Consider the following 60,948-nt stretch of genomic DNA (forward strand, 5'->3'; position numbering starts at 1 on the left):
TTTCCTCTGACCTTGCACTTTGTCCTTGTAAAGTTCTCACTGTTCATGACATCTATGTTTGAACAAACTTAGTACACAAACTGCTTCCACACACTTGATAACATCTTCTGCTCAACATTCCACCAAATCTTCAAAACCACCACTCATTGCCACATTCCTTAAGACAAGAAGATATAAAAGTATAGAAAACACTGAAAATATGAAAGATTTGACACATAGTCTTTAAAGGCTTGCTACAATGAAATAACATAATTGATTCCAGTATTTCAAAGTGTCCCAAAAATATTTCTAACTTCTGAGAGATACAAACTGCAGAGGTAAAGCTCACGGTCATGTCTAGACACCACTTATCCAGTGCACAATGCCACAACTGTTTTGGTGATAGGCAGCTTGCAGCACAATTGTTCACAGTCCATAATAAAGCAAATCATACCTGGGAGACTATGGATTAATGGTCTTCATCTGTTGACAGAACTACTCTTAAAAGCCATATACCTTTGTTATTTTATAAACTTCATTTACCTTTCCTATATATCTCTACCATTATAGGGATATGTTTTAAAACCAAACAAACCTACAAAAACCCCACAAACATTTCAAGCTCTCCTCCATCTCTTTTCCTAATGGGTAGAGGAATCACCGCATAAAGACTTAACAGAACACCCATCACTGACAACAACATCCAGAAGAGATTCTGCACTGTTGGGTGCAGAGTCCCTTTCTGTGCAGTTAGCACTTGATACTCAGCCCTAACAGTTTGTTACCCTGATTAAATTCTTTTAGGTTTGACCGCTGTACACAGAAATCACCACACACACCAGTACAATAGCTTCACCGAGATAACAGTGAAGGAAATCTACATTTAAGTCATCACCCAAACAGTTCCTATCCATGCTGGCTCTCTGTGAGAGGCATTTAGGACGTTGCTTGGAGCACGTTGCAGAGAGGAGGTCAAATGATGCCCGACGGAACGTGGCGTACAAAGCACCCAGCGTGGCCAAGGTGAAACATTCCTGGGCATCACACCTCAACACAGCCACAGGCAGGGCAGGAACACACACGGGGGGATGAATGCATGGCCTGTCAAATGCCTCAGGATAAAACAAATGTGTCTACCAAAGTACAGGTATGAAGGTATGAAGTACTGCAAAGGAGGTCACTTTGTTCATGAAGGCCCCAAAACACTGCACTGCCAAAAGTACTTACTTAAAGATTTCTGGATTGGTTTTATACCACCATTTACCAGATCCTTTGCTAAAAAATGGGTTCCAACACTTAAGCAAAAAAAGAAACCTCACAAAACAACCAAAAACCCTTGATTTTTTCCCAAGGTCAGTAACCCCATTCATCTTCATCTCTAAAAGAATGGCAAAAAATAACAATTACTTGAGCTAATATCACAGGTTTTTAAATTAAAAAATACTTTATTATTTCAAACCACTATGGAGAAAGTGACCTCTTTGATTACAAAGCCAGAACCTTGTCCATTTTTCTGACAAAGACATTGACTCTTCAGTGAATGCTTCAGTGGACTGTTGCATCTTACTTTAGCACAGTTCCCACAACAGAGCTATTCCTAAGAAACTAATAACTAGAAATCATAGAGCTTATTATTGGCAAGTTTTCCTAATAAACAATCTAGATTCTGCTTTGAACTTATAAAATTATTTTATTAACTGTATTACCAAAGGGTCCTTTTCAACATGTAAGTTTTAGATGTTATTTTCATTCACATATCTTAACCTTTGCAAAAGGCACTCAACAAAATGAACACGATCTGCTTTCAAAACCACTGCTACGGGGCACTCAGGTTGTGGTAAAAAGCCTTCTTTAGATAAACACACACAAATCTGTTTTCTTAATCATAAGAAACTATTGGAATAATGGAGATTATCCTTCACTGTCATTGTCCCATCCTCTGTTGCTCTCTTCGATTGAAACATACAACATGAAGAGACAAATGGGCTTGCTCTGATTCTGCCTCAAGTAAAAAAATAAATTACTTTATAAATCCACACTATTAAAGGAGCAGAGAAAGCAAAATTAAGTGGCATTTAACAGTGGACAATGTTACCTGAAGTTAGCTGAATGCCCCTCTTATTGAACACATTTACATGCAGAGGACTTTATTATCACCAGCTCATGGTCCAGACAGTCATGAGCATTGCAGTGTATTGTTGAATGCATGGGGGTAGGAAATGCAGAATTTCACAGCTGCATGCAGAAAACTGGTGATACTTGCAAAGGACACTGGCCACACAAAGCTAACATGCAAGTTAAGCCATGTGTTAACAAACTTCTACAGTAACACAAGTTGAAATTATTACAAAGGTAGGTAAGAAACCTTATATAACATCAACTGAAGCTGACATTATTAACTAATAGACAAAATGACTAATTGTCTCCAATGTGCACCCACCCCAATCTGTCAGATGTTTTGACAGATTAATTAGTGCATGGGTGGCAGTCTTCATACCTGAGTCAGGTTCAAGGAAAAACTGCATGACTACATCAGTCTCTCCGGATAATCCCTTCTGTACATCAAAAGAGAAAACTGGGCCATCATTAGATAAGGTTTTGAAAACTCAGCCTATGCAGAGTAACAATTTACCCTTTCAGCAGTGAAAAGTTATATACAAATGTACACTACAAGAACTCAGAGCCATTCTGTGACCAACAGTTTTAGGGTACTACATCAGCAGCAAGGAACAAGAGCAGCTAGAGCAAAACTAACACACAGCTAGCAGAGATCTCCTACCCCCACTACTGCATTTTCCTTACCAGTGCTTCTTTTCATTCCAGCTTCAGAGAAATGCTCATCACTTCACAAAGTCAAGAAAGTCCTGAGGTGGTATCAGTAATTTTCTTCCAAAACAACTGTCTCAATTACTGAACCATAAATCTGCATTTCTGAATTTGCATATTCAAATGTGCATGGCAATTTCCTAATCAAATGCAAAAAACCAGAAAAGCTTTCAAGAGGTGAACCAGCTTCAGAGGGCAGACTATGACCAAAGAAACCAAAATCCTTAATAATACAGGCCAGCATTCCCCAACACACCATTTGCTATTGCACCAAACCATTTCTTCTAATCTTCCTTAGGATAGAATTCAAAACATGTATTTTGTCTTTTCCTATTTGTAAACTTCCCAGTACATTCTACAATATTGAAAGGAATGCAAAAACATTACTTATAAATTGAGATGTATTTCTCCATATACAGTATTATATTTAAACACTTTGTAGATAATGTTAAGTAGCATGCAACATCAAACTGCATAGCAAAAGCCCTAAAATATGCAAAAATTTAAAATAACATTCATCTTTAAATTTTATTTAAAGCTTTTATTTCCCCCTTGTCAGAAAGAAAGATATTTTTTAAAGAAGGAAGTGAAATTGCTGGCAATCAACATACTTACCATTTGGATCTTAAATTTTATCTCACCTTAATAATGCTCTCCTGCAATATTTCAGTTCTCTTCTACAAAGATTTCCAGCTCTGCACTGATGCTTTTTGGGGCACCAAGCTAAAAAAGGGGAACATGGATACATGGAAGAGAACTTGCAAAAAAAACCCAGTCACTGTCAACCACAACGAAGTGGGGAACAGCAGCACACCAATACTGTGATTTAGCTTCCTCTGCTGTCACAGATTCCCACAGCACAGTCTTGGCAGAGGTGGGAGGAATCACAGGAACTTTACTCAAATACATCTACATGAGTTGTTTTATTCACAAGCAGAAACTTGCCCTGTGCACCCTCCATTCTGAAACTGAGGGAGCTCTGAAGATCTGTCAATAAATATTTCTGTCTACCAGCAGCAGACTACACCAGCTATCCCCTTCAATTAGCAGACGATTTCTTTATCTGCTAAGCTGACCAAAGCATCTTCCTAAACAGGCTGAATCTTCACAACACTATAAGGAATGTAAATAGACATCAATTACACTCAGTAGCTCTTAAAAGTATGCCAAACTAGGAAAAACAAGAAAAATAAAAGAAAAAACATCATCATTTCAGATGCCCATTTTCCAGAACCTTTCAAATAAATTCCCACCCCTAAAGCTCATCAGGGATTTTCTTCCTGAGGCAGGTCTGTTCATATGGGCATTTTGCAAAGCTCTCAATGGAGACATCAGATTGGCCCTGAAATGCCTCTTTTCTATGTTTGGGGTAGGACTTCAAGGCCTGATCCATCTGAAGACCTCAGAAGTTTCACTCCACCTCAGCACAAGGCAAATTCAGACTAAATACATTGCCTTCCCCTCTCCTCTCCCTCTGTTCTGGTAAACGACAGTCACAATGTTTTGTGTAGAAATTCCTTTACACACTGTCTCCCTTTGAAAGCACCTGAGATAAGCACTGCATATCACATACCCAGAAAATGCAGGGTTTCCACCACCAACAGGACACACTTTGCACTGAAAAGGACAAATGAAAATCCTGTGTGAAGAGGTCAAAATCAAAATGGCACCAGCGATAGACATCAAAAACAGGATCTGGCTTCTATCTATCTCTTGAATCTCTGATTGGCAAAGTCCCCTGATTTTGCCCAGGCTTGTCCAAAAACCTGGCTCAATTATCATCACCAATAAAAACCTAAAGGCATTTTATCTACAAGGTAGTGAATGCCTCCTCTCAAAAGAGGGAGTTCCATGATAAGAGCTAATCTCAAAAACCTTAGGAATGCAAACTATTTTCTCAGTTGTAAAAACAAGAAAGAATTTCACAAACACAAGTTAAAACAACTACTGGTAACCTCCTGCTTCTCCTACACTGCCAACTTCTCCTGGGCTAAGGCCCTACCCTTTGTCCTTCAGAAAGATATGCTTTGAATCCAGCCCAATGGCCAAAGAATGTCCCAGGAGAGAACATCACTTTTATGCACCCTTACAAATGACAGCCTTCCCATAAACTTTATTCGCTAAGTTCAAAAAGCAGTGTGAGGCTCCCTTCACACAGCTTCAGCTTTTTCAACAGGGAAGGCAAAGTCAGTCCACATTTTATTTTGCAGCTAGCTGCAAGGCAGGGAGGCTGTAAGACAGCTCATTCTGCCTGGTTAGACCACCTAAAAGTTGCACAAGTCCTGGCTTTTTATTTTTTAAGCTACAGCATAGCTTCCTGAAACTTCCACAGACAACTCTTGACTATGTTATACACTACACACACTCATCTGTTAATGAAGTGCTGATTGTTAGATCAATCACAATGCCTGCTACTAAATCAATCTTTCCCCCAGCTGATAGGCGTGCAAGAATCAAGTATACCATGGTGTGGGTATACTACTGCTTTGACAGCATTTTCTTTGAAATACCCACTAAGCTGCAAGAGATGTAGTTACCTCCATAAACCAGTCCTTGTGCTTCTCACAGCCACAAAACTATCATTCTGATACAGAAATCGAAACTATATTAACTACCCAAATTTTAAAATACCCTTTGTCCACCAGAAAACATACTAGAAATCATAACCAAATTGACTAATAACAGATGCAGTGCTATCTGCCTTTTAAATGAAGCCTAACCATCACTTCTGTCCTTCTCTATGCCAACCCAGGCCACAGCAGAGCACATCTCAAGAAGTTAAAACATCAAACTTGATGTGTTTTAGACTTAGTGTCTAAGACATGCTTTCCATGAAGCCTGAGCATATACAAATAAATTAATCTTTCAATTTTCCCTGCATGAATATGTAATTAAAATCAGCATCATTCACAGTACAATAGAGAAAATAAATTACTATAGAGGGTCTAATCATCAGCCCAATACCCTTCTTCTGAGAGCAGCTCACCCTGTAAGAAAACATACAAAATATCACAGCAGGCACATATAGCATCATTTGTCCTAAGAGAAATTTCTCAGTCCCTCAGATAGGGCTGATTTACACCCTAGAGCAGGCCAGCTAACATCCCTTCACTGTAGCTGTGACTGTTCTTCCTGTCCCTAGGAACACCTATCCTGTTCACCCTAACAGGCTTTGGTTTATAAGATCTCCTTTGGCGGCATATACACCGGAAATGGTGATTTAGAAGCATTATACACTTAGTCTTTCAAACTACTCCCTCTAACAAGTCATTGCATCAAAGCGTAATGGTCAAGCACTATTTTGCACATATACATCCTACCTCCTCTAACTGACCCCCTTGAAAGAGTCCTACAGGAATATTTTCTGTTCAGCATCATATGAATATTTTTCAATCACATAGGAGACCACAAACTGATTATTCCAGGTGAATTTGAGCACCAGTTTAATAACATCCTTTGTGTCATTAACACAATATTGCAAAACAACTGTGGCATTTTTCTTCTGACCAACACTAAGCATTAAGAAGGTGCACAAGTTCAAATAAAACATTGTTGAAATCTTCCTCTTGGCCTTAATAAATATAATTAATTTACAATCCAGTAACATGAACAAGTAATTTGATTATTCCATCTTACATGCATATTCTTGAATTTATCAACATCATCTGCTAAGCTTCCCTTTCACCCAGCTTTCTTGGATTCCCTTTACAATTTCTCAGTCTTCTTCAATCTTGCCTAATCCAAATACTTTTGCATCATTAGCAAGTTTTGGCACACCATCATTCATCTAATTTATTAGATCACCAACATGCATGTTCACCACCCTCTTTTCAGAGGTGTTTATACATCACATAATGTAATTTTAGGTTTACATTGTTACTGACAAAATAAAAAAGTATTCTTAGTCATAAGGACAGGTAGACTGAGTGAGAATTAGAAAGAAGAGTTGCAGTTTCCAGAAGACGTGCTTGGTGTTGAGCAAAGCTTGGTACCTAAACTCTTTATATGAGCAGAAAATAGGACTGTCACAATGGCCACAGGACATCAGAGGGGCCAGCATTCTCTTCTTTCCAATCCAGCAGGCATCCATTATGTCATATACCCAACATCCTCCAGAAAATTCCTTTGGTCAGAAAACCTTCTTAATATTAGCTAAATTTACAGTCACTTAGGTATTCACACATAGCTGAAAATAACATGTTCAACTGCTTATTAGGGCAGCCATGATAAGGTAGGAAATACATTTTAGAACAAATATGCACTTCTTTTTACATATTTTGTGCTGCACCATAATTTTGTGTCCTTAATTCCTTTCACATTCCTGATTTCCCCTCATTCCTGCTGACAGCCCAGAGGAAAGGGGAAGTGTCATGGAGTGCAGTTCCTTCTCCTGGGGCTATCTCCACATTGGTGAGGAGCCCTGTTCCTTCAGAAGGTGTGACATGTCTCCTCACTGGTCACCTCTTCAGCTCCACGTGCACAGCAAAGCAAAAGGCTTTAAGGAGAGCAGGGGCACCCCATGGGACAGGCTACACTTGCTCTGGACATGGACTGGATCCAGCACTGCCAGAGGAAGCTGCACCAGCCCACTGAATTCTAAGGTCCCCTGCACCAGGCACAGGAGGATAGGGTTTAGAGAATGAAAACAAAATCGCATTTTTACCACAAACATGGACTTCAGCTCCAGTCTACCTCCATTCCTTTAGGAGCTACTCTTTAATTCTTGCTTTTTAATATATATTTTTAACAATTTCATAGGTGGAGGCAGCAGCTTTCTGAATAGAAAACCAGTAGATTTTAAAAGAGGAACCTGACTTTTTCACATAAAACTTCAGAGAATCTTGTGGACAATCTTGCACCATACTCCCCCTCCTCACAGGAGAAAAATCTACATGGTACTGCTTTATTTTCAAAGATCAGGATCTGTTCCAATGGAACTCCACAAAGCATAATAGGCGAAGGTATGCTGTACTTCACAGTGGACTTAGACATAAAAAAAAATCTATGGCACCTGCTCAGCATAAAAATTAGGCCTTTACTGAAATCTTCTTACAACTGAGCTGAATACACACACACAAATATACTGCATACTAAGTATTATAGCCTGGCTCCTGCAAGGACTTGTATACACCTTTATTATTACATATATAAAAGAAATCCCATGGTTTCAAAGGCATTTGAAAGGCAAGGTAAAATGAAACACATGGGTGGGTCTTTGCAGGACTAGGATGTATATGCTGCTGAGCAGCACTGCCTGCTGAAAACTTTGTACCTGTTGTACACTGCCAGCAGTTCATACGTTTCCCCCTCAGCTGACAAACCCTTGCAACAGGGAATTTGCTTCCAGCTGAGGAGATGGAGTTCAAGTACACTTTTCATACTGCATATACCTATGCTAAATGTAAATCCATATTAAAATGAGTACTTCAGTAACAATTAATCAAACACAGCCTCACTGCATATGATGAGAAACAGAACGAAGAGCAGCAGATTGGCTCAGCTCTATAAACATAGAAAAAGGAAGCCATAGAGTTATCAGAACTATGCACACAACTCTATTTGTGCGTATATATGTAAAATACTTTCTCCATGATTGGAGGAGCCAAAGCAATTGGCAATTGGCCAGAGCAATTTGCTAAGTGCACAGGAGTAGATGCATTTCATAGAAAGCCATTCCATACCTAAGTTACAATAACTGACTCATGGGCTTCTGCTGGACAAGAATGACCAGGAGAAAAGTCAGTCATTAGTACTAACACTGGTTGCTAATTAACCCCCATGAACAACGCTGCACCAAAGCTACTTCTGCTACTATTACAGAAACATTTAAAAGGCACGTGTAAAACTCTAAATATAATGTACATACAAAAGCTCTTATTGCTCAGTACAGAGATCAGCTCAGCAGCCCTCGCTCTGGCCTTGGTATGCACCACTGGATTCCTTGAGCATGCATCAAGGCAGACATACTTTATACAGCTCCTCACACACAAACGCACTGGCAGAACTGATGGCCCACAAGCTCTGCCACAGATTTCAGGGACTATCTTTTAGCTGATGGGCTGTGCTTCAGCCCAGAAGTTTGCAAAGCTCCCAAGTTTTGTATCACGACCTGTGAGATATACACAAGTGCCCTCTGTCTGTAAGCAACTCTGGCACAGCCTTTTAAAGATACCAGAAAGAGTTCAAGTAGTGCCAGTAACAGAACAGGTCCTAAAGCTTATTGGCATTACTATAATGTCAACACACGCTCTATTTTATACCACGTAACAACTACTAGATGTCAGCAACAAAACCTCCAGAGGCCAAGAGCAAAAGCTGTTTAATCTGTATTTTGTCACTCGTATTTGATGGGACATTCTCAGCTGGATAATGAGAACATAGTCCCTGCTGGGACTGCCTCCCCTCACATCTCTCCTCAAAAAGAGGTATCTCCTCTCATAATATGGAAGTTGGCAGGTGGTGACTTGTGATTTTGGGGGGGAGCCATTTTTTACGGATATTTTTCCAAACTCTGAAGAACTGCAGCATGTAACAGTGTTTTTGGAATAACCAAACCCTGTAGCAACTATCTGCATAGAGTTTAAAGAAAAAAGAACTAGCTTCTAGTAAAAGCATTTCTTCTATGGTTTCAGGCTACGTGCCAAAAATCCCAGAAAACTTCTTGGGCAACAACATATCGAATCTGAGCCTTTTACAGGTCACTGTTCCCACTTGTTAAAGTTACAAACGACCAAAGAGTTGCTTATAATGGAAACATATGAATATTTCATGTGAATCAGAGAGATAAAACATCCTCGATAGGAAAGCTCCAGCACACATCATATCCACATACCACACATACATTATGTAACGCTCGTCCCAAATACACCCCAATAAAGTGAGCTGGTTTGACATCTTAACAATTCATCGACTTTGCTACATCAGAAACGAGAGCAGATGTCACTCTTCTGTGCCTCGCTGCGATCTTTGCTGCAGCACTCGGCAGAGTTACAGACTTGCTGAAGACGGCCAGTTTAGGCTTGACTGTAACTAACAAAGAGCAAGGTAAAGCCCCGGGCGGAGGGAAGGCAGACACGGGCATGCCGCGATGTAAATAGAGGCAGCCCAGCACGGAGCCCTGTAAACAGCCGATCCTCGCTATTTACTAGACAAATGCCGTGTTATCTGAGTGTCTAACAGATTAAATTCACGGGCTGGACGGACCGTCCAAGGCTCGCTTATCGCAGGTCACCGACTGGCATTTGTGACCCCAGCATGGCTGTTTTGGAGGCTCACAGACAGCGGGCACCCCCGGCGGAGCTGTGCTAGCCCGCTGCGGCGCACGGCCAGCCCCATGCGAACGCTGCCGGCCGCACACTGCGAGTGCGAGGCGCTGCTCGGGCTCTTTCAAAGTCTGCGCGGGGACGCGCCCGGACTCGAGCGAACTCGGCGGCGTTGGCTCCTTACCTGCTGGGCAGCGCGGCAGCTCCGGCTTTGTGCGCGCCCGCGGGAGGCGCGGTTCCGGCCCGCGGGCAGCGGCCGCCGCCGGCACCGGCGCTGCGGAGGGAGAGCGGCTCCGCCGCCCCGGCCCGGCCACCGCGGGGAACTTCGGCGGGGCGGCCGGGAGGGCGCTGCGGCCGCCGGTGGCGGCGCGGAGGGCCGGGCGCCCTGAGCTGCTGCTGCCGGCCGCGGGGTGCGGGAAGGAGGGAGGCAGGGCGGGAGGAGGAGACTGGTGTCCCGCGGGGGCGAGCGGGACCGGCGGGCGGGCGAGCTGGAGGCGGCGGGGCCGGGGCCGGGCTGGGGCTGGGGCGGCGCGGGGAGTCACGGCCCAGGAATGCCAGGAATGTGGGGCGGCCGCTGCGGCCGCGGGGCCCGGAGACGTCGGGGACGCGACTTGGGATTTCTTTTCTCTTTCTCCTTCTTTCTTTCTTTTTTTTTTTTTTTTCTTTTTTTTTCTTTTCTAACTCTTACCCCCTCCCCAAGGAAGGCGGAGGAGGGCTGAAACCCACCCCGCGGAGGAGGGAAAAGGAAGGAGGAAGAGGAGGGCGCAGGCTCCTGCCAATCCGGGCGGGTGCCGGCGGCGGCTCTCCCGAGGAGGGCAGAGCTGCCAGGTGCGGGGCGGCCCCGGCCCGGCCCTCCCGCCGCGGGGCTGCGCGCACGGCTCGGCCCGGCCCGGCCCGCTCGGGGGAAGCGCCCCCAGACAGGCTTTGGGAATGGGCGGGCAGGGAGCTGGGACAGGCTCTGCACGCGTGGGCCTGGGAGCTCTTGAGATCTTGAGATCCTCCTTCCAGCCCTCCCGGAGGAAGGCGCGGTGCCGCCCTGCTTCTCTGTACCCACTTCTCTGCCCTTCCTTAACTCCCTGTCCATCTCCTGCAGCCTTGCGCGACAGCATCGTTTCTCTCCGTTCCTCCTGTGTTTGCTTCTGCTCTTCCCATCGCAGCACTTTCGGTCTCCTGCTTACTGTGTGACCCTCACTTGGAGAAGTGTGGTTACCCCTGCTCCTCCAGCTGCACAGAGGGTAAAATACCCGTGATGGGAAAGCACTCATGATGCCGCCGTCATGCCTCTGTGCTTTGCTGGAAAGCAAGCAGGAGAAAACGTGAAGTTGGCCTAGAACGTGGTGGTTTGTAACTACACGAAATGCCCAGGACCTGGCAGACGTGGGGTAGCCCATCTGATTTGCGGTGCAGATGACAAAAGGAGCAGGGAACACATCGCGCTGTAGGAATACTGTCAGGAAGTTTGAAGCTACCAACAGTGTTGAACATATCGCACCAAATCAAGTAGGCTTAAGAGCAATGTGAATATTAGAAATTATATGTAGATACTGTTGTGCATCATAGCTAATGGACAATTTGCAAAATTATTTTTGCCTGAAAAACTACACTTACTTAAAATTATCCACTTCCCAAAAATAATCCACATTCTAGAAAGTGTGTACAAATACCTCTGGTACCAATGGGCACCCCTACAGAAATGTCAAATGCAGGTATCCCTTTAAAACAACTGTGACACTTTGAGAAAGTTAAGGACTCTTGCAAACAGGGGAAAATATTAAAAACAGTGATAATTCAGAATTAATACTACATTGGAGTTGCTGTTACTGTTTGTTTCTTGTACACCTTACTGAAGGAGTAAGTGAGCAGATTCACTGGAGTCAGGATTACTCAGATCATTAATGGTAAGAGGATCAGGAGCTGAGAGAAAGAGAAATAGCACAGATTCTTGATTTTGATAGATAAGTAATTGTATTTAAACACTGTACATGGAATCACAAGTCTATGCTTTACCTCTGGCATAATAATATTACAATTACATTTTGCAAGCACTTCTTTTCATCTGAGACTCTCAAGCGTTTTACAAGCACCACACCTTAATGAAGTAAGTAATTATCCCCATTTTACATACAGCTACACTGAGGCACTAAGAAGTGACACCATTTAAGATTTAAACTTGAATTGTACTTGACCCTCTGTAGATGCGAGAGCCTAGTGTAACAATCTAGAAAAAATATCAGGTGTCAGAATGAGATGATAAAATGGATCATGGAGCTGCTGTGCTCTGAACTGATAGAAAAGGGATTACCTTATTGAGTAGAAAGTTACAAATGAGGGTAGTACACATCAAAACTAGGATTTAACTTGTTTGGTTGCTGTCCTGTCCTCCCCATGATGGGCCAAGTGTAAGTAAGGATGCTGTTCTTAACACAGTAAATACTGACTTTTGCATCTGTGCCTCAAGGTGGTGAGCTGGCTCCCTAAAGCCTTTTAGTCGGATTCCTGGTTTGCAGCTGGTCGCTTTCACTTTCTCAGGTCTCTCAGCATTTGAAATAAATTTGTTTAGGGAGCTTAACTGCAAAAGAAACAATGTTGCAAGAGTCACTGACACGCTGAAGGATGGGAAGATTTCCGGGGGGAGATTTAGAATATTGGTCACCCGTATCCCCTAGAAGAAATGAAAGTAACTAGAATAACTAAAATCATACTGCTTCTCAGCAAGAGCAAGGTCAGCTCAACAAACTCTGCGAATTAAAATGCATTGCAAACTTACCCAACCAAGAGAACAAGTCCCAAAACTGGGAATTGTGACAATCATTACTTTTCATGAGATTACTTAATGCAGTGATTGATATCTGTATTAGACTTTCAGAGATTGTAGCAGTAGGTGCTTTAAAATATTAAACTTCCCAGTTCCTGCACAGAGGTTTCCATATGCAAATCTGCTGTGTTGGTGCTACTACAGTTTTCTAGAACTATTAAAACCTCCAATTTTTATGTATATCTTTGTTCCTCAAGAGCAGTCAGGAGTATATGAATTTAGGATTAAAACTGACTGCTCTTATCTGCTAGTTGGGGAGTGATTTAATAAGAGACTAAAACTATCTTAGGTACCTAAACTGTTTCAAGAATCTGAGGTAAAAAATTATTTTTACAAATGACAAAGATTACAAGATACAAATTATTGATTTGGTTCCAGATGCCTGTGCTGGTTCAAATTTGAACCATCCAGCCAACTTTGATGGTTAATCTTGTACCAAGTCATATGTGAGCTGGATTAGGTACTATCTTTCTATGCTGCTAGGGAATTTTACAGCAATTTTTTTTACCTGAAAACACGGCACCTCTAAATTATATTTAGAGATTTTATTGACTTGTAATGACTTAGGGATTCTATCTCAAGAATATTTCCTCTGCTCTGGTATAATTAAATTTTTACACTGTATCCTTGTACAAAAACCAGGAATATTGTATTAAGTGTTCTACAAAATAGAATAAATATCTAACATACAAATAGAAACATCTCAACAAATGGGAAATAACTCACTGACATAGGACTGTACCTCAGTTACCTTAGCTACCAGTTTTTTGGCTGATGTTGGGCATGTAGCAGCACATCCCTGTGTCTGTTTTCTTGTCTGAAAACTGAGATAATGATAATGATCTTAAGAAGGTGCTTTTTTTATTCCAGATGAAAGCAACATAAAGGAGAGAGCCTTTTTAATTTTTTTTAACCCAAACTTTGGATTTGGTAGGCCTGAATGTTTTCTCAAACCCTCATGAAAATAAAGCCCAACACCATTGAGCTTGATCAAATAGTTAACTATCAGCAGAGGAAAACTGACTTTATGTCAAAATGTAGGAGACATTTGTTATGAGACTGTACAAGGAATTTTGAAGTGGCTTAGCACCTCGATAGCAAAACCTGTATTAAACATATTTTGAGTGTATTAAAGAATCTTGTTATAACATGGAAAAATCTCAGTCCTTGTTGGTTGATGAAACCATGTCATAATCTGTTTCATACAAAACTGTCTTTAAAATGTGCTTAAGCAACATCTGGTGGTTTCTCCTGTGAACAGTAGATGATGTTTAATTAGCTTTACAGTCATCTACATTACAATCAAATCAAAGAATGCAGTTGCAACACATTCCCGATTTGTATTGTAAATGTGACCTTAACTGTGTTCCTAAAATCTCTGTCATGTGCTACAGCTGGGTACACTGACCTGATTGTAATGTAAGCAGAAACTTGGTGCACTAGCAGAAATTGCCATTCCTAAAATCATATTAGTTCTTTATAAATTGATACTTTAAATGTTTGAAGCTCACCACCAAAAAAAAAAAAAACACCAACAACCAAACCAACTTCTCTAGTATTCAGTGCTCTCATTAATTACTCCATTTAATAGTGCTTCTCAAAATCATCTCTTAGAAAAGGAATTTGGATTACACAACCTTGGAAAACAAACCTGTTGCCACCAAGCATGAGCTAACATGTTATAATACTCTATGGCTTATCACAACTTAGCCAGCACCCAGTCTTGTAGTAAGTCTTGGTTGATTATCTGTGCAAATAAACTATGCTGTGTTGAATATTCTAGTTTCCTTAGGGTTGTATTCTGCCTGAGGACTTGTTTAATACCTGTGTCTCTTTTCAGGTCTCCAGTGATGGCAGAAAAACAAAAAAATTTGTGAATGAAGTAATGAACTTTTGATTCCATGGTTGCCAGTACTCCAAAGGGGTTTGGGACAATAAATGTAGCTTACTATGCAACTGTTACTGCTGTCCAATGACAGAATGAATAACATTTTTACAGTTTTCATGGATTACCAATTTGGATATTTTTGAATGTACCATTTAGCATGGTATAAGGTCTTCAAATTTCTGAAAAAAGTGGCCTCTTGGGAAAAAAAAATGAAAAAAACAACCCAACCCAAACAAAAAAAAATTACTAGCTTTTACCAGAACTTAGTTTTTCAGCTTGCCTTGAAGTATGTATACACCACTGAAGCAGTATACACAGTATACACCCAGTCCTGATAATCTTCATGCATCTCAGTGTGGATTTATGTGTCTGACTGTGGACACCCATTAAAAATCCTTTGTTGCCACTCAGAGATAAATGGTTTCTCAAGAAAGCAAAGAGCCAATGTCATAATCTAAAATGTGGGTTTGGGACTGTCACAAAGCTGTGTAACTTGAATTGAGCCATTAATATTTGCTTGTCTCTGTGAAGTGGGTCTAAGACCATGCTTGGATATAAGAGCACTCTGACACGCCAGATTTTAAAGTTTTCTGAAATTATTTTCTGAAGTGTACTGTAAAAGAATAAAACCTCAGCTAGATGTGTCTCAGCTTTTGGGAATCTGTATATTATTTCTAAAAAAGCTGTGATTCTTATTCTCACTTTTGGTCTAAACAAACAGGGAATTTGCTCTGAGTTAGAGCAGTTTGGGATGCTGAGATGTGTATATATAAATATTATTTTCTATGCTGACTGTCATTTGCATGATAAGCTAGATGCTCTGGAAAGACTTGAAATGCATTTAAAAAAATCCTGGAAAGGATTAATACAAAAATAGTATAGGAAATATCAATAAAACTGTTGACATTTAGACTTGGAAGAGATGAGGAGATAAAATGATAACCAAAGTCATTAAAATGTGGAGAGCAGTTGTTTCCTCCTTCCATACTTAGTCTGTTGGATCATTTCAGCTAGTGGCTCACAAACCACGGCTGTTTGAGATGGGTTTCCTACTACAATTACTTGGGTGACTGAAAACTCATTGTAAAGCTTGCCTGTAACAATAGCAGAACTCATGTCGGGGTGGTTATGGTGAGGGTAGGATAAGGAAGTGTACTTTTGTCTTAAATAAACAAACTTTTCACAGAGAAACACTGGAAGATTTTAGAGACAACATTAAGATAGGTAGAGACTTGATTAATTTGCCATGAATGGTGTAAGGATACTCTTAATTAACTCACTGTGTAATAAATTGTTTGACTGATAAGTGAACACAACACAAAGCAAGTATATATTCCCAGATATAAATGAAGGATAAATAAATTCCCATGCATTAAATATACATATACAAATAATTTTATATATATATATAACAAATATATGTGTATGATAAATAACAGTGGAATTTCCTCATGATGAATTCTTGGTTGTCAGAAGGCCAATATTTCAGCTTAGATCCTGGGTTTCAGGCTGCAGACACACTGTGGACCTAAAGCCCTCTGTCAGTGGCCAGGTTAAGTCAGATGGCAAGCAGTCAGCAGGGCTGAAATAAGGTAAAGACTTCACCTTTTAAAAGGGATAATGATGAGTGGAAAGGCTTATCTGAGTCTCTGAGTCTTGCACTGAGCAAGAATTGGAAGCTGAACAGGAGATATCAGCAGATAAGCCATCTGATATAGGAAAGAATTCAGCGTGCTGAACATGTCCTTGAGTGTTCTGGTGACTCCTGTCAAGCATGAGGGAAAGGAATTCTTTCCAGGATGATCTAGTGGTGTGCCCAGGCAGGTGGAACGCCATGGAGAAGAGTGTCCAGTACCTGAGGAATTACCTGGGCTCTAGGTAACCCATACAGATTCAAATAGAAAGCAGTCCTGTGTAAATCCAGATGAGATCCATTGAACACAACCCATGAGGCAGAAGTTTGTACACAGCTGCCTTTATCCACTTGTGGGGAAAAAAAACCCAAAACCCACTTCCCTCTCCCCCCACCCCGCCAAAAAACCCTGTCTGCAGGTTTGGTTTGTTTTGGGTTTTTTTCAGAAAAGTCCATATTGTTTTTGTTTTAGAAGCCTCATTTATTTTTTAGTGTGTGGGCACAACTTCAGCTTCTGTGAATGATGTGTGCAAAAGCAGAGACCCACTGTGCAAGTACTCCAGAAGGTAACACCCATTTGTCAACAGTCAGTCAGGGTCATGTTTGGCCAGAAGGAAAAACCATGCCAAACACAGTCTTGGTTGGTAGAATTTAGTTAAGGGTGAATGATGTGGAAATTTGGAGTTTCTTTAAATTACACAATACTGTGTATTGTGAGGTGAAAGTAATTACTGTCAGAACTGGTGTTTCCAAAGGGTTTGGATTTGTATATTTCCTGGGCAACGTGGATGTTCAAAAAATAATAGAAACACAAATCAACTTCCATGACAAAAAGCTGAAATTTGGGCCAGTGATTAGAAAGCAACAAAACTCGAATTCTTGTGTGCATTCCTGATCATAACAAAGGAGAAACAAAGTATGATCTCAAGAGTTTAATTTGGGTAGTTCATAGGAAGGGGATGTTCAGACTGAATATTAAGCATAGCAAAAGCAGCTGTGATAAATGATCATGAACCTAGAACAGAGAAGCCAACAAAGAAGCAAAACTCAGGCTTGTGAAGGCAGTCATGCAGATATCATGGCCAGGTACCACTGGGAGAGATGGCCTTTGAGGAAAAGGAAATTAAAAAGAAGTGAAAAAGAAAAGTTAATAAAGTAGTTAAAGGTGATAGAGAGAAAAATTATTGAATATAAGCCAAAGAAAAAACAAGCCTTAGCGAGGTCTGACAAGAAGTAGAAGTAACCTAACTTACCAGCTGGCATTTTCTAAATTCCCCTTGTTAAAAAGGTGGTAGAAAAGGTGGCAGGAGTCAGACATGGCTATAAAAAAGTGCATGCCTTTTAGTTTATATGTAGTACACGTCTCTCTTAACTGCTTTTCTCTCTGGTTAGAAGAGGATGATATTCACAGTAGATGTACTTGTGTGTGGTTAAGCATACAGTTCTAAAAAACTAGAGGCCAAAGGAGATGCCAGCTATACATCCATGAAAGCTAGGGAAGATTGGACCATGAAGGATACATGTTCCCATCTTACCAAATGCCCTTTGAAATCTGATAACTCATTGCCCATAAGATACAACAGTGTTTGATAGTATAATGGATGTATTTTTTGTGTTAACAAATGTAGTGTGAAACATTTGCTTGGTATTGTCATTTCTGGTTGGCAACAGAACTATAAAGAGAGGGAAATCACCATTAAACAAGAAAAGTGTTCCAATGTTATTTACAGTTTAGCAACTGGTAATTTGAAGCCCTCAACAATATGGACTTGATGTGTTAGATCATAATGTAATTGCTGTAATTATTTATAATTTTCTTAACTGTACATCAGCCCTTTAAGCATTATGCTAATGGCTGTTAGAGTTTGAAAATAATGTTTTTAGAACAGGAAAGAAAGACATGAATACCTTCTCACTAGTGTAACTATTGCTAGAGTTGCAAACCCATCTTCAGGTAGGAGGGTATGTGTTCACTTACATGAAAAACATTTCATTTTAGATGTCTGCTTTCTTCCTGCACCCTTCCAATATACTAACAAGCATTAAACAAGTAACTTTTACATTCAAAACTAACATTTACTAACATCAACTAACAAGCACCCTGGTTTTCAATCCTTTATATGGGTAAATAATTTACTATTTTTTATTGTAGTGGGTCTATCTTTGTAACTGCTCAACAGCTTTAAATCCAGCAGTTAACACTTATGCAGAAGTTTGTAGATTATTAAAAAAATCACAATAATACTACACTGCATATAAAGGTCAGATAATACTTTCCTGTGATGAAAATTATTCAGAGTAATTGTCCTAAACATATCAGGGACTTAAATGAAAGCAGGAGCTGTAAGACAGTTTTATCCCTGTAAAACACACTGGTTATAAATCCCAAGAATTCATTTATTGTGTAAAGGTTTCTTACTATCATTTGTGACAGATAGGTGTTACAGATTAGAGCACAGGGACTCAGGGTCTTGTTACATGATGCTTTAACTCATTTGAGCTGGTGTCCCCACAGCCCTCTTCACTCTCTCCTGCATATCCCTGCTCCACCTGCTGAGCTGGAACAGGCATTTATCTCACCACACAATGCAGCAGTGTGCAGCCTAATAAATATGTGTACATGTGATGCTACCAGAAAGGTCTTTGCTTAACATAATACCCCTTACCTGTTTAACCTTCTCACCTGGCAGCTCAGATCAGCACCAAAGTTGTCACAAAGGAGCAGTGGCAAGGTGGGGGACAGAAGGGGGGGTGGCAGTGTGGCAACATTGCCTGGAGGTGTTTTAAACTGCTGCAGCTGTGGGTCCCTATCCAGCACCTGCATGTGATCCACTGTGTCACCTTAGACAAGCCAGGTAAGCTCAGTCACCTTCTCAGTGCCAGGAAACCTCCCCACTGGTGTTTAGTAGGCTGTACTGGCCAGTGTGATCCCAAACAATAGAGCAACTGTAGGTATTTGATCCACTAATACATTCTCCCAACTGACCCTAGCACAGGGGTAGGCACTGGCGCTTCAGTAAGAGTTTCAATTGATACATAAAAATACTGTAATACTCACTAGAGAAACAGCCCCATCTCCACTGGGAACAGAGTTACAATTTGTGATATGCTGTGGTCCCTGATTTTGTTAATAAACTGTGAAAAAAGATCTTGCAGGTCACTTCAACTTTTTTTAAGAGCAAAAGGCAGTTGGGAAATCAAAGGTGTAAGGTTCTCTATGCATCCCAATGGCATCCACCTTAACCTTTATTCTGTTCACCCAACAAGCCATGTGTTCTGTGAAAAACCATATGAAGAACAGGGAATCTAAGGGTGTACAAACAACCAAACATTGTATTTTCCAATAGTAGCTCACTGGTTCTATTAGTGCAGAGTTAACTGTGCAGCTGCAGTACTGACACCTAAACTGCCACCATCTTCTCAGTTACTTTCCTGCTTGGCAGAGATGGGGAATTTTGTTTTCCAGAGGCAAGAGGCATCACTTAGTACAGGGTGGGGTTTGGGTGAGGCAGAGGAAAATGCTCCATCTTCCCTTTCACACCCAGGCTGGCAGAGTGTCTGCCCCAGGGAAGCTGGGAAGGTGGGAGCCCATCAGACAAAGAGCACCCAGCCCATTTATCTCTTCCTGGGTGAACGGGATTGCTCCAGCTCCTCAAGTGCTCCTTGATGTGCATATTTATTTATATATACACTTACATGAATCTGCCCTTTCCTGATGGACTCTGGGTCCAGTGAGGGGGAATATGGAGGAGAAGCTCCATCTTGTTGTATTTTCCCCTTCTTGTTGTATTCAAGAATGCAGATATTTTCTCATCAGAACTTATTTTCCTTTCTCCCCTTCTGGTTTTGTAGCATAACATGCTCTGACATAAGCTGTAGCAATACAAATTTAACCTTTAGTGGGTTTTGTATTCTACTTACTGTTCTGGCCCCTTACTAGAAATTGCAGCAAGGAATTCAGGTGAAAAAATACAAATGGAGATGTTTGGCATTTGGCAAAAACTGAATGGAATTTCAAGGACAGAGAAAAGTTATTTCACAAGACTTGAGGTAGACTTTGCTCAAAATCATAGAATCAAACATAGGGAATTTTGAGAGCCTCTTAGAAAGATTTAAAGAATTCTAGCCGGTAGAGAATAATGAAAATAATTACAAGTGTTTGAGGAACTGATGGTTACTATTAACATCCTTTATAGCTTGTTATTTTTTCAGAGTATTTGATCTTATTCTTGTATTTTAGAATTCAATATTACATTTACTAATATTTTTATTCTTATATTTACTTCTGGTAATTAATGTGTTGACACTTACAAAGGTATTGTGCAGAATAAGTTAATGTGCCAAAAGAAAAAACAAGTTTCTCTACTCTTTATGAGTCTTTTTATCTTTCCTGATAATTAGTTAATTCCTGCAATAGGTACATAAAGGTTTTCAAATATGAAAGAATTACTTTGTAAATCATTAACCCAGTACAAACCTGACCATTCTTAGAAATCAGCTTCAGAAAAAGTGTTTTCTCATATTTAAGTTGACAACAGTGGTCAGGTTCCCTTCCTTTAGTCTCTATCCAGATATTAATCAGACTGCATCTTGAAAGCTCTGCACACACCAGCTGATTTTTCATTTTTCATACCTGGTAAGAACACTAGAGGCTGTCTGTACTCATTCATCCCCTTCTGAAAAATATACCACCAGTCATGGAAGTTGAAGCTGTTTCACTGAAGGATTAATCATGATGAACTAATGCTAGGGGTTCATGTCCATCAGTAGTCCCACTGCAATATCATCTGTAGAAAATGAAAACTCTTCAACTTCTACAATTGATTAAATAGTATTTTTTACTGTCCCATGGGAAACACTTACTGAAAGTAGCATATAATGAGTATTTTATTCTTACAGAACATTTGCCCCTTGTCCACCACTCAGAGGATCCACTTCAGTTCAAACTGATTCTCAGCTTCCATTAATTATTTGGCAGTACTTATTTCATTAATTATTTGGCAGTGTGAGGGTTTTCCACTCTTCTAAAGCAGTTCCTGCTCCACTGCTGTTCTGTGCTGTTCCCCCAGGAACACCTGCATGAAGTTCACCATGGAAATTTCTAGTCTGTCTGGTTGTTTTGGGGTTTTTAATCATTATTTGTGAAGAGATATTTATGATGGATCAGTTCCATCACTGCAATGGCTTGTTTTGTTAAGGAGACAGTTGGGAGATTTTTTAACAATGTGCTGGTGGGTTTGTTGTGCCGTGTTTATTTATAATCAGAGCTCTCACCAGCTGACTGCTGAGCTGTTTAACTTCTCACGGAAGATTTGTTTAACTCGATTTCCTAAATATGATTAAAAGAACAGTGCTTGAGTAAATATTCTCAGAACGATTATGAGAGGCAGAACATTTAAATAGGTAAAATGACAATCAGATCACAGAATCACAAATCACGGATTCTGATGGAAAGGAACATTGTGCTTCAAATCCAAAACTCCCCTCAGAGAGGCGATCAGAGGGGTAGCAAGGGGAATACCAGGGGGTTTGAAAAACCTGTCACGGGTACCCAGAGAACTTCACAGGAACCTTAGAATCCTTCTGCCTCCACTGTTGCCATGTCCATTCTATGCTCTGTGTTAGACCATATGATTGAGTTTGTATTTCTGAGCAGAAAACGGTGTAATATTGGGCCAAATTGCCTCCCTCGCCTCAAAAAAAAAGCTAAAGAAGAAACGAACCCCAATCCCCGGGAGCAGAACTGAATGCGAAAGCACTTGGGGATACTGCCGTTGATCTTTCCCAGTGAACGGGTGACGACCGGGACAGCGTGTCGTTCCTTTTCTTAAAACTCAGCTTCTCTCTGGGGTCGAGAAAGTGGGTTTGGATAAAGATGCGACCCCACCGTTATGTCCCACAAGTGCCGTTTCCATCCCTCATCCCGCCCTCATCCCGCCCTCATCCCGCCCTCATCCCGCCCTCATCCCGCCCTCATCCCGCCCTCATCCCGCCCTCATCCTCATCCCGCCCTCATCCCCATCCCGCCCCGCCGCCCGCCCCGCCCAGCTGAGGGCAACGGCCTCGGGGCTGCCGCGCGCCTGCGCCGCCGCCTCCAATGGAGTTTGAACGCTTCCGAACCAGCCATTCAGGACGGCGGGAGGCGCAGCGCTGCGCTCCCATTGGCTGCGGAGCCGCGGCCGCGTGGCGAGCGGCGTGGTGAGCGGGCCAATCAGCGCGCGGGGCCGCGGCATGGCGCGGGTGGGCGCAAACGGCCGCGGGGCGGCGGCGGCGGCGCCGGGTTTGAGTCGCGGCGGGAGCGCGGCCGCCCTGAGGGCTGCGGGTACCGGGGCTGCCTGCGGGTACCGGGCTGTGGCGGCAGCCGTCGCCGGGCTCGATTCGCTGTCGCCGGACTCCGGTCGTGGCTTAACAGTGAGTGAGCGGTCGGGCGCGGGGCTGACGGTGGCAGGCAGCCGCCCTGTCTGTGAGGGCAGCTCCCGCTGTCGTTGGTCTCTGGTTTTAGGTACTCTGAGATACCCCGAGCTCAGCCGCGTTGCTTTGAAAGTAAATAAAGAAGCGTTGCTGGAGCCTCCTACGGAGCCGTGTGTTTTGTTAAGGAGACGCCACCTCAGGTAGAGCTGTCAAATTCAGGTCTAAGGGTATAAACCTTGTTTATGCCAGGAGATTTTTTACAGCGAGGTTTTATGATCTGCTCTTTACTGCATACAAGTGTGTCAAAGCAGGCCTTCATGTTTAAGGTGCTGCTTGGTGTTTAGATCAGGAAGCCTGTAAGATTGTGGAATGCTGTATTGTAATTGCTGCTGAGCTTAAAAGATGCATTTTTTTTTTTTAAAGGGACGCTTAGTTCACCTGTTGGAAGCTCTCATTGTAGTTATCTTTGTATTTCAGGCATAACACTCCATTGTATGTGAAACGAGAATCTGGCCAGTATGAGCTGGGCTGTGGAGGAATGGAAAGAGGGCCTGTCCCCCAGAGTCCTGCAGAAGATCCATGAGCTGGAAAGCCAAGTGGATAAGTTTAAAAAGGAGCGTCAGCAAAGGCAATACCAGCTAGAGACTTTGGAGGCAGCCTTGCAGAAACAGAAGCAGAAGGTAACCCAAAATGCCATTCTCCATGCCAAACACTGTCATAACAGTTTATTTTCTGGTAGTTGTTGTTAGGGAATGGGTTAGTGTTTTGCTTCTTCTCCGTGACTGAAAGGAAAGGTAGCACGGAATTATAAACTGTTCATCTTCATCTTACTTAATACGCATCATGTTCTTCTCTCTGTTTAGTTCGTTTTGGTTGTTAGCATAATTCCTGCTTCCTATCTGTTTGGCATGATTGTCCATTTCTAGTTATTTATGTGTACTTTGAGGTTTTTCTACACCTCTTTATGATTAGGAAAATAAACATGTTATTGTTACACTCGTTAAGATCCATGATAAGAACTGGGCCTATTTTATATACTAGAGCTGCGCAGTTGGCCGCCTCTTCCTATTTTACCTTGCCTACAGATCCCTATAATCTTAGTTTGTTATTCCTTAGTCTTTTCCTTGTAGAGACTGGGGGTTTAGGATTTTGTGTTCCTTTTGGTTTTTTGGACTGTAATTTTACACCTCATCTAACTCTACCCTGTCAGCCCTGTAACCAGGGGACTAAAGACCTGATTGGTAGAGTCCTGCCAAGTTTCAGGTCAGCAGTGACCCATTTGGTTCAATTTTGTTTTGTATTCTTTGACTACAGCTCAGAGACAATTTACAAAGGTTGCTTGTTACTCCCTTTAGATTGCTGCAACTTTCTAGGAAATCTTTAGCCTAGCAGTTTTCTTTGAGTTTCTTCTTGTGAGTTTTCAGGAAATTGTTTCAACTATTCCAAGGAACTGCTCTAGTCCCCAAACAAAAAGAAAGGGTGCTTCAAAACTCTCAGAAGCAGCAGGTAATACAATTGTCAGTCAAAAGAACAACACTGTGCCGAAGACGATGCCCCTTGGATGTTCCTCCAGGGAGGAGAAGGACATCTTTCCTGCCAGACTCTGTCTTCAAAGCTGTGACCTTTAATGATTATTGTGCACACTTTGTGGAGTGAGCCAAGGCCTTGTGGCTGCTAAAGATAAGCTGGAAAGGGAAGTGAGATGATCAGTGAAGAATGTGGACTAATGATGATTATTAGATTGTTTAATTTTTTGAAGAGCTCATATCTCATTAATAAATAGAAACTGTTAATCTCACCGAGTTGAATTTTGGAAATGTGGGTTTTGTTCACACCCAGGAATATTTAAGCAATGTGTACATTTGAGGTTTTTAGAGCTGTCAGGATTTTGAAGTGTGAGGAAGAAAATAACAGCATTGTGCTGAACCCACCGCAAATATCTGAGCTTTGTGTTACTAAAATAATAAGTGCACCAAACTATAGAGAGGAGTTGATAATTTCAAAAATGTCTCTGTGTTCCAATTAGGTTGAAAGTGAAAAAAATGAATCTGCAGTACTCAAAAGAGAAAACCAGAGCTTGATGGAATTGTGTGATAATCTTGAGAAAGCAAAGCAGAAAATTTCACATGATCTTCAAGTAAAAGAATCTCAGGTCAACATTCAGTCAGGTCAGCTGAATTCCTGCAAGAAGGATATTGAAAGGCTAGAACAAGAACTAAAAAGGTGAGGACTTGCTGTATGTCTCTAACATATTTACAATGGTTATTTCATAATTTTTTTTCCTCATGCCTCGTACATGTCCTAATAAAAGCAAATAAAGAGGAAGCTGTGTTGCTCTTTCAATTTTTCTTGTTTTGCTTTTTTTCTCTTTGATTTTTGTGAAAATTAAAGAGAGTTGAGGTGTTTGACTGCTGTGACAAATAATGCAACACAATTTATAGCATGTAGAAATACCAACTTTGTGTAAGGAGTTGCTGAGATCCATCAGTGAAGAATCTAATGAGATTCAACAGGGTTGATAGAACCCCACTGATGTTCTCTCTATCTGCTGTCAAATGTTGGGATAAAGAGACTGTGAGCTGAGGATATATGTGTTCCATTTATCTATTCCCAAAATTAAGTCTAGTTTGCTGAGTTTCCCCTTCCCATTATATTATTGATGTAACTGTTCATTACAAAATATCAGTTACTGCATGTACCTCATTCTTGGCCACTGTTTGTGATTTTGTATTTGTCTGCCTTTTGTTTGGTACATGATCATTTGCCACTTCATCCCAACTGATGGTCCTCTGGAAGAGGAGCTCTTGGCATTGAGCTGTAAAAGAGAGGGAAGATAAAAAGGCAAATGTGGAGTCACTGATGCAGTGGGCTACACCCTGGGGCTGTCATCAACCTGTGCTCACTGAGCAGGACATAAGTTACTTTATGGCCTCTGAACTCCTTAGATGGTTTCATTGGATGCCTTGGTATCTTCAAACTCCCAAAATTCCCTCAAATGGGTTGTCTGCTGTGGTGTTTTGGGTAGTGATGTAAATGGAACACATGACAAATACACTGCTGACTGGAGAGTATTCCCTTGCATTTTGATGAAGTATGCATAGTTTTCTGCAAGTGTGCTGTATCAGCACAACTGAAAGTTCTGTTCCTGCCAGAAAGATGCTCGCTGAAGAGTAAGATTTGATATTCTCAGTGCTTACAGTTATTTGGGTGTGTTTAGCTGAACTGCAGCTTCATACAGTAAGACCTCAATTCCTTCTACTTGGGGTTTGGTTTTGTTTTTTAGCTATGACTCCTGGGTAATTGATTAACTATATTGAAACTCAAAATATGTCTTTTATATTTTTGTGTTACACCACCTAAAAATTTTCAGTGGATGTGTCTTGACTTGATCTTTAAACTAAGTCCTTAGACTCGTATAATTTGTTAGTGTATGTCAGGCTGTTAAAAATAGATAATTAACTTTTTAGTTTCCATTATTAACTTCTGCTGCTGCTTCTTTCCTAAACAGATGCAAATGTGAGCTTGAGAGAAGTCAGCAAACATTGACTGCAGGAGATGTATCATTCAGTGGCACTCCACAGAAAAATTTTACTGCTCCTTTAACACCAGTTCAAAGTAATAATGGTAAATGATCCTTTTCTTCATCCAGCACAGATGGTTGACTGTCAGTTTTCTTGGAAGGTTGAGTATTTTAAACACTACACTTGTACTGAGTTGCCTAGCCCCTCTCATGTAAGTTATTTTGAAAGCATCTAATCTGTAGCGCCCTAGGTTTAAATTTCAAAATTATTAGTACAGATTCAACACATCACAAACATTACATTTTTTCAATGCTGGATGGACATGGAATAGTAATAAAATATCCCTCAGTAGGCTGCAGCAATCTTTTGTATGCCTGTTCCTGGTGTCAGCTCTTCCCTTCATGTTGTGGGGAACAAATTCCTCCCTGTACCACAGGTATTTTAACTAAAATGCAGTCAATAGTTAAATGTGCTATTTATTTGGAGAGGATTTTTTTGCACGGACTGTTACTGTATATGATAATCTACACAATTAATGCTCTATATCCATTTCAAAGCATCACTTCTATCTTCAAATTAGGGACATCAAAAATATTTAAATGAACTGGAAAAACGACAGGAAGTTTCCTTAAGCGGAGAATTCTGTAGTCAGACACCCTTATGCTCTTTGTGCTGAAAAACTTTGATGTGTTCAATATATTATATGTGTTATTTACTTCTTTCAGTGCTATGAATGAATGTTCTGAGTTTGGCATCTCTGTCTTACTCCAGTGGGAAATCTGAGATAATCTCTTGCTCTTGTTCTTTTTACTTTCTTTATGCATATCTGTAAAGGGGTGCAGTTAGTAGCAATGTCAAGCATTCCACTAAGCACGGCACTTCTGAAAAAGGGAAAAGATTAAAATGATTAATTGATTAAAGTTTACCTAACTATTTAAAATTATATTTCTGGGGAGATATTTTCCTTTGAAAGCTGGAGTCTTAAATTCATTAAGATAATTGCATCCTAGAATATTTCAAGTCAGAAGGGACCCATAGGGGTAAGAAAACCTGGCTGGATTGGGTGAAAAACTGGTTGGACTAAGGCAGATATTCATCATGTCTTTGTAGATGCTAGGTTTGAAGAACTAGAAGAAAAATACAGGAAAAAAGTACAAGAAAATAAAGAGCTGGAGTTACAACTGAGAACCATCCAGCTTAAGGTAAGTATCTCTTAGGAATGGTTTGTGTGATATTTAAGAAAGTAACCACTGAGTGAACTTGGAAAATGAAATGGAAGACTAGTGAAAAATATTATGCATCACATAAAATATAATTTCAGAAGAAAAAGAGAGAGAATTAATCTGTGTTGAACTGCCGTTGAGAACTAATCTTAGAGAATTCAGAAAAGCCATCCTCTTTAAATAGCAAAGGAAAGGAGGACATTAAAAATGAGAACCCATCCTTTACAAACTGGAAGTCTCCTGCAAGCAAGGACAAGATAAAACAGTGTCAGTTATGCCAAGTTAAATACTATATGATAATAAAATAGCCTTGAAAAATATTGTGAGTAATAATTCACACCTAGAAAATAGAAACCCATAAATCTTTCAAGCATATATGAAGGAGGAACAGTGTTGGCTAATCTCTGAGAGCAAGATGAATAAGATGTGAAAGCCCTCAAGGAAAAAAGCCATTGCAGAAAGTGTGAAATAATTTTATCTTTGGTACTTACTATGTAAAGGTTTAAAAACTTTTCCATGTCAGAACCTTTTTTTGAATCTGTGGCACACCTCAAATTGGAAATCAGAAGTAGTCTTAAATTAGATTGATAAAATGGATAGTAATTTAAAAAAAATTACCAGATACAGAGAATATTTTCCCATTAATTGATAGGGCACTGCAGTGTGGGACTGTTTAATCACTGTGATGTGCAATGTTGCCTTATTCTTCTCTTGACACTGGAAGGGGACAAGGATGATGGCATTAGAGAAAAACACTTCCAATGCTGCTTCTTGGAAATACAGTTTAGTCAGGCCAACATTTTGTTGGGCAAATTGTTAGAAACATGACACGATATGTTTATTGAAGCATGTGTAGGCGTATGGAGAAAAGGTCAACATTTGCTGATAAAGGCAAATCATGCCTCATATTTCAGACCTTTTGGGGGTTTTCTTTTAAGAGCAAATCTTAAAATACATAAGTCAAGTGCAACTCAGTGTAATGTTGTTGGATATACACTGATGAAAGGGAAAAAATTGGCTAAAGGGAGTTCTTGCAAGTTTAAAGGAAAAGATTGAGTGCAGAGTAGCAAAAAGTGGTCCATTTTTACTGGGGAATGGTGAGCAGAGGAGCCTGAAAAGGCTTAGTAAAAAGACCTGTGCTATTCAGCACATTGATTCATGTTCTGAAAAAGAGTTAAATAATAGAGTTTAATACCACACAGTATTTTGTAACTCTTGCAATAATTAAGATGGTGAGTAAAATTCAGCTTAAAAAAGAATAGTGAAATAATACATCAGGAAAACATAATTTGAAAAAGGTATACCCGATACATTCAGACTTCTAGTCTATGATTCCAGGAAGCATTTGTTTGTCATTGTGGCTAGTTCTGGATTCAAACTTCTGTCTCAGAAACTGTAAATTTAAATGGCATCTAGGGGAAATGATTACCACATGCATGATTACTTTTCTTTTCCTCTTTGTTAACAAGTTATTTTACAGGATTGGACACAGCATTCTGGACAATGTAATATAGATTTTTGGTCTTGGCACAGCTGTTCTAGATAACAGCACATTCTCTGGTTTGACTGAGAGGTCACACTGGGTATTACATGGTTTAGGGATTTAGTTTAAGAAAAAGTAATTCAAATGAGCTGCATTTCAAAATCCAGTTAAAAAAGCAATAGGGGCTTTACTGTTTGTGGTTTTGTTTGTTTGGGGTTTTTTTCACTTAAGAAAGAGGAAAAAAGTGTCATTTTTTTTCTCGGTGTAGTTTTTCTATGGGGAAATATTGAAAGCTTGTACCTGGCAGATTTTATTATAGAAATGTTGGAGTGCTCTGTTTATAAGTTTAAATAATTAAATGTGTTTTGAATTTACCTGTGGTTCTGCAGTAGAAGTAAATGTTGGTCAAATATCAGATATGTTAATCTAGACTTCTTGGTTTTATTTATTTTTGCAACTTACTTGTCTTCACTTGCCTGTAAAAATGTAGGCTTTGATTTTTTAAAATATTGGAGTTTAAAAACTCCTCTTTAAAAAACTAAAAATTTATGTATGTTACTTGTAAAGATACACAGATCAAAATTCTTTTTTTGACATCCTGGTTTGTATTTATAAATAGCAGCTATGCTTGGAATCTTGGGCTGAAGTTATTTAATTTACATAGCATAAAAATTAATGCCATGTATCAGGGCTTTGCACTGGTGAGTGCTGCGATGTTATAACTATGTGGAATGATGATGACCTATTAGCTATTAATGTTAAATTAGTTCTTTTGTTTTATGTTGATAAGGAACTGGGTGAAGGTACATTCTTTTCTTTTTTTGGACACAGAAAATAAACCAGCCTCATCCTCAAAGCTCTTTGAGTCACAGAGAGATTGCTCGGCATCAGGCTTCCTCATCTGTGTTTTCATGGCAACAGGAAAAGGCACCTTCTAGAAACCCAGAAACACCTGCAAGGGGAAGTTCTGCAGCATCCTCCTTTCCTTGGGATAAAGAAACCAATTCAAGTACTCAATCAGAGAAGAACGAGTTTGACAACAGCTTTGCTGAGAACTCAAATTCTTCCCTCATGATCCAGCTAAGGGCACAGAACCAAGGTATCTGATGCATTTCTTTAAGACCCAGAGGCAGTCTCCTGTATGGTTTCATGAAAGCTGGTTTGCAGATAGAAGCAGGCTATTGAAATTAGTGCTTTAGCAAGGAAAAGAGAAAGATACTTGCTGTTGCCTTTGGCAGCTGGCCCTGTTGGCTGCTGGTGTATTTTCAGTGATCAGTCATACACAGAGATTACACAAGCCGTAGTATCTTTTGCATAAGGGATATGAGAATTAGAAGGGAGCAGTTTGTATTTTTGGGCTGAGTAGAGGACATTATCTGAAAGGAAAAAATGCTTTTTTCCATTAATCCCATTAATCCTGCAACAATCTTCTTAAAACAGCTAAAAAAACTCTTCAGGATTTCATTGAATTTAATTATATTTTAATTATAAATTTATATATATTTATATAATTATAAATTTAATTATATTTTTCCTTATTTTTCTATGTTATTGATACTTTTGACTGAGCAGTAATGTCTTAAAAATGTGATGATTGAACATGCTTAGTGCATGACTGAGTTGGTCCATGATGGACGCTACTGGAAACACAAATTGAAGTGCAATCAAAACCCAAGATATGGTCTTGTATTGCACATACTGACATGAAGAAATATTCATTCCTGATAGTTTTAAGAAAGGAAATAGCTAGTTTGTTGTGGATTTGTTGAGCATTCACTTGAGCCTGCTATTTGTACGCTTTGGACAACTTTTCCACTGTTCTACAAGTCTCCAAACTCTTCATTCAAATACCTCACATACAGCTTCAATTCTGGTGGCTTTTTCAGCTTGGAAGCATATAAATTCAGAATCAGGAAGACAGGACTTCTTTTAACAAAAAACCCACAAAGCCAGATAATATTAATTCTGGATAATACTTCCTGTAGCTGACTTACATTTTCTACTGTGTTGTGATTTTTGGAAGATAAACTCTTACTGATCTATACTGTGAGAATCTTAGTTTGTCTAGTTTTATATGTATGCAGTTTTGAGACAGGAAAAAGATTAAAATACAAAATGGGACATTTACAGTTACCAAATAGTTGAAAAGTATTTTGGAAGCACAAAATTTTTTTGTATTTTTTTTGTATTTTATGCTAAGGAAATGCTTGTAGTGGATATACTTATAAAAAAAATGTAATCGTTATTTCAGGTGACATGTTTCTGCATGTTTAAAAACAATAACAAAACCAAAAAAAATAAGCCAGCAGGAGGAACAAATTGTCTTTGCCTTTGCAATGCTTGTTCTTGAGTTCTCATGTTTGTGCTCTTAGGAGACAGCTAAAACTTGTCTTAACTTGCTGAAAATTGTACAGGGTGTCTGCCTGTGCCAGGAAGTTGGGCTGTTATCAAACATTTTAAATAAGAAGTGGAAGTGTGTTGGAAGAGGTGCCTTCCAAAGCAGAAAGTATCCTTAATCTTTACTGTTTTTTAAATTCAGAACTAAATTCCATTATTAAAGACCTAGAACAGCAATTGCAAGCTCAAGAAAAACTGAAGAGGTCCTATATGAATAAACATCAAGAGACTGAACTGGAGCTGGACAGATTGAAGTTGGAATTAACTGAGAAGGATAAAATTCTGAACAAAACCAGAGATAAACTGACTCAAACGAGTACACAACTTGATCAAGCTACCACTCAGGTAAAATGTTGTCTCACACATCTTCTGACTGTCCTTACAATTCATTGTCAGTATTCCTATGTGTCAGTTTGCAGCCATTTAGTAAGAATCAATGTTCTCAGATTAAGTTTCTCGAGAGTTTACTGAGGATCAAGTTTTGAGAAGTATATGCTAGTTTGATATGTATTATATGTAAAAACATTAATGCATGTAAGTAATTGCCCATTTTCTGGAAGGTTCTTACACCACTTGAAGAAATAACTTTCATACTCCGTTAAGATTGACTCAAATTCTGAAAAATATTTCCTGATCAAGTTGCATAGAGCAACAATGACATCTGGTGGCAAGTTTTGACCTGAAAAAGACTGTCACATCTTTGGCTGAAAATCAGAATTTGCTGCTTATACTGCAGGATGATGTGGGGGCATAGTCCTTGTATTGTAAATTGCTTGTTTTAAATAATGTCTAGGTAAAAATGCAATGCAAGATTAAGAACATATGCAATTTCTAAATGAGATTTCACAGCCTAATCCTAGGGAGTTTGAATTCATAGTAAAAATCAAGAGAATAGTACACTTGCTTGGTCAAGAATTTACAGAGTGTATGTAAGTAAATACAAATAAAAATCTGAAATAGTTCAGATTTTTGCTCGTAATCAAAAGGAGAATGCCAGCCTTTAAAGTAATTTAAACTGCAGAAGGTAACAAGTGTTTTCCTTGATTAATCAAGTTGCATTACCTTCCTAAAGTTCCTTTTCACAACACTTAACAAATTTGAAATTAGTGCACAGATGTCATAATTCCTTGAATCTTCATATTTTTAAGAATTTAAAAGAATCTTCTATCTTTTAATTTTTTTTTCTCTACTAGTGATTCATCTACAGTATAGGGAAAAAGATGTTTCTGTGTGTGTCTTCCCTGGGTAGAATAACTATCCATGTTTGTCAGCAAGTTTCTGCATGCTACTTAAGTACATTGGTGAGCTAATGTTTCCAACAACTCCTGTATTGGCCCTTAAAAAATAAACCTTTGCATGTAAACCTTGATCACTCTGCCTTCTCAGAGAGACAGCAACATTTGCCTGTTGATAATTCTGTGAGGAACTAGTTTAGGGGAAGTGGGTGAGGGAAAATCAAACACCTGACGTAGTCCCTTGACTTCATAAAGGCACTGTCATCATGGTGAGTTTGTGAGAAGACATAGCTGACCCAGTCTGACAGCTCAGTTCTCTGTAAAGGGCTTAATTTTAATTTATTTGATTCAACTTCCTAAAGATTAGGGTATTATGTTTTTAATTTTCCCTTGTTTAATTTCTATGGGTTTAAGAGAGTGGAATTGTTTTACTAAAGAATCCAAGGGCATTAAAAGCAGCCCAAGGGAAGGGGTGCATGTTCACAGCAGTGAACATGCCTGGGTAAGGACAAGGAGAAGTGGGACTTGTCACCATGGGAATTGATGTGCAGCCCATCCTTTAGGTGCAGAGCATCTTGCCCCAGAAGGTTCCTTTGGTCCTGCCAACTGAAGGTGACTCCTTTCTGAAGGTGACTCCTTTCTGTTCTGTTTCTTCTTTCTTGCCCTGGAATTGGATCTCTGCCTGCCCACTCTGGACTTTGAAAATAGAACTGTGTTGAGATTTTACACTTAGTTTGTGCCTTGTAGCCTGGATTTAATCCTGGCAACCTCCCTTGTACACTTCTCTGTCACTGGTACTATTCCCAGACCTCAAGCCCAGCACCTCTGTGTTTTCAAGTATTTTCACTCCTTGGGAGATCTGCAGCCTTTCTGCAATCACCTTTCCATGTGATCTTATGGAAATTCACAGTCCCAGCAGTTTCTGCCTAATACCTGACATCCCAATACAACTACCTGCTTCTTATGTTCTTATTTCTACTCTTTCATTTACTCAGTAAACAGCTCTTGTTGCTGAAGAAAGAATGTCCCATTCACCCTTTGCCATTTTTTCTTACTCTCTGGGGAAAATAAAGTACTTATTTTGCATTAACAGATTTGGTCTGGAATAAAGTTTACATTTTTTTTTTGTTCAGGAAGTTAGGTGAGCAATGCTTTCTTTACTCTCTTGGATGACATAATATTGACATAATCAACTGAGTTAAATAACAAGTTAGTGTGGAGGTGAACGTAGACATAGCTTGCTGGTTTTTGGGGGTTTTTTAAAGTTTAAATTGTAAAAAATTGTAAAAACTGTTACTATAAACTAAGATATTTTCTTCTTATTTCTGTCCAAATCAGCTTGCTGAATCACTCTGAAATCTGGTGGAATATCCATTTATTTTCAGTCTAAACATGTAGTTGCTTAGCAGTTAGCAGTTGTTCTTTAGTTGGTAGCAACCTGAGGTACTGAAAATGCAATATATTCCTAGTGCCAGATGTAGCATTGTTCTGCAGACTGTCAAAAACATTGATTTTCTAATTGTCTAAATATATATAAAGATATCATCTAAAGATATATTTATTATTGTGTGTGTACACTAAAAAATACACATTGTATTTATTATTGTGTGTGTACTCTCATGTATACACATACACACTTAATACATAATATATTAAAGTATATATACTCCTCCTATACATACACACACATTCTCACTAACATAAAGAAGAATGAATGAGTTTTGTACTTTGGATTACTAAGAATTTATATGGTACCAGCTGAAGTTACTGTGGTTATATGAATGCTAGAACAATTGTAGTAGCTGACAGCAGTGAACTTGTTGTGTGAGAGCTTATATATTTAAATGAAACACCACTTGCACCTTTAACACTTACAATTGATAACTAAATTGTTATAGGTCCAAATGTTGGAGCAAAAGGTGAAGCGATTGTCAGAAGAGCTGAATTGCCAGAGACAAAATGCTGAGAGCGCTCGTCAGTCTTTGGAACAGAAAATAAAGGCCAAGGAAAAAGAATACCAACAGGTAAGACAAAGAGAGCTTTTAACTTTGACTTCTTGAGGGGATGAAATTACTTGGCTTATGCTGTGTATCTGATTTTCTGTTAGTTGCAATCACATTTGACAGAGAGGTAAAAGTTGCAAAGGTAATTGAAAAAATGGAAAACAAACATTGCAATAGTGGGGATAGTATTCACTGGAAAATAGAGAATATGTGTGAGATAGAATGAGATGCAAATCCATGAGAAACTAGGCTCCATTTTTCATAAAATTATGTACATGTGAGCTCAAACTTAGTAACCAACTCAATTATTTCTGTGGAATTTGAGTTAATTTTGCATGCATTTCACACAGAAGAAAACAGTTTCTTTAGTATTATATCTCTATTATTCTAATTTTGGTTCATGCTCATATGGTGTTAATATAGTCAATTAACATAAGTGTCTTTCATTTCCTTCATGCCAGCTCTTGCAGAGAGAAGTAGAGCACTATGCCTGGAATTTTTCTGCAATGAAGTTATAGTTAGTATTAACAGCATTAATACTGATTTGGAATAGGGCTAAACTCTTTGTATTTTTCTTTTTAAGCTTAATAAAGTAATCAGTGTTAGGAAATCCAAGGCACAGGTTCAGAAGTGGTAGTGCTATTTCAGATGGGCATTTTAAGTTTGCTTTAGGGATTGAATGTAAGGGCATTGCCCTGAGGAAGACTGCTTGTTGTGTCAAATGTTTAACCTGAAACCTTTTCTCTAAGGTATGTCCAGACAGATAAAATAATCAGCAGAGAAGTGCTGGTGGGGTAGCCAATAAACAGTGCTGCTACTAGCACTCTTGAATGAAAAAGTGGTTTTACAAAGTCTGTTAGTCAAGATGCTACCTTAGGATCTCAAACTGATACTGAACCTTGTCTAGAAGTGGTAAATTGGGACAACTGATCTTTGCATTTGAATAGTTGTAGCATCATTATATTAATCAAAAGATGGGTTGAAGGCCTATAAACCTTATGTCCAGGTTTTTTCCTTTTTTTAGTTAGCTAAATAAAGGCCTTCATAAAATTAATATGTTAGCCCACATACTGCCATTCTAAATTGTTCAGCAAGGCCATTAATTAAGAAGAACTTTTTTTCTGCAGTGGTTAGGATCTGTGAGCTGTTACAGGTTCATAAAATGTTTGTTTAACGTTCATTTATTTATAATATTAGTCTGTCACATCCTATTTAAAGGCTCTGTTTTGCATCTTCTTGCAACAAAATTTGTGCAACATTGTGAGAAAAACCCTAACTTATAGTATGGTAAGTAATAGCAGAGATGAACTTCTCTACTTGTACTGTAATCTAATTCTAATATGAAATATACCTTTAGTATGAAAATTTTTAACAATATTGCTTCTCTTACTTTTGGATTCAATTTTTTCCCTTTCTGTGACAGGAATGTTACAATAATTAAGTTCTTGAGCAGATGACATAAATTGGGTTAGTGTCATTCTTGCCTATGTGGCATTTGCCTCATGAGTTAAAGCTGTGTTTAAACTGTTTGCTGTGTAAGACAAGTGTCCCTGAGCAGGGAGTACCTACTGATAAAAATCAGTTGTTATTTCTGCAGTAACCAAAATAGAGGCATTTTGTGGTCATGTGTTTATTTCTTTGCATCTCTGCCACTGTGTTCTAGGAACTCTCTTGTCAGCAGCGTGCCTTGCAAACACTGGATCAGCAGTGCAACCAGATAAGAAACAAACTGAACCAGGAGCTACAGCAAGCCAAAAGTGACTTCAACGTTCTGCAGGCAGAATTTGACAAAGTAGGCTTTTTTTAGCATTAAAGTCCACTGCTAGAGTGGCATTTAGTTGTCTCAACAGCACTGTAATTATACATAGAGCAAAAAAATAATTAATGTGGTGTCTTGTATGAATGTTTTTACAGTATATATTAGATGTTCTGATAGATATTCTTACCAAAATACATAGATATTCTTACCAAAATATTATATATTTACATGTGAATTATAGACTTTTAAAAGTTTGTGACTAGTCCACTTCTCACAGGGAAGGAAGCGTAAATGCAGGCAGTGCAGGTAAAATAAATCTGAGAAAGGAGCATCTAAGGCTGATCACTTTATGAAAAAAACCAAAACAAAACCCAAAGAACCACCATGCAGAGGTGTAGTTTGATGGTAGAGATACTGACCAACAGGTCAGTAGCCCTTTGAAAAAACAGTCCCATTTTCATATACCCTACCTATGCCCTCCTCATGTGATCCTGGAGAGAGCTGATAGAGGAGATAAAAAAGCAAAGAAAATATTACATTTAAATTAGCGTATGTGTATGCAGAACCAAATGTTTGCTATCAATTTAACTCCCTGAACTGGTTCTCCACCAAATCAGATGAGTGTTATGGCTTGTGTAAGGAAGATCAGTATGAAGGAGCTCTTCCACAGCTTTGGCAGCAGGTACCTATTAAAACACATCAGTTGTCACAAACTCCCAATTTTCAGTAGTTTAGAAAGCAGCACAAGCCTCAAGAGTGGGTGACCAGAAAAAAGGAACGTTTATAAGCCTCCAAAAACCCTTGAGCTCAAGAGTAACTGATTTTCTAAAAAGGGCCACATGTTCTTAAAAGTTGTGTTGAGAAGCCCCATTTGCAGGCATCCTAAACTGAAACATCATTTCTAAAACTGCCAACAGATTTCTTGCAGTCTTGTTTTATTTTAGAAATATAGCTGTGGGGCTACATTCAGTCAAAAGTTTTTACTGGAGGCTTCTTTATTATATGCATATTCTTTTGTATATGCTTACTGAAAAATTTATTAACTTGAGAGGACAGTAAGTGCCTTTTCAAAGAAAGGTAGTTTACTTGATGACCTCGGAATAGATTTTTTTTTTTTTTTGACCCACTAGTGTCATTTCCTTCCTTTTTAATCTGGAGTGTTTTAGAACTCTTTTGAAAGACTTAAAACCTGTTCATTTTTTAAAAAATCTGTGTCAACAGAGCTGTAATTGCAGTTATGATCCTGACTTTGATTCCCACAGCTTAGCAAAAAGCCAATTGTATTTCAATCTCATTTCTGTCCTACAGATATCATTGTGGTGATGTAGCTGCAAGTTGGATGAATTAATCTTGTTTCAGACAGTCTAGAAAATGATGTATTTTAGAGAAATCCCATCTTTTTGGTCAGAAGCAAAGGAGTGGAAAGGCAAACAGCAACTTTTCTCTAAACACCAGTAAAGCAACTCTTGGGTTCAGGGTGGGATAAAATAATGTAGTTTCGTTTTGTAGCAGAATATTGATTTCAAGAACTGGAGTTTAAAAAAGGAAGTTGTTCCTGTGATTACAACGTTGGTTTTCCAGGTAACGGCAGCAAAACAACGCTTGGAACACGACACTGGTGATCTCACCCAGAAGCTGTGCAGAGCAGAGCAGACTTTATCAGCAGCACAGGCTAAGGAAGCTGACCTGACAAGAAGCTTTCAGGTGAGCAATGCTGAGGAGTATTTGGCAGAATTAATACCGTAAATCAGCAATTTGTAAACACTTGATACTCTGGAGCATGTGCTCACAATTGTGTTTTTCCCCATAAGCAATCTTTAAACACTTTTGTGGACCATCTTAATAACTCATCCTAGTTGTAACAAAAAATGAGGCCTCCATCATGGAAATCAGTGCAGTTTCTGGAGTTAGGTGTGTGGTTAGGATTCATGGCTGTAATGCTGATGATATGGTTCTAGTTCATGTTGGACTTACTTTTAAAAAAAATGAATTGTGTTTCAAGAGATGCTTGCTTTGGGTTCTGAAATGAAAGTCAAATAGTAAATACATGTTTGATTTTGAAAGTAAATTCTAGAATCATTGACTGCTGCTTTGATTCATACTGTTAAACACAGTGACTTTGTACAAGTATTATTTCCTCTTTTAAAAACATGCATCTGTCTTAGAATAAGACAGTCCAATAAATATGCAATATTGGAAAAACTTTCTCCCAAATGAAGGTAATTTCAGAGAAGTTTCTGTATGCTTTAAACATGCAGAAAGCTTTTCACTTTAAAGTCTCCTCTGTCTTCTCAGTTACATTGTTTTGCTTTGGTGGCAACCAGAACAGCTGCACTTGAAATTGTTCCAGTTTTGCCACTGGAGACCTCTCGATGCAAATTTTATCCTTTATTTGGAGAATCAGCAGTAAGTAGGAAAACCAGCTGGACACCTGGGTAATCCGTGTTGCAATTTGGTTTTGTTAAACACTCTCATTTTGCTTGTTACCAGTTGTCATCAGCAGATATAAAATAACCTGGCATAGTCTCTGCCAAAAAATTACATTCAAAATTTTCAGCAAAAGTCTAAATTAAAATAGTGAATTTTGTTCAGATTTTCACAAACATTTGTAGGGGTTTAGTGTAGTGTGAAAATGTAGGTACATTTTTGCTGGTAGATTGCAATGTCTGAGAACATTCCCAGCTATTGGAATGTGACTGTTGCTGGAACAGCACTTTGCATGGTTTTGGCCCAGCTGACTGGCTCTCTCTCATACATTGACTTGTTGAGCAAGTCCAGAGGAGGCCACCAAGGGCATGATCAGATGAATGGAGCACCTCTCCTATGAGGAAAGGCTGAGAGAATTGGGTTTGTTCAATCTGGAGGAGAAAAGGCTTTGGGGTGGCCTAATTGTGGTCTTCCAGTTTCTGAAGGGAGCCTATTAAAAAGATGGAGAGAGACTATTTACAAAGGCATGTAGTGACAGGACAAGGGGAAATGATTTCAAACTAACAGAGGGTAAGTTTGTATTAGACACTAGGAAAAAATTCTGTACCCAGTCTAGCAAGGGAGGCTCCCGCCCATGGCAGGGAGGTTGGAACTAGATGACCTTTAAGGTCTCTTCCAACCCAATGTATAATTCTATGGATATTGGGAATGTTTGCACCAAATTGAAATAATTGGACCTTTTGTGGAGAGCTTAGTTCAAACATGGCTTAAAGAAAGAGGCCATGAAAATATACAGCTGATGGAAAAGTAAAAAGCAGCCATAAAGCAGCAGTTCCGAAGTCTTTTTCTGTAAATAATTAGGTTCTCAGGCACATTTTTTATAAACAGCAGGAGACTCAGACAGTCTTCTCATAACAGGTAAACATTCTGTCCTTGGCTGCTCTGGGAACAGATATGAAGGTTTTGAGAACTTTTCATATCACGGTGAGAACACAAATCTTGGTTTCAATAAACAAACCACAGGTATTGTAAACAAAAGGAGGGGTTAGAGTTTTCTCTGTAGCCTATCGTGAGCTCGGATTTTGCAATATGCATGAACTTAATTAACACTGTTATAAAAAGTGACTGATTGGATCAATAAATCAGAGTCGATGCTCATCAATCGGATGGTCGTCTCCCTTCACTTCAATAACCTTTCAGCCATTTTAATTCCTTAAACTTGTTTTTCTTTCCATAGACCACCCTAGGTTTTGTAATGAATGGCTTAGTTTAATTCATATACTTGCATTGCAGCTTTGAATGCAAGGGGTTTAGATGCTTGGACATCTTGGACGATTTATTAAGATTGCTAGAAAGCTTATTAATTAAATTTATATGTGACTGGATTTTTTATTTAAAGTGTGGGTAGGGAAGGCTGTGAGTAGAAGGGAAAACAACTGTTAGTGACAGTGACAGTTTTAATCATGTTCTGAGGGTAATTTATTTATGTTGTTGCAAAAACAACCCTGCCATGCCAGCAAGCTTTTAATTTTTCCATTCAGACCTTTCCATTTCTTGAGCTTGGCTTTTGTGAATCCTATGCCCATCTGCTAGTAGTAAATGGATGAATAATTGACAGTCTGTTTCCATTTGGACCATGCCAGTTCCATGGCATCTGTTGTCCAGAGCACAGGAGTTTGGAGAACAAGGATGAGTCTCTTTAGAAGAACTTGAATTTTGTTTCCTGGGTGCCATGTAGTTACACAGTGTTTTTTTGGTGGTGGTCATAGTGTGTTCTGTTTGCTTGTTTGGAGTTTTTAAAAATGACTTTATTTGAAAGAAAGTGCTGTTAATTGCAAAACAACCATCTGAAAGTGTAAGCAGTTCTAAATATAAATTGGCCTGTGTTGCCATGTTGTTGATGTTCAGTGGAAAGAGAATTTGTCTCTACATGAGATGGCAGGTGAAATCTGATCTACACATTTCATGTTAATTTTGATGCCATTGCAGGGATTTGTTTACTGAGCTACTTTGGAAAAGTAGCCTGACTTAATCAGCTCAGATTCTGTAGAATCTGTCCTGCTCCATCTCTTTCTGTGAAATCATGTGGAGCTGTTTGTTCTGTGCTAACAGGTGATGCTGACTGCATCAACTGGCAGCATCTCTCTGATGCTGTCAATTCGCGAAGAATAAAAAATTCAGCTTATGTTTCCAAGCAATGCTTAGGAACCCAGGCATGGATTCCCAAAGTCTTAACAGGATCTAGTGGAATATCTTTACTTTGATTTAAATGAACTGAGTCTGTTGAGCTCCTTATCAATTTACATGAAATATGGCCTTATTTGGTTTTGGTTTAGGAAGTGAAGCAGGAGAAAAATCTTCTCAATTGTCAACTTGAAAAGAAATCACGAGAGATCCACCACCTTGAGGAAGAACTAAATATGATCAAGCAATCTCTAAAGCAAAGCCAAAATCTTGCAGAAGAGATGAAAAGTGAGTTATGATATTAAATTTACAGAACCATTTCTGGATGTTTCCTGCAATGCTGTAAGTTTCATTGTGAATTAAGTAAAGAGTTTCTGCTGTAGAACATGATTAGTGTTTTTTAAGAACGTTGAGTTTGTTGTCAATGAAAATGAGTTTTTTTGTCTGTAAACATGTTTGGTTCCTGAAGAGATGCTGTTTTGAAAAGAATCAAAGTGTACTGAACTTACCAGCAAATTTGTTTTCATAGAATCTTTTTTAAATAGAAAACTTCTATTTAGCAGTTCCTTTATGGAAAGCTGACTGTATGTAGTGCCCAGTAGCCTAAAGTAATATAAACATCCTTCATCCAGAGATCTAGTTTAAGAGTGATGCTTTGCAGTAGAATGAGAATTGAAAATAGTAAAAGTAAATAGTATCACCTCATCTGGGAAGTTATCAGAAGACTTGCCAGGACTGACTGACAAAGATTTGATGGTATTTTCTTCTACAGATAAGAATGCTGTTCTGGAAGTGGAGCTGAAGTTACTGGAAGAGAAATTTAAAAGGCAAGAGAGCTCACTTTCACTGGAGAACCTGAAAATAGCTTTAGCTGACATGGAAAAGCAACAAGAGTCTACCCGAGGTCTCCTTAAGGAAAAAGATAATCATATTAAAGAACAAGACTGTAAAATAAGTAAGATGGAGGGAGAATCAGAAGCTTTGCAGAGACTTCTTGGATTAAAGCAGAGAGAATGTGAAGAATTGCAAAAAGAGGCTGCTGTTTTTTCTCAATGGAAGAATGAAACTGATAATCTTATAAATAAACTTAAGTCTGAAAAGGAAGGTATGCTGGCTCATATTAATAACTTGGAGGGTTCCCTTCAAAATCAGCAAAGCAAAAATCATGAGCATAGTGAGAAACTTAGAATAATGCAAACCGAAAATGACAGGAAATCCACAGAGATTAGAGAACTGAAAGATATGCTGGAATGTAAAAGTGCAGAATTAGAAGAACAAAAAAAAGCTTTTGATGAATTTAAGCAGAAAGCAGAATGTTCTGATAAAAGGTATTGCAAAGAGATAGAAAATATGTCCTGTAAAATATTCCAGCTCACCAACCAAGTTGCTGAAGTAGAAGAAAAGTTACAATTGGAAGCAAGTCAAGGACTGCAAAGGGAGCAGTGCTATCATGATCTGCTTGGTGAATATGAAAAAATCTGTTGTCTTGTAAAAGCAAAAGATACTTCAGAAATGACAGAAGATGGAGAAGTTAAAAGCAGACAGGATAAAACTCCTTTAGAGAATTTGCAATTTGGAGCAACTAACTCCAACACTGGGGTGCTGGATCATGAATGTGCAGGAGCTCTTCTAGAAATGGGAAAAACTAAAGATCTGGCCAATTTACAAGAGCAGATCTCTCTTCTTGAGAGTTCTTTAGCAGCTCAAAAGCAGCTGAATTCAAATCAGCAGCAGCAGTATGAAGACTTACTGCAAACAAAGAATGAAACAGAACAAAGGTTATTTGCAGTAGAACAGATGTACACAAGCCTCATGACAGAAAATGAGCAGCACATCAGTAATTTGCAAGCGGATATTTCAGCACATCAGGAATTAGCTGAAAAAACTTCAGCTATTCTTGAGGAAAAGGACATGCAACTGCAAACTTTGAATGAAAGATTAGAAAACAGAGAAGTTGAGCTTCAGGATTCAAAGATCAATAATAAATTGCTTGAGGAGTCACTAAGACAGCTGAAACTCATGTCTGAAAGATGGGATTCAGAGAAGAAGGACATGACTGCAATGATTTGCTCATACAGTAAAAAAATTGGTGAACTTACTGAAGAAAATACAGCCCTTGGGGATTTAAGCAGTGCTTTAAAGCAAGAACAAATAGCTTTACTGGAGGCAAATAAAAATATCTATGATAGTTTAAAGGAAAAAGAAGAAATAATTTCTGAAATGTCTGGAAAACATGAGGAGGAAAGACAGCGTATTCTGTCAAGAACAGAAGAAATCAAAACAGAGCTTGAAGTTTTGCAGGTGAAGTATAAATCAATAGAAGAAGAAAATGGAAAAATTATGAACATTCTCAGAGAGCAGACAATTGAATTAGATGAAAAAAAAGCAAAATTAGAACAAGAGGAACAGGTACTTAGTGAGAACAAAGATATCTTACATAAACTAATAGTCTCAGAAGAAATAAAAAAGGACTTGGTTCATGAACTTCAGCAACTGCAGTCAGAATTTTCCAGCATCCAAAATGTGCCTTCTGTGGAGCTTGACTGTTTAAGCCAGGAAAGGTTAAATGTCAGCACAAGACAAGATACGATGCAAGAGAAATGTGGCTTTGTATTTCAAGAAAAGGAGCAACTGGGGAAGGAACTACCCTTAAAAAATGAACCTCTAGTGTGCAGTGTTAATTGTGAGCAACGACTCTGTTCAGAGCAGTTGAGAAAGTCCATGGAAGAAAAGGACATTGAGCTGAATAAATACCAGGTTAAACTTGAGCTTCTTCAAATGGATTTTGAGGATAGCGAAATCTCTCTAAAGAACTGCAGGTTAGAAGTGATGCAGCTGGAGACAGCTTTAAAAGGCATGGAAGTAGAACTTGAGAAAAGTGTGAGAGAGAGAGAGAGATTGCAGCAAGAACTACTGTCTGTTAAAGAACTGAAAACTGCAGATTCTTTGCTTACAGTATTAGAGGAAGATGGCCACTCATTGGAGTATAATTGCAGTGACATTTCCCAGGATTGTAGCAAAAGAGGAATAGATGAAAGTCCCTCATCAGTGTTGCTGGCATCCTCTTTGCAGGTAACAATAAACCAGCTGAGCGAGCTTGAGAAAATGTGTGAGAGGTTGCAGAATGAAAACACTGCATTGGCCTCTGGATTGAAAGATGCTAAAACCAATGGTAGCACAAGTATTAATAAGGAGGAAGAGGAGACAGATGATAAAATGATTGCAGATAGCAATTTAAAAGCTGAGAAAGCTGTTTTTCCTGATGAACTTATGGATCAAAGTGATAACAGTGACCTGAGAATGTGTTCTGACAATAAGGAATTGTCCTTCAGACTTAAGGAATGCAGTTCTTCTGACTATGAAGATTTAAAATTGTCCAGCAAAGAAGTTAAAGTACACTTTGCAGAAGTAAGAGAGAAGCTTTTGACTTTCCAAGATGAACACCTAAAATTATATGAACAGCACAGCAGTATGAGCTCAAAGATATGTGAGCTGCAGTCTTGTATTGAAATACTGAAAGCAGAAAATTCTTCACTGTCGACAAGTCAGAGCAGTGCTCATGCAGATTCTGTGCAGGTGTCACTGTCATCCAGCCAAGATGACACGCTGCCTAAATTGGATGAAACTAAGGCCACAGATTCTTCCTCAGACCTTTCTGTAAACCCCTGTTTATTAGAACTAAGTGAGGTGGTTGATTCTCATAACAGTGGTTCATGCAAATGGACAGAGGAAATGAATCAGACAGACAGTTCGGTAGAAGTAATTTCAGAGGATGCAACAGAAGTTTTGGTTGAAAAGTGTCATAATGATCACAATTTGGATTCTGTTAGAGAGCTCAGGAGTATTACTCCAAGAAAATGCAACCTTGAAAATAGAATTGAAGAACTTCAGATGCTCTGTCAGACATATGAGAAGTCCATCAAGGTGCTTGAAGATCAGTTTCATGTTCAAGAGAATATGAAAAATGAGGAAATACAAGAGCTGAAAGAAATTATACTTTCTGAAAGGAAAGAAATAGATCATCTCAAACAGCAAAATCTATCTCAAAAGGAAGAATGGCAGCAGAAGCTGAATAATGTGACTATGGAGATGGAGTGCAAACTGGCAGCAGAAAGAAAACAAACTGAGAATCTCTCTTTGGAGCTGGAAGCAGCAAGACTCCAACTACAGGTCCTTGATTTAAGTTCTCATTCGCTGCTGTGCACAGATATCGAAAATGTAAGTAATTGCTGTCATGCAAATGAGTTTTATGTAAATCCTTTGATTGTGGTCACCCAGATAGTTTTGGTTTTTTTTTTTTTTTTTTTTTTTTTTTTTTTTTTTTTTGCAAAAATTCTATTGAAAATTGTCCCTCACAGAAGCAGTACTATTTTTTTGGAGAAAGAAGAAAAATAATCCATACTTGAGCAGTAATCTTTGAACTTTTAGAAATGCTAGTAGTAATTCACTTTGTCATGTAGACACCTATTTTCCCAAAATACAGAGGGATGTGGTATCTTTGCACATAGTCTTTCAGCAAATTTATCTAAAATTTCTCCCTCAATACCTTTAAAACCTTTTTGGCCAAAGATGTGTGTATAAACAAGTGTCAAATGTTTCTGTAAGAAAGGAGACTGAAGTAGGGAGGGGTATCTATTTATTTTGCGCAAGAGTGGGAACTTTACTAATTTAAGAGAAGCTTTAAAACTTACCTTGTTTTTTCTTATATGAATTCTTTCTCCCTTTTTTTTTAACTGGTTGATTCTTACCCCTTGCAGAACATAGAACAAGAAAACAATACTCCTTATAAATTAAGAGTGCCTGTTGAAAACTCAGCTCTGAAAAACAGTAATCTTAAAATAATCCCCATTGAGAAAATGGCTGCAGGAGATGCCTTTGTATGTGAAAAGGAAACTGAGACTGTGGAAGCAAGATTAATGGAAGATTACACTGAGAAAATTTCTGGAGAACATGAGTGTAGAAATAAGTCAGGAAAAATAACCAGCCCCTCAGACCATGGCAGTGCACTGTCATTTTCCAGTAGTGGGGTTTTGAGTGCTGGCTATTTCTGTGAAAATCAAATAACCACTGAAATGCTTCAGGAAGAGGCAAAACAACAGACTGATGAAAATTTGAAGCTGATCTGTGAGACAGAAAAAGAGCAAAGCCATGTAGGTTTGAAAATAAGAGTTAAGCAATCAAACTCGGAAATGAACTTCCAGGAGGCACAAATAATTTCAAATAACTCAGCTTTTGCAGGACTGGAGGAAGCTACTGTAGCTGTTAAGGAAGAAAACAGTGGCATAAATGAAAAACCCAGATCTGTTTCTGTCAATAAGCAGGAATTATCTCTTCATGTAGTCTCATCAGAAAAAGAATCTGAGAACTTCAAGTCTGAGCTGGAGATGTGTAAAGTTAGATTGCCTAATGCAGCAGTCATGTTGGGTGATGTAGAAATGACCAAGAGAGCTGGTCAGGAACAATTTCTTGCAGCTGAAAATGGACAGGGGAGTCCAAAATCTGAGCGAGGTAATATTGACAACCATGCCTTGTTCATAGAGCCTGACATTGAAATGCTCCAGGCGAAATGTCAGCAATTAGAAAGGGAGAGGGAAGTTAATCTGAAAACTATTTCTAGCTTTCAAGAGCATCTTGTTTCAGTCACAGCTGAGAGAAACTATATTGGCCAAGAACTGAGTATTTTGTCTGAAAGCAAAAAAGAACTGGATCAGAAGTACCAAAAGCTACAAGAGAAATTGAAACAATTAGAGTTAACTAACATGGATTCTACTGAATTCATTAGAAGGTTAGAGGATGAAGTGAGGACACAGGCAAATTTGCTTGAGGCTGCAAAATCTGATGCAAATCAATTATCCAGTGAAAAAGACAGTCTTCTTCAGAAGCTGCAAAGTTTAGAAAATGATGCTGTATCTTTCACTGTAGAAAAAGAAAAACTCCAGAATGAAGCAGCAGATTCAAAGAAAGAAAAAGAGCTGATTGCAAGAGAGTTGGGAACGATGCAGCATAAATTAGGTTCATCAGAAATGGAAAATTCAAAGCTTTCCAAATCTTTGGAAGGCTTGTTAATGGAAAAAGGAGAACTTGCTGCAAGACTCAGCGCAGCACAGAAAGAAGCAGACCAATTGAGATGTGGAATTGAGAAGCTGAAAGTAAAAATTGAGTCTGATGAGAAGAAAAAACGTCACATTGCTGAAAAGCTGAGAGACAATGAACGGAAAGCTGACTCTCTTCAGGATAAAATAGAGAGGCTTGAAAGGGAATTGGAGATGTCAGAGAAAAATCTAGAAGATACAGTTATTGAGTTGGAAACTGCCAAAGCAGAGGCAGAAACATTAGCAACAGAGATGGAAGAGATGACTGAAAAGCTGAAATGTTCCAACTTACAAATTGATGTTCTCACCTCACAGAAAGAATGTTTGGCTAAAGATTTAAAAGAAATGCAAGGAAGATTCCATGAACTAGAGTCTTCAAATTTGACTACAGCAAAACAGTTGGAAGAAAAGGAGGAAGAAAAGATACAAATCAAAGTTGAGCTTGAAAATACTGTGGCATTGCTGAAATCTGAGCTCAGAGATATGAGTGAGAAGTTAGAGTTTTCATGCAAAGAGGAAGCAGATGCTAGAGCAAAAGAACAAGTCCTGATTGATCAGGTGGCTCGTCTTGAGCAAGATAAAATAATGCTGTTACAGCAATGTCAGGAAATAAAAAATGAAAACATCAAATTGGATCAAGCAAGGGAAGTACTTGTTCAAGAATTGATGGATTGTAAACAAAAACTCGATGAAAAGGTGCAGGAAAATGGTGCTCTTGAAAAGCAGGTGAAAGATACAGAAGCACTGTCTTTGCAGCTGACTCACATGCAGCATGAACTTGAATGCTGGCACCAGGAAAAAGAGAGGCTGCAGAACTTGATTGCTGAGTTGAAGCTGAAGGAGCAATGTTTTTCTGATGGTGAAACCTCTCCGGATATCCTGAATGTTCTAAAAATGTCTTATAAGGACCTTGAGAAGGAACTGGAATCTACGCTTTGTGAAAAGAGCACTCTATGTAAAAAGGTAATGTCATTTCCATTAGGGCAGAGTTCCCTTTGGAGGAGGAAGGATAAAGTCTCCTCTGGGTTTACCACTTCCTTAATAAATTAAATCCTAAAATAATTTTAACCTCAAACTTTTGCAGGAAGCATCCTATTTTTAAAATTATGTTTTCTATACAATCATAAAATTTCATTGAAGTTACAGAGCTGGAAAGCAGGACATTGTTTTGCTTAGGATGAATGAGAAGGTAGCTTGAAAGTAGAAGTTTAAGCAATCAAATAATGCAGAATAGTTTCCTCTTTCCTGTAGAAGAAAAGGATGAAGAACAAATTGATATTGTGTGACTGAGTTTTCATATCAAGAATAAGTGTTTTGGAAGCTCCAAAGAAAGTGAAGTAACAATAGTGCACTTGCCATGTGAAAACATTATTACCCTGTTGTGACTCTTGCTTAAAACTTGACCAACTATGGGAATAAAATAATCCATCTTAAAAACTGCTTGTTACATAGAAGTACATTCTTTGGCAGTCATGACACATGTATTAAAAATAATCCTGGGAATTTTACTTCAGGTAAATGAACTGGCTGAAAGTCGAACTGAGCTGCAAGTCAAGCTAAATAATACTGAACAGAAGATTGCCATATTACAGGAAGAAAGAAATAAGCTTGCTGAAGAAATGCAATGCGTTCAAGAACATTCAGAAAAGACCAAAGTAAGTTATTCTATCTGCATTATTTCTGTGTTCAAAGCCAGATGCTCAAGTATAGTATCTGTCTGGAGGCTAGTCAAGGGGATCTGTGATAATGTACAGTATTAGAGGTTATTGCTTCCAAATTTCAAAAAAATCCAATGTTCTCTTCTGAGATAAAATGATTACTTAGTTGTTTTTCCCCCCCTTCCATCCATCCAAACTATGTTTTCTTAGCATAAAGGCCACTGCTGGTCATCTAGACATTTTTCAGGGTTGAGAAATTCTCTACTACAGGTTTTCAATCATCAGACTGAGGAGGGCAGATAAATATTCAGCATTTCTCAAAACTACTTTCAGTGCTAATTTAATTCAGGACATAGTCAAGGAAGAAACAGTTTTTGGAGCCTTTGTTTATAATTTGTTTGCATTTCATTCTTAGAGGCTATTTTATCATCTAGAAAACTTTAGGTCTTATTTGTGTATGTCTTTAAACCAGTTTATGTGATCATCTGACCTGCTAACTTTATTTTAAAAATTCTATAACCAGGGGCTTGTTTCTAAAGTGGCATTGAGGATTTTGAGTGGGATGGGAAAAGAACAGATATTTCTGCAACTTTTAGAAATCCTAAATGGAAATACAAGCCAGCTCTCCAAAAAGTAGTTATAACAATGGATGAAAATGCTTAGAAAGTTTTGTCATCTTAAAGAGGGTGAGGAAGTGACCCTTAACCTCTCAAGTCACTGTCAGAGGGAGCAACATTTGGAGAGGTTAAGCTTTGATTTTGGCAGTGCTGCTTGATTTAATGCTGTTGGCAAACTTGCACTTGTTTTCTTTTACGAGAACCTTCCTTGCCTCTTGTCCTACCTTTTGTGTTCAGATGTTCTTTTCTTTGTTTACACTGTGTTTAGCCACTGTTGAATATTTTTTCTTACCAAACTTTGGAAAATTCAAAAATGCTTCCAATTCAAATAGTTTAATGGGTCAACTCTTTCTCCATTGAGATAACTCCAAATACCAAAGAATGTACTATTACTATTTACAGATTCAGCTGCATCTCACAACTTCAGAAAAAAATGAACTGGCCAGGTGTTTGGAGATGGTCCAGAATCAGCTACAAGAAAAAGAAAGTGAAATTAAAAGAGAGATATCAGAGTACCAAGACAGACTACTTCAAGCAGAGAAAGAGCATCAGGGTGCTCTGACAGAAGCAAACCGAAAGGTGAGTCAGAAAATAGGAAGAGTACTGCTGTGAGTTTTTAATTGAGTTCTATGTATTTTACTAAGTGTTGCTGATCCTATTGCAAAAGAATTTATTTTGCTAACAATATTTCCAAAATCTACATATACTTACCTTGGAGGTCAGTATGTGTTAACTTTTTTCCACATGACAAGCTCTAAAAAGTTAATTTATCTCAGAACTCAGTACGCATTTGATCTATAAAAAAATTCACTAGGACTATAACCTTGAAAAAGGGAAAACAACAGTATGTTTAATCCAGGAAATGGGTTTTTTTGGTAGGAAGAGGGAAGAAAGTTTAACCAGTTCAAGATATAAGGACAAATTTGTTGGAAATACATTTGTCAGATGTGCTATATGCAAAGAGCCATCAACTTTACTGCAGAAATATCTGTGAACTTGAGGCCAGCTGAATGTAGGCTAATAACTTAGTATAATTGTTTCTTAACAGTTTTCATTCTTATTAATATAAAGTAGATGTAAAAGCAAGTTATAGTAAAATATAAGGGTTTTCTTCTGACAGTCTTCTTAGAGGCAAGATTGTAGTATTGAAAATATGTACTTGAGACAAATTACCCTTTTAATGTTCAACTCCTTAAAACATAATTATTAAATTTGCTGTGGAATTCCTGTGGGTTTGTGATATGCTGTTAGGTACATCTTTAAAATGAAACTCAGTGTCCTTTTTGGTATCATAGTAATTAGGCACATTTTCTTTCTTTAGAATGAAGTAGAAATTGAGGCCTGTCATGAGAAGATTAGTTCACTGGAGCACTTTATCAGCTCACAAAAATTGGAAATTGAGCATTTGAAGTCAAATAAAGAACAGCTAAATAATTCCCTTAAAGAAGCTAATCAGTCCTTAGGAAAACTCCTAAAAATTAAGGTAAGAAAAACCCTGAAATATGACCAATTGCATGAGATTCCAGACACTGTGTACTAAAATAAACATAGGATTGGGAACCAGTGCTCCAGAACTGTGGCTTGACTTTGGTGCAGCCTTTGTTTCACTAAAGAGAACACAGAGCCTGGAGAAAACATAGTTACTATTGATGTGCATTAGAAAAATTCTGCTCTGTGTGCCATGACTGAGATCACCTAGAATTGGTTTGCGTGACCTAAACACCGCAGTCCATTGACTACAGTGAGCATTGTAGGTGCGCAAAAATGTGGTTAGAATTCACTCAGAGAGACTTTGCAGTGCCTCTGTTTTGTGTTTGTGAATTACTTTGATGGTAAAATGTACCATGGTCTATCCCTAAGCACTAGTCTTGATGGATTGCTCTTGATTCAGCTTTTTCAGTTCCATTTTATATAGAATTCTCATTACAGGTATTAACTAGTGTAATTCTCTGATAGAATTGTCCTCAGGGATGCTGGAATATGAGCTCCACATACTGTGAGCTACTGATGACTGGGAACAGCTCTTCATATTCTTGGTTTGCTTTTTAGTAGCACAGGTGAAGCTTCACTGTACATACACTGTACTTCTGTACCAATAATCCTATCCCTGCATTTTTCTTGGTTTCTGGGTGGCTTTGGTCTATTTTGTCTGATTGATTTCTGGCTCCAGCTCAGCACTCCCACTTCAGGAATTACTGTCTTCATAAATGCACTCTTGAAGAAACAGTCAATTCAATTTACATGCAAGTAAACACTGAATTACAAAATGTTCATCTTGCTCAACAGTTCTTTCTTCTTAGGGCTCTCCACTGTGGTGTTAATTTGGTTAATAAGAGCAGTCCAAGGATAAAATCCTGTGGATGTGTGCCAGAAAACATACCCAAGGTAGTGTCAGTGTAGCAGAGAAGGCTTCTGGCTGTGCTCACTGTGTGGTATTTGCACACAGGTTGGTACCAGATCAACGGGATGGTAAAAGGTTCAGGTTGGACATTGTGAAGAATTTCTTTCCTTTAGAAAACAGTGTAAAGCATTGGAAGGGGCTGCCCAGGGAAGTGGAGTTGGCACCCTTGGAAGGGTTGAAGGAACAGCTCAAGGTGGCCCTTAGTGCTATGAATTAGTTAATATGGTGGTGTTTGGCCAAAGGTTGGACTTGATGATCTTGGAGATCTTTTACTGTTACTCTGTTTGATATTATGATGTTTAAAAGGAGGAATTATGTTTCTGGTGAGATAACTGAATTTCTTATTTTTTAGGCTGATAATAGTAACATTATAATTCAGCTGAAGAAGGAAAATGAATATGCCCACAGTAAAGTGCAGATGTGGATGAAATCCTGCAAGCAGCTGGAACAGGAAAAGGAAGAGTTGCAGAAACAACTAGCTGAACATGATGAGCTGCTAAAGAAGGAAAATCTGGCTATGGCAAAGCATAATAAAGAAGGTAATTGAATCTAGATTGTCTTAATGCTTTCATAGTGGTGCATTAATCTGTAAAACTTTCTTGTTCCCTAAAATGTCCACTTGCATATGCAGCTCTAATACAGAGCATGATTCTTAATTAGCATAAAAAGTTACAAGTGCAAATGTCAAACATTTTAAAAATCTAACTAATCTTTCTCATCTTAAAGGTGTTGTTTCTTTTCTCAGAAACAACACTAGGTTCTGAATAAATTTATTAAATGTTACATTTTTGGTGTAAGTGACTTGAGGAAGAAAAGGGATGTTTTTCTTATGAAGTTGTGTGTGAGTTCTTTTATCATTTTCCAGCAAGCTTTTTCCTCTGATTCTCATGCTCTGTTCTTAATATTTTAGTTCACCTCATGAGATGAACTGTATTGTAAATGATACTTAAAGCAAGTTAAGGGTACAAATGGAGTGTTCAGAAACTACAAAATGAGAAGGAAAATGTTTCCCCATGCATTGGTCAGGATTCTTTTCACAATTTGTATATTTGTGCTCTATTTAACAGGGACATTATTATGCCTATCATATTACTGAATTTGTTTCACAGTCATTTTTTTTATAGTTGCAGTGTTACAAAACATGTGTAATTAAAAGATGTGTGACCATTGCATAATAAATTCTTACATATGCTTATTTTATTATGTCAGTTATATGAATAATCATGTTTTTCTTTGAAAAGGTGCTGATGATAATGCCATTACAGAAGAAATTAAATTAAAATTGGAAGAATTGCAGGAATCTACGGAAGCAAAGACCAGAGAAGCAAATGAGAACTTGGAGAAATACTGCTCTCTTATTGTTAAATATCATAAACTAGAGGAAGAAAATGAGATGCTAAAAACACAAGTCAATTTGTTGAGTACTCAGCTGAAACAGCGAGCGAGTGATGCTGTCAGCACTCCTTTGCTGAATTCAGAGAAGTCATTAACGCAAAAGAGCAAACACTCTGTCAAAGACAGAAGGTCAGATGAAGGTACCACTAAGCTTTCAAGTAAAAGGCAGAGATGTGAAGACAGCAGGAAAGACAATGGAGAACCAAGATCTCCTGCTCCAGTGACTTCATTGAAAAAGAAAAGGAAGTGTGATATCTCTCAAAATCTGCAGGGTCAGGACAACACTGACTGTGAGCTGGATGGGCTTCCAGAAATAGTGCAAAAAGGTATTTATGTCTTGTAAAGGCAAATGTTCTCTGAGTACAGCAGGTGTGCTTTTCTCTTTTGTTGAATGGCTTTCACTCTGAGTTGGTGACTATGCAAACATTTTTGGTGATAGTGATGGAAGGTGAAAGGAGTCAATGAGAGATGTGGCAGTTGGTGCCAAGTTAGCTTTTGTGGAGTGCCAGTGTTAGCCAGCAGAATACATTTCTGTTGGATTAATAATTCCCATTCTGCTAACAGTTAAGTGGTCCCAGCAGTCTCCTGTGCTCCCATCCCCTCATTCACAGGTGTAGTGTGCAGTGAGGCAACTGAAGACCAGAAACTGGGAAGGAGTGGTGTCTGGAGGGAAGCCCATGTGTGTTCTCCAAGTGTTTGCTTATTTGTGGGCTTTTATTTCTTTCAATACCAATAATTAAAGTGGGTTAATTTGCAAAACATTAAATCGACTAAAATCCCCTGAGTTGAAACTGACTTGCCCACAGCAGTAAGACATTCATCTTTGTGAGAAGATTAATTAATTAACTCTCATCTTCATGAAAGTTCACTTTCTGTCTGCTGTGAATGCCATGAAATTAGGCAGCCTGGTACTCCATATAAGGGTTTGCTGCAGCAGAGGGTAACTGAGAAGACTGCACGAATCAGGGCTTGAAAAATGTCTTGTGAGTTCAACTACCCATTAACCTGCCCTTTATAATTAATGTATTTGCTATCGTTAAAGGACAAACCATAGGGATACTGAATAGCCTCAGCTTTGGTGGTCGCTCCCAGAAGTCAGGATTTCTAAAGCTAAACATTATTTGCATTTCACTTTCTTACCAGCATTACTATATCTTCTAAAAGTAGCCCTGTTCTGAGGACATATGTGCCAGTTTATGTTTGTCTTCTAGGCTAGATAGAGAGATAATAACCAGTCTATACATAAATAGTTCTACACAGAGAAAAGTATTAAAAATCAAGAGCATCATGCCACGGTATCAGGAATTAACCAGTACTGGTTTTCAGTTTGAAATTACTGTCTACATAATAATGTACTTGTAAATAAAAAGACGAAACACTTTTTGATTTTTTATTTTTCTATAGAATTGCTCTTGTAATTCAATGGTTCTTCTGTGATACACAAGTTTTGCATTTGAATTTTGGAATATGCAAGATCTATTCAGCAATCTCTTTGTTCCATTTTCTCCAATGGAACAGATGATTTATTTCAATCAGCTATTTTATTCCTATTGTGAAAAAAGAAATCCATTTGAGGAAGTGTGATTGCTTTAGGTTTTTATAGAAGCTGTTTATTTTTCAGGGTTTGCTGACATCCCCAGGGGCAAGGTCAGCCCTTACATTTTACGTAGAACAACGCTGCACCTCAGATCCAGTCCCCATGTGGCTTCCTCAAGTGAGAAGAGGCCTTTGCCTGCCCAGGACTCACAGAAATGCAGACCAGACCATCTTGGTGAGCACTGCTCTTTGACACCTGGTGGCAGCAAACCACAAAAGGTAACTTGGAAAAATTTTATCTGGGTATCAAAGTCATGGGAAGACTTAATGCATTCACTAAACATATTCATCTTGCCAAGTGAATTTGAGGACATAGCATTCTTTATGTTCCTCAACAACAGAGTGGAGAGAAGATCATAAATACTGAATGACTGAAAAATGACATAGGTCTTACCATAGTATCAATGTGCAAATTGTTCATATGTTTTTATTTGTGAGCTCATAGGAATAGCCAGTGGGAAATGTAAATTCAATGCAGGCATGTTTTCAATTTCTTATAACAGATATTAAAGAGCATATATTCCTTATACTGTGACTTCTTAGGTTGCAGAGAAAGTAATCAGCAAAAAGACTAACCTTTAGGAGTTTGAGCTTGAAGTTTGCTGCACACAGCTCTTCTTGGAATTTCTAGAATAACTACAGATATAAGGGAGGCTATTAAATGTGTAAATAGGGAACATCTGGATTATAAAGAGTGGGTTTTGTTGGAAGGGACATTAAAAGATCAGCTAATTCCAACCTCCCTGCCACAGACAGGGACAGCTTCCACTAGACCAGCTTGGTCATGCTTACCAGATTTTGATGCTATCAAAACAAATAAATACTACACAGTTATGTTTTGAAAGTGGACTCTTATTAAAAAAAGGTTAGTAAGTGAAGTTTAATTAGCTTTGTGTTTTCAGTAATAGACACATTGCTGAATGTTTCACAGTACATCAGAGCAATGTGTTCTTTCTAAGATGATGCAAATACTTTGCAGATTATAGAAAATTGTTCCAACTTTAGGACAGAAATGAACCTTTGTTGTCCAAAACCTCCTCCAAAGTTTGTAACCATGTTATCTCAAGTTGAGCAATAAAAGAGTAGTTATTGGTAGCTCTTTGTATGAGAGCTACACAGAAATATGTCAGTAAATAAAAATCCTTCCAGTTTGCCAGGTTGCACAAAAGTATTCTCTTGACAATCAGCAGAATCTTGCACATCGCTTTTTGGGTTTTTTCTTTTTTTTTTTTTTTTTTAATCCAGTTATTTTGTATTAGTACCTAAACTATGTGGCAAGATACCAAAAGTAAGTAAAGGGAAATGCCACATAGTTTAGTGGATGTATAGCTTTTGAGGCCAGAAAGCACCATTGGGAAGACAAATCAGATCAGACCCATAATTTTTTGGAGATACAGCAATATAAAATTGGTGTTTTGCAGTGAAAGTGAGTCCACTGAATTTTTGTATGTTGTTTCAAGTGATAATTACCCCACTTGCCAAGAGTTGCTGCTTCTTACAGACATTGCCTGGAGGTCTGTGTTTTATTACTGTTTCATTAAGTGATGCCAATAAATTTTATTTATACTCCTGTCTGTTTCCCTATAACCTTAGAAACAAATGGTGTTGCTTGTAAAGAACCTGAGTAGTGCAAAAAAGAAAGGAAGCCTCAGTCAGAGAAAGTTGTGTAGTAATCACCTGCCAGCATGGTATAAGCTTGTTGTAGACTCTTGCTGACCATAGTCAGGGTTATAGCAAGAAACAATTAATCAGTAATATTTTCTCATTTAACTGAAGGAGGGATTTCCCAAACATTCCTCCTCTTTGTCTAAACTTGTATTGTCTAGGTCCAAGGACAGGCTACTCCTCACCTTCAACTATATGGCAGTTATTAACATTTCAGTGTTGGTTTTGTTCCCCCAAGTGTAAATATGCCAGTCATCAGTTCCAGGAATTTGTGCTCTTCTCTCAGACACTGCTGAATGTGTATTGGTTTTATTTCAAGATGATGTACATTGGGAATTTCTGGAGGAAATGCTCATATTGTTTCATCATTTGTTGAAACCATGAAAACGTGTTGTTCCATGCTTTATATTAATACAGTAAATGGTGTGTCTTGTTTTAAAAGTGAAGTAAACCTTGTTTCCTTCTCTTTGATAGATACTTGCATCTACTTTATTTCAAATATCTAGTTTCAAACTGTTGCAAATTTCTCAAGGTGCTTAAAAAGTGCCTGTCATGTTCATATGCAAATTTATTCACTTTTCTGTGTGAATTTAATGTAGAATTTAAATTGAGTGCTTTGACTGCACATCGGTCAAAATGTGAAAGCAGTGGTTTCTGCCCAGATGTCAGCAAAAAAGTGACACCTGTGCTTTACATTTGCAGAATATGTAGAGAAAAAATTAAATACAGCTCTTGATACACACTACCAGGTACTTTAGTAAACAGCTTAATAGTACTGTCTGTTCCTTGTGTAGCTGTTTTCTGCTCCTGGAAAATAGCTTGCCAGCAGCGTAGCAGATATTTCATCTCATACCACAACAAAACAAGAGTTATCAAGCCTCACTGTGTTGTGTATTCAGAGTGATAAGTGCCTTAAAAATATGTTTTTATGCTTCCAATAAGTCTATGTCTTTTGCAAATTCCCAATATTTAGTCTTTCGCAGCAAGCCTTTCAACCCAAGGCGGAAAGCTAATATGGTTTTCCATTACCGGTAAAACAAGGATGTTTTTGTTTGTGTTACAGGAAAATGATGAGCAGCGGTCCCAAGCTTTTCCACCAATGAATTCTACACCAAGGTCACCTCTTTGCCTGCAGAAACAATCCCCAAAACCTCTCTCTGATAACACTAGGGAGAGTCGCAAGATGCACAAAGCAAAAAGTTCCCTAAATGAGCAAGCATTATCTGAACGAGATGAGCAAAAAGAAAATTGTAAGGTGCAGTAAATCTGAATTAGTCACTACTCAGAATAACTGGTGATCAAAACCAGTTTGTAAAATAAATACCAGAACTATCTGGAGGGCACCATTTTCTTTTCTCCAATGAATAACGATATATGGGTTCTGCAGAGCTTCCTTGTGAGTATTTACTAATAGCAATAGTCACACAAACTTTTGAAATAATAGTGAACAGATATAACTGATCTTTTTATAGAATCACAGAATCAATTAGGTTGGAAAAGACCTTTGAGGTCATTGAGTCTAACCTATGGCCTAATGTCACTTTGTCAACCAGACCATGGCACTGAGTGTCACATCTAGTCTTTTCTTAAATGCCTCCAGGAATGGTGACTCCACCACCTCCCTGGGCAGCCCATTCCAATGTCCAATCACTCTTTCTGTGAAGAACTTCTTCCTAATGGCCTAAACCCCCTCTCGTGCAGCTTGAGTCTGTGTCCTCTTGTCCTGTTGCTGGTTAACTGAGAGAAGAGACCAACCCCCACCTGGCTACAACTTCCTTTTAGATGTAATTGTAGAATTTTCTGTAAATACTTCTTTATAAAGCTGTTAAAAAAATTAAAATGTAGAAAAAGTGGCTGCATTTTGCCATGTAGTTAATTGTTGTCATTTTTATTGTCTACCAATGGTTGATTTACTAATGGAAAATAAACTTACTTAAGTATCTAAAAATTACAGTTTCTAGGAAAAATGTGGCAAACACTATTATATTATTCAAAATGAAACAGTGACTTATTTTCTAAGTGCAACACTAAAATATAGAACCAGATAGAAAGTGCATCCAGTGCACAGGCCTAGCTAGTGTTCTGTGTCTTGGTATCCCTTCTTCCTGATGGAATAACACTGCAATAGGGGTGAGACATGATTCAAACAAAGCCAGAGAGGACTGCCTGTTTCCCTGAAACGAAGCATCTGACAGTGTACTTCCCTAGCTGAAGGTCGTATGTTGATCTGCACATCTGGCAACTGGCCCTTGGCCAGCCAGTAAACCTCAGCAAGATGGGGGTGAGCACTCTGTACCTGGCCAGAAAGGGCCCTATCATAACAATTTTGTTCTTGTTCTGCCAGCAGGGGCTGGCTGCTGCTCTGCTGCAGGTTACTCTTCACTTTGACAATGCTTAACCTCAAATCTGTCTCTCTGAAAATCATTGAAGAGCTGTACCTGATGTAAGGAGAATGGATGTGTTGGGAAACATTCAGGTGTCAAGAAATATGTGTGTGGAATGCTCTAGTTACTTCCTTTTCATTCAGGAAAGATCTTTGAGATATCAAAAGAATGTGACTTTTCTGGAAATAGCATATAAGATTCTGGTATCATCAATACAGGAGAAACAACTCCATCCAGTTCATGACAGTGCACTTGAATTTAGAAGGATTCATTACAAAAATGTTCACCCCAGCTTGTGGATTTCAAAGGTCTAACTGGGCTTGCTCAGCAGCAGAGACCAATTTAACACTATAGAAAAAAGTGACATCAACACCAGTCATTATGTAACTAAGCAGAAATGACTTGCTGATAATTCATATTGCTTATGCTCACCTGGCCTGGCCAGGTATTAGGGAAATCAAGCTCCTGAACATGAGCAGTAGTGCCCTAAATCTCCAAGATACACAGCAGAGAGGCATTTTCACATTGTTGTTGTTACTGTGTCAGAAAGATGTTTCTTCTTTCAACAAAAGCATGTAATAATGTTTTCTACACCTTGAAAAAATTCTTTAAACTAAGAGACAATACTTAGGTTGCAAGCTGAACTTTCAAAATGTAATGATACCTTCTACTTCATGGTTAGTTTCACCCTCAAAGCAGAGTTCTCTTTTTTACATATACATACACACCATTATTCTGCCTTTCTTACAATACTGTCTGTTAGAATGCAGTCAGTTTAGGGGAACAAATGATCTACTCATCAGTCTAACCAAAACATCTTGAAAGAAATTCAACATTTGTATCAAATATGTGTAACAGAATCAGGCAAATGAAAATATTTTTCTTTATTCAAAAGATCAAAATCTTGCCACACAAACTATCCTTCAGTAACTAGATATACCAGGGCTTGGGGTCACAGCTGTAGATCTTGTGGCTTTTTCTTAAACATCTCCAGTTGTTTGTTAACTCAAGTGTTAGGTAATTAAAACAATCCTTGTAAACTGAAAGGGACCTATCTTAAAGGATGCATTTTATTACCTCATCTTATGTCAGGATACTGTCAAAGTTCATAAAAGCTAAATTGTTTCAGACCAAGTTTTGTATCTTAAAGGAATCATTTATGGAATTAGCAATTTAAAAAAAAATTAAGTCTCTTGAGATAGAAACATGGGTATGAAGAGGCTTTGGTAGCCGATAATAGAAAAAACCCAAACAAAACTGGTGTTTTATTTAGCCAAATCACTGTTTTTCTATTCTAATCTGATGCCTTGAAAAGTGTCCCACTTGGAGAAGAGTGTGGAAAAAACATCTATCTTTAGAAAGCTGTCTAATCTTAACCAGACAAATTTGAACAACTATGTTATAGTGAAAGAAGTGACTATCATCAGTAAAAGAATGCATTGAGACTTCAGTTGTTACATATTTTCCTACATGCCTGCATTTGTATTTTATAAGTCTTTATATTTCATTAAGTGTGAGATGTTTGCATTTTGAAATGTTGCAATGTCTGGGGATTTTTTAGCAACTAGTATGTATTGGAGTACTAGTATGTATGTATTTTGCTGTAGGTTAAGATTTTAAAGAGGTCTTTGATTAATGCCTGAATCTGTTGAAAGTGGGACTTCATATTTTACATTCCCTTGCAAACTGATGAGACTTCATGTCACAATCCACAAAAGAAAGCTCTATCAAGAATGTAATTTCCAATCTATATGTATATCAAACATGCAGAACAAAAAATCAGAGTGCCTCATCGGGATTCCTAGTAGGATTGCATAGGATGTGTTCTGTCATCTCTCTGTAATGAATGAAAGGACACTTGTATGTGGCTTTCTACTCTGACTGTAAAAGTCCCTGTAAAAATGTCTCTGGTGCTCTGCTATTGTTCTTAGCATGCTAACCTGGTTGTTGCCATAGTGATACAGTGTTACATCACAGGAAGGTGCATTAGCTGGGTCTCTTCTTCACTTTCCTCTTTACCCAAGGTTTACATTATGATTGCTGTAAAATCTAGTTTGCTGTCCCAAATGGACATGCTCCCTGAAATGCCCAGAG

General features: G+C 38.5%; 1 protein-coding gene across 1 annotated transcript; it reads left to right on the plus strand.

The window, feature by feature from the left end:
• The first annotated feature begins 22,736 nt into the window (after positions 1-22,736).
• On the plus strand, positions 22,737-58,289 carry CENPF (centromere protein F). Its single transcript, XM_063152177.1, has 20 exons — positions 22,737-22,814; positions 23,292-23,494; positions 24,841-25,037; positions 26,323-26,438; positions 27,446-27,537; positions 29,873-30,140; positions 31,581-31,783; positions 34,572-34,697; positions 36,340-36,468; positions 38,017-38,139; positions 41,199-41,334; positions 41,819-45,264; positions 45,804-48,101; positions 48,653-48,793; positions 49,816-49,992; positions 50,735-50,896; positions 52,167-52,353; positions 53,056-53,535; positions 54,831-55,024; positions 57,534-58,289. Exons 2-20 carry the CDS (start codon positions 23,333-23,335, stop codon positions 57,732-57,734), a joined length of 8,838 nt encoding a protein of 2,945 aa, XP_063008247.1. The 5' UTR covers positions 22,737-22,814; positions 23,292-23,332; the 3' UTR covers positions 57,735-58,289.
• Positions 58,290-60,948: the final 2,659 nt, after the last annotated feature.

The sequence above is a fragment of the Melospiza melodia genome, chromosome 3, assembly GCF_035770615.1.
Source record: "Melospiza melodia melodia isolate bMelMel2 chromosome 3, bMelMel2.pri, whole genome shotgun sequence".
Classification (NCBI taxonomy): domain Eukaryota; kingdom Metazoa; phylum Chordata; class Aves; order Passeriformes; family Passerellidae; genus Melospiza; species Melospiza melodia.

Excerpts from the sequence above, each read along its gene's own strand:
- CENPF (XM_063152177.1), top strand. The coding sequence starts at position 23,333 with ATGAGCTGGGCTGTGGAGGAATGGAAAGAGGGCCTGTCCCCCAGAGTC. Across the intron at positions 36,469-38,016 it reads TGCAGGCAGAATTTGACAAA|GTAACGGCAGCAAAACAACG; the intron begins GTAGGCTTTTTT and ends TTGGTTTTCCAG. Across the intron at positions 53,536-54,830 it reads TCCAGAAATAGTGCAAAAAG|GGTTTGCTGACATCCCCAGG; the intron begins GTATTTATGTCT and ends TTTATTTTTCAG.